The sequence below is a fragment of the Tamandua tetradactyla genome, chromosome 7 (assembly GCF_023851605.1).
Source record: "Tamandua tetradactyla isolate mTamTet1 chromosome 7, mTamTet1.pri, whole genome shotgun sequence".
NCBI lineage: Eukaryota > Metazoa > Chordata > Mammalia > Pilosa > Myrmecophagidae > Tamandua > Tamandua tetradactyla.
The window spans coordinates 137,786,037-137,858,125 of record NC_135333.1 but is presented as its reverse complement, the minus strand read 5'-3'; the positions used below and the strand labels follow the sequence as shown (position 1 = coordinate 137,858,125).

The following is a 72,089-nucleotide window of genomic DNA, read 5'->3' as shown; positions in this document are numbered from 1 at the left end:
TTATGCAGGTCTTTATTTTATACTCATCTACCCTACACTGCATAAGGGGAGTGTCAGTCGCAAGGATTTTACAATCACACAGTCACAAGAAAAAAAGCTATAGTTATACAGTCATTATCAAAGATCAAAGCTGCTAGATTACAGTTCAACAGTTTGAGGTATTTCCTTTTGGCCATTCTAATACACTAGAAACTAAAAAGAAATATCTGTATAATAAGTCATTACTCAGTTACAACTCCTCCCTCTCATTTCATCATTCTCTCAATCTTCAGGGATATCTGAGCAATGACCATTCTAACTTCTTCATGCTGAGAATGTTCATTTCTCTACTCCATAAACTGGTTGATTATCTTGGAGAGACTGTACCTCTGGGTTTCAAGGCTTATCTGGCATAGGTGCCATCTGGAGACTTAAAGTTTCTGAAAAAATAAACTTTATTGGTAAAACTTTTATAGCATCTTAGATAAAGTACAGGGTATTCTTTAGGTTTTTCAGGAATACTCTTGGTTGGGGCTTGGCATCCTGTGGCAATTTATGATATCTGGCATAAGAGTAACCTCCGGAATGACCTCTTGACTCTTTGAAATCTCTTAGCCACTGAAACTTTATTTTGTTTCATTTCATTTCACCCCTTTTGGTTAAGGAGGTTTTATCAATCCCACAGTGCCAGTGCCAGGCTCATCCCTGGGAGTCATGTCCCATGTAGGGAGGAGGGTAGTGTGTTTACTTGCAGAGTTTGGCTTAGAGAGAGAGGCCACATCTGAGCAACGAGAGGTTCTCTGGGGGGTGACTATTAGGCATAATTCTAAGTAGGCTTAGCTTCACCATTACAGATCATAAAGGGAAGCCTTAAGATCGAGGGCTTTGCTTATTTAAGTTGGGAGCACCTAATGCTTGAGACAATATCAGGAATTCTCCAGGCGGGGAAGTTTAATAGTTCCTCTTTTATTCTTCAGTCCCTCAAGGGAATTTGTAAATACTTTTCTCCTCAAAATAATCTGGAATGTATCAGGGTATTACTTTAACTTGTACAGAATAACAAGATCTCATTCCCTATTCTAGGTTCCATGTAATTAGGTTGTTTAAATAAACTTACCATACAGGTTAAATTAGTTAATGTACTACAGAAAATTTAAATTTTGGACAAAATTTTTAAAAAACCTCTTCCTTTGATCTCACACAGAAGTTTTAATTTTAAAATACAGACAATAGCATCCTTTATCCTGTGTTGTCATTTACCTTTGTCCTAATCAGATCAGTTACATTCATATCTCTAATTGAAATCTGATCTCTGTTTCAACTTCTTTATTAGTTGCTGTATGGAGTAATGCTGACTTTTAGACCTGCAGAACTCTAACTCTTGAGTTTCTGGTGTCACACAAATACTCAAAGTTCAGAGAACTACCAGGTTATACACAAAGAGCACAGCATCTCAGAATTTAGAAATAACTGTTAAACTCAGGAATAAATGTGACTGCTGTAGGGCTTACAATCTAGAAACCTTTACAATGAGCCTTACTGAACATTCTGTACTCCTTAATCATTGATTGTCCAATCTCTGCCCTCTTTTTTTTTTTTATTATTTTTTTAAAAGTATATATTTGCTTGCTTCTTTGCTCTTTTTGTATTAATTAAAAAAAGAATTAACAAAGCAATTAGAAATCATTCCATTCTACATGTACAATCAGTAATTCTTAATAACATCACATAGTTGCATATTCATCATTTCTTAGTACATTTGCATCGATTTAGAAAAAGAAATAAAAAGACAACAGAATAAGAATTAAAACAATAATAGAAAGAAAAAAAAAAACCTATACCTCACATGCAGCTTCATTCAGTGTTTTAACATAATTGCATTACAATTGGGTAGTATTGTGCTGTCCATTTCTGAGTTTTTATATCCAGTCCCGTTGTACAGTCTGTATCCCTTCAGATCCAATTACCCCTTCTCTCTCTTTTTTTTTTAATTAATGGAAAAAAAGAAATTAACCCAACATTTAGAAATCGTACCATTCTACATATGCAATCAGTAATTCTTAACATCATCACATAGATGCATGATCATCATTTCTTAGTACATTTGCATCAGTTTAGAAGAACTAGCAACATAACCGAAAAAGATATAGAATGTTAATATAGAGAAAAAAATAAAAGCAGTAATAGTAAAATCAAAACAAAACAAAACAAAACAAAACAAAAATTTATAGCTCAGATGCAGCTTCATTCAGTGTTTTAACATGATTACTTTACAATTAGGTATTATTGTGCTGTCCATTTTTGAGTTTTTGTATCTAGTCCTGTTACACCGTCTGTATCCCTTCAACCCCAATTGGCCATTATCTTACCCTGTTTCTACCTCCTGCTGGACTCTGTTACCAATGACATATTCCAAATTTATTCTCGAATGTCTGTTCACACCAGTGGGACCATACAGTATTTGTCCTTTAGTTTTTGGCTAGACTCACTCAGCATAATGTTCTCTAGGTCCATCCATGTTATTACATGCTTCATAAGTTTATCCTGTCTTAAAGCTGCATAATATTCCATCGTATGTATATACCACAGTTTGTTTAGCCACTCTTCTGTTGATGGAGATTTCGGCTGTTTCCATCTCTTTGCAATTGTAAATAACGCTGCTATAAACATTGGTGTGCAAATGTCCGTTTGTGTCTTTGCCCTTAAGTCCTTTGAGTAGATTCCCAGCAATGGTATTCCTGGGTCGTATGGCAATTCTATATTCAGCTTTTTGAGGAACCGCCAAACTGCCTTCCACAGTGGTTGCACCATTTGACATTCCCACCAACAGTGGATAAGTGTGCCTCTTTCTCCACATCCTCTCCAGCACTTGTCATTTTCTGTTTTGTTGATAATGGCCATTCTGGTGGGTGTGAGATGATATCTCATTGTGGTTTTGATTTGCATTTCTCTAATGGCCAGGGACATTGAGCATCTCTTCATGTGCCTTTTGGCCATTTGTATTTCCTCTTCTGATAGGTGTCTGTTCAAGTCTTTTTCCCATTTTGTAATTGGGTTGGCTGTCTTTTTGTTGTTGAGATGAATAATCTCTTTATAAATTCTGGATACTAGACCTTTATCTGATATATCATTTCCAAATATTGTCTCCCATTGTGTAGGCTGTCTTTCTACTTTCTTGATGAAGTTCTTTGATGCACAAAAGTGTTTAATTTTGAGGAGCTCCCATTTATTTATTTCCTTCTTCAGTGTTCTTGCTTTAGGTTTAAGGTCCATAAAACCGCCTCCAGTTGTAAGATCCATAAGATATCTCCCAACATTTTCCTCTAACTGTTTTATGGTCTTAGACCTAATGTTTAGATCTTTGATCCATTTTGAGTTAACTTTTGTATAGGGTGTGAGAGATGGGTCTTCTTTCATTCTTTTGCATATGGATATCCAGTTCTCTAGGCACCATTTATTGAAGAGACTGTTCTGTCCCAGGTGAGTTGGCTTGACTGCCTTATCAAAGATCAAATGTCCATAGATGAGAGGGTCTATATCTGAGCACTCTATTCGATTCCATTGGTTGATATATCTATCTTTATGCCAATACCATGCTGTTTTGACCACTGTGGCTTCATAATATGCCTTAAAGTCAGGCAGCGTGAGACCTCTAGCTTCGTTTTTTTTCGTCAAGATGTTTTTAGCAATTCGGGGCACCCTGCCCTTCCAGATAAATTTGCTTATTGGTTTTTCTATTTCTGAAAAATAAGTTGTTGGGATTTTGATTGGTATTGCATTGAATCTGTAAATCAATTTAGGTAGGATTGACATGTTAACTATATTTAGTCTTCCAATCCATGAACACGGTATGCCCTTCCATCTATTTAGGTCTTCTGTGATTTCTTTTAACAGTTTTTTGTAGTTTTCTTTATATAGGTTTTTTGTCTCTTTAGTTAAATTTATTCCTAGGTATTTTATTCTTTTAGTTGCAATTGTAAATGGGATTCGTTTCTTGATTTCCCCCTCAGCTTGTTCATTACTAGTGTATAGAAATGCTACAGATTTTTGAATGTTGATCTTGTAACCTGCTGCTTTGCTGTACTCATTTATTAGCTCTAGTAGTTTTGTTGTGGATTTTTCCGGGTTTTCGACGTATAGTATCATATCGTCTGCAAACAGTGATAGTTTTACTTCTTCCTTTCCAATTTTGATGCCTTGTATTTCTTTTTCTTGTCTAATTGCTCTGGCTAGAACCTCCAACACAATGTTGAATAATAGTGGTGATAGTGGACATCCTTGTCTTGTTCCTGATCTTAGGGGGAAAGTTTTCAATTTTTCCCCATTGAGGATGATATTAGCTGTGGGTTTTTCATATATTCCCTCTATCATTTTAAGGAAGTTCCCTTGTATTCCTATCTTTTGAAGTGTTTTCAACAGGAAAGGATGTTGAATCTTGTCAAATGCCTTCTCTGCATCAATTGAGATGATCATGTGATTTTTCTGCTTTGATTTGTTGATATGGTGTATTACATTAATTGATTTTCTTATGTTGAACCATCCTTGCATACCTGGGATGAATCCTACTTAGTCATGATGTATAATTCTTTTAATGTGTTGTTGGATACGATTTGCTAGAATTTTATTGAGGATTTTTGCATCTATATTCATTACAGAGATTGGTCTGTAGTTTTCTTTTTTTGTAATATCTTTGCCTGGTTTTGGTATGAGGGTGATGTTGGCTTCATAGAATGAATTAGGTAGTTTTCCCTCCACTTCGATTTTTTTGAACAGTTTGAGGAGAATTGGTACTAATTCTTTCTGGAATGTTTGATAGAATTCACATGTGAAGCCGTCTGGTCCTGGACTTTTCTTTTTAGGAAGCTTTTGAATGACTAATTCAATTTCTTTACTTGTGATTGGTTTGTTGAGGTCATCTATGTCTTCTTGAGTCAAAGTTGGTTGTTCATGTCTTTCCAGGAACCCGTCCATTTCCTCTAAATTGTTGTATTTATTAGCGTAAAGTTGTTCATAGTATCCTGTTATTACCTCCTTTATTTCTGTGAGGTCAGTAGTTATGTCTCCTCTTCCATTTCTGATCTTATTTATTTGCATCCTCTCTCTTCTTCTTTTTGTCAATCTTGATAAGGGCCCATCAATCTTATTGATTTTCTCATAGAACCAACTTCTGGTCTTACTGATTTTCTCTATTGTTTTCATGTTTTCAATTTCATTTATTTCTGCTCTGATCTTTGTTATTTCTTTCCTTTTGCTTGCTTTGGGATTAGTTGCTGTTCTTTCTCCAGTTCTTCCAAGTGAATAGTCAATTCCTGCATTTTTGCCTTTTCTTCTTTTCTGATATAGGCATTTAGGGCAATAAATTCCCTCTTAGCACTGCCTTTGCTGCATCCCATAAGTTTTGGTATGTTGTGTTTTCATTTTCATTTGCCTCGAGGTATTTACTAATTTCTCTTGCAATTTCTTCTTTGACCCACTCATTGTTTAAGAGTGTGTTGTTGAGCCTCCACGTATTTGTGAATTTTCTGGCACTCCGCCTATTATTGATTTCCAACTTCATTCCTTTATGATCCGAGAAAGTGTTGTGTATGATTTCAATCTTTTTAAATTTGTTAAGACTTGCTTTGTGACCCAGCATATGGTCTATCTTTGAGAATGATCCATGAGCACTTGAGAAAAAGGTGTATCCTGCTGTTGTGGGATTTAATGTCCTATAAATGTCTGTTAAGTCTAGCTCCTTGATAGTAATATTCAGATTCTCTATTTCTTTATTGATCCTCTGTCTAGATGTTCTGTCCATTGATGAGAGTGGGGAATTGAAGTCTCCAACTATTATGGTATTTGCGTCTATTTCCGTTTTCAGTGTTTGCAGTATATTCCTCACGTATTTTGGGGCATTCTGGTTCGGTGCCTAAATATTTATGATTGTTATGTCTTCTTGTTTAATTGTTCCTTTTATTAGTATATAGTGTCCTTCTTTGTCTCTTTTAACTGTTTTACATTTGAAGTCTAATTTGTTGGATATTAGTATAGACACTCCTGCTCTTTTCTGGTTGTTATTTGCATGAAATATCTTTTCCCAACCTTTCACTTTCAACCTATGTTTATCTTTGGGTTTAAGATGTGTTTCCTGTAGACAGCATATAGAAGGATCCTGTTTTTTAATCCATTCTGCCATTCTATGTCTTTTGATTGGGGAATTCAGTCCATTAACATTTAGTGTTATTACTGTTTGGATAATATTTTCCTCTACCATTTTGCCTTTTGTATTATATATATCATATCTGACTTTCCTTCTTTCTACACTCTTCTCCATACCTCTCTCTTCTGTCTTTTCGTATCCGACTCTAGTGCTCCCTTTAGTATTTCTTGCAGAGCTGGTCTCTTGGTCACAAATTCTCTCAGTGACTTTTTGTCTGAGAATGTTTTAATTTCTCCCTCATTTTTGAAGGACAATTTTGCTGGATATAGGAGTCTTGGTTGGCAGTTTTTCTCTTTTAGTAATTTAAATATATCATCCCACTGTCTTCTCGCCTCCATGGTTTCTGCTGAGAAATCTACACATAGTCTTATTGGGTTTCCCTTGTATGTGATGGATTGTTTTTCTCTTGCTGCTTTCAAGATCTTCTCTTTCTCTTTGACCTCTGACATTCTAACTAGTAAGTGTCTTGGAGAACGCCTATTTGGGTCTATTCTCTTTGGGGTGCGCTGCACTTCTTGGATCTGTAATTTTAGGTCTTTCATAAGAGTTGGGAAATTTTCAGTGAAAATTTCTTCCATTAGTTTTTCTCCTCCTTTTCCCTTCTCTTCTCCTTCTGGGACACCCACAACACGTATATTTGTGCACTTCATATTGTCCTTGAGTTCCCTGATACCCTGTTCAAATTTTTCCATTCTTTTCCTGATAGTTTCTGTTTGTTTTTGGAATTCAGATGTTCCATCCTCCAAATCACTAATTCTATCTTCTGTCTCTTTGAATCTATCATTGTAGGTATCCATTGTTTTTTCTATCTTTTCTACTTTGTCCTTCACTTCCATAAGTTCTGTGATTTGTTTTTTCAGTTTTTCTATTTCTTCTTTTTGATCAGCCCATGTCTTCTTCATGTCCTCCCTCAATTTATCGATTTCGTTTTTGAAGAGGTTTTCCATTTCTGTTCGTATATTCAGCATTAGTTGTCTCAGCTCCTGTATCTCATTTGAACTATTGGTTTGTTCCTTTGACTGGGCCATATTTTCCATTTTCTGAGCATGATCTGTTATCTTCTGTTGGTGTCTGCGCATTTAGACAGATTTTCCTGGGTATTGGATCCAAAAGTTTGGAAGATTTTTCTGTGAAATCTCTGGGTTCTTTTTTTCTTATCCTGCCCAGTAGGTGGCGCTCGTGGCACACGTTTGTCTGCGGGTCTCACCAGTAAAAGGTGCTGTGGGACCTTTAACTTTGGAAAACTCTCGCCGTCCGGGAGGTTCGCTAGCCGAAGCGGCTTGAGCCAGCCTGGGGTCCAAACGTGGGGAGGGCTGCTGGCCGCCGCAGCCCGGGAAAGCGCCCGTCCGAATTTCCTAGTCGGCCCGGGGCGACAAGCGTGGCGGGAGGGCGCCAGCGGCAGCGGCCCACCCCGGAGAGTGCACGTTCCTGGGGAGTCACGGGTTCGGAAGGGGCCTCCCCCACCCGTCACCGTTCTCCACGGCCTGGGGATTTCCGATCCAATTCTCTCAGTTGGTCCGGGGGGCCACTCGTGGTGTGGGCGCCAGCCGCCACGGTTTCAGGGGACCACCTCTCCAATTCTCCCAGCTGGCCCGGGAAGGGGGAAGGGAGTGACTCCGGCCGCTTGCCGCCCCGCCCGGTGAAGCCCGCGCCCCTCGGCGATCTCACCCGAGCGGCTTCTCTCAGCCAGCCAGCCGTTCCAGGATGGGGTATGCTGTCTTTTTTATCTCTGTTGTGGCTTTGGGAGCTGTTCTGTATCATTTCTACTCCCCTAGTAGCTGTCCTGGAGAAGAAACTAAGATCCGCGCGTCTTACTAAGCCGCCATCTTCTCTGGAAGTCCCAATCTCTGCCCTCTTGATAACCTATGCTCTCAAATTTAATTCTGAGTTTGTTATAATAGTCTATATTAGTGAGACCATACAATATTTGGTATTTTGTTCCTGGCTTAATTTGCCCAATATAATGTCCTCAAGGTTCATTCATGTCATTGCATGCCTCACAACGTAATTCCTTCCTGCACCCACACAATATTCCAGCATATATATATACACTACAATTCGCCCTTCCGCTCGTCATTCAATGTACCCTTAGGTCACCTCCATTTATTGGCAATCATGAATAATTCCACCAGAAACACCAATATGCAAATGTCTATTTGTGTTCCTGCTTTCAGTACTTCTGAGTATATACCTAGTAAAAGGATTGCAGGATCATATAGCAACCCTTTACTTAGACTCCTGTGAAACCAGCACACTGCTAGAGGGGCTGCACCATTCTAATTTCCTACTAACAGTGAATAGCTGTATCTCTCTCTCTCTCTCCACATCTTCTTCGCCACGTGTATCTTTCTGGTTAGGTTCTATCAATGACCTTTTTTTGGGGGGTGCAGAGGCCGGGAATTGAAACCGGGTCTCCTGCATGGTAGGTGAGAATTCTACCACTGAACCAACAGTGCACCCACTGTTATATTTTAAACAGTTTTATTCACCCAGTCCATCCCACTTATTGACATTTAGCTTTGGTATATTGCTATTGTTACAATGAATGAAGAAATATTACTATAGATACTAGTTTGCTTTAATTGTATTTTTCCATATAACATCCCATTTTTAAATTTATTAATTATAAAAATTAACAAACCAAATAAAACATCAACATAAATAATCAGTAATTCACAATATCATCACTTAGTTGCATATTCATCATTTCTTAGAACATTTGCATTAATTCAGAAAAAGAAATAAAAAGACAATAGAAAAAGAAATAAATCGAACACAGGAAAGAAAAAAAAAAGAAAAAAGAAAAAATTATACCTACCATACCCCATACCCCTCGCTTTCATTGATCACTAGCATTTCAAACTAAATCTATTTTAGCATTTGTTCCCCTATTATTTATTTTTATTCCATATGTTCTACTTGTTTGTTGACAAGGTAGATAAAAGGAGCATCAGACACAAGGTTTTCACAATCACACAGTCACATTATGACAGCTATATCATTATTTAATCATCCTCAAGAAACATGACTACTGGAACACAGTTCTACATTTTCAGGCAGTTCCCTCCAGCCTCTCCATTACATCTTGAATAACAAGATGGTATCTACTTAATGCATAAGAATAACCTCCAGGATAACCTTTCGACCTGTAATCTCTCAGCCATTGATACTTTGTCTCATTTCATTCTTCCCCCTTTTGGTCGAGAAGGTTTTCTCAATCCCTTGATGCTAAATCTCAGCTCATTCTAGGGTTTCTCTCAATCCCTTGATGCTGAGTCTCAGCTCATTCTAAGATTTCTGTCCCACGTTGCCAGGAAGGTCCACACCCCTGGTAGTCATGTCCCACGTAGACAGGGGGAGGGTGGTGAGATTACTTGTTGTGTTGGCTGCAGAGAGAGGCCACATCTGAGCAACAAAAGAGCCTCTCTGGGGGTGACTCTTAGGCCTAAATTTTAAGTAGACTTGACCTATCCTTTGTGGGGTTAAGTTTCATATAAACAAACCCCAAGACTGGGGATTTGGTTGTCTACATTGCTTGTGAGAATATCAAGAATTCAACTTGGGGAAGTTGAATTTCTCCCCGTTCTTACCACTCCCCGAAGGGGGCTTTGCAGATACTTTTCCACTCACTGATCGAATCGCTCTGGGATTCATCGGGGCATCACTCTGGACAAACCAGCAAACTCTCATGTCCTACCTGAGATTCCAAGTACTTATGGCGTTCAATCAAATAATCTACATAAGTTACATTAGGAAATGCACTAGTCAAAATATAAATTTTGTAACAAATAAACATTTTTTGCTTTAGTCTCACACAGAAGGTGACATTTTAAAATATTAATTACCATCTATTTTCAGCACCCTGCAATAATGACATTCCTTTGTTCTTCCTCAAAGCAAAAGCATTTTAAAAATTATACCTTGTACATTTCACTATTATTATACACTCTAGGCATTCCTAGATTATACCATCTCAATCTTTAACATTTATCTTTCTGATTTCATTTAATAACATCCCATTTTTAATACTTTGCAATGATGACATAAATTTGTTCTCATTCATGTAAAAACTTTCTTATATTTATACAATTAATCACCATCATTGTCTGCTCTAGGTTTCACTAAGTTATACAGTCCCAGTCTTTATCTTTTAGCTTTCCTTCTGGTGCCATACATGCCCCCAACCTTCCTCTTTCAACCATGCTTATACTCAGCTTCGTTCATCATACTTATAGTATTGTGCTTCCATCACACAGTATTGTGCTATCCATTTCTGAACCTTTAGAATCAACCTTGTTAAACAGTCTATACTTCTTAAGCATCAAATGCGCAATCTGTATCCTCTATTGCCTGATAAACTGTGTTCTCAACTTTAACTATACTTTGCTCATTATAGTCAGTTCATGTTAGTAAAACCATACAGTATTTGTTCTTTTGTTTCTGGCTTGTTTTGCTTTCCTCAAGGTTCATCCAAGTTGTGGCATGTATCATGACTTTATTACATCTTACAGCTGCATAATAGTCCATCATATATATATATCAGTTTGTTTATCCACTTGTCAGTTAATGCATATATTTGGGCTACTTTTATCTATTGGCAATCATGAATAATACTGCTATATAAACATCGGTGTGCAAATGTCCATTTGTGTCCCTGCTTTTAGTTCTCCTGTGTATATACCTAGTAATGGGATTGTTGGATCATACAGCAATTCTATGTTTAGCTTCCTGAGGAAACACAAAATTGCCTTCAAGAGTAACAGGCCATTACTATAACAATGTAGATATTTGTAGTAACTTTCTACTTGATAGTTTGAGAACATTCAGTTTTGACAGCTGATCAAATGGTATTTAAGTTAGTGTTTAATACGTAGAATTTTTTATATATATATATTTTTATTTTTTTTACATGGGCAGGCACCGGGAATCGAACCCGGGTCCTCTGGCATGGCTGGCAAGCTTTCTTGCCTGCTGAGCCACCATGGCCCGCCCTAATACGTAGAATTTAAGAACTTAGCTATCTAAATTTGTAGACTTTTTCCTTGTTGCCTTAAGTTTAAATTGGTTTATGAAACTTACTGTGCAAACACAGGTTTTACAATGATTATATGGATAGTTTATTTAAATATGCCTATGGTTAAAGCTAACTAAGACTCCAGTTTTGGTGGTTCTAAGTGCATTGCTTGATTTCTTAGAAAAAAAAAAAAAAGACTTGCTGCACCATTCCATATTCCCACCAACAGTGATTAAGTGTACCTATTTCTCCACACCCTCTCCAGCACTTGTAGTTTTGTTTTGTTTTTGATAATGCCATTCTAGTAGGCATGAGATAGTATCTCATTGTGGTTCTGATTTTCATTTCCCTAATAGCTAGTGAAATTGAGCATCTTTTTATATGCTTTTGTGTCATTTGTAGTTCGTCTTTGGAAAACTGTCCATCCATGCCTCTTGGCCATTTTTCAAGTGGGTTGTCTTTTTGTTGTTAAGTTGTAGGATCTCTTTATATATTCTGGGTGTTAAACCCTTATCTGATATGTGGTTTCCAAATATCATCTCCCATTGAGTAGGTTGCCTTTTTACTTTATTGACAAAGTCCTTTGACATGCAAAAGTATTCAATTTTGAGGAGATCCCACGTATCTATTTCTTCTTTCGTTGCTTGTGTTTTGGGTATAAGAGTGTTGCCATTTTAACGGTAAGTCTTCCAGATCTATCCACCATGTACTTTGGTTTTATGAGGCAAAACATTCTTCAGTGGGGGGAGAAGGGGGCTACTCTGTAAGGAAGGAAGGAATGACCTTCAGTATGAGACCTCCTCAAGTGGAATGGGTCTTCTCCCTCATCAGTGTTTTTCTGATCCCTTGGCTCTACGCTGCTGTTGGAAATCTCATTTTAATTGAGCTAAAAAGAGGGGAAAAGCTGGATGATGCCTGGCACGGTAAGAAGTACTACCCCTCAGATAGCCCCTGACAGAAATTTCCAACTGCAGAGAACTTTACAGACCTCCATGTTTATAAATGCTACAGCTTAAAAAATAAAAAAGCAATGATAAAGTAACAATGCTCCAGGGAAGATGGATTTTTTTTTTTAAAGTTTTTTAAAGTCCTAGAGAAGGCTAGTTCCCACTCTGGAGAACGAGAATTCCTGAATTGGGCATAGATATGGTTGTCACTCTTCAGCATTTTTCCAAAATACTCTTATTATTCTTAGATTACCAGATATTTCAGGCAACATGCCCTAAAGATGAAGGATTACTGAATGTTCAAATTTGACAAGTCTAAAAGTAGAGCGTTCAACATGTGGTTGTCATCAGGAGAGGCTAAGAAGAAGGTAGAAAAATTAGGGATGATAGGGGAAACTGATGCACAGCTACTTCCCTTGTGTCTTTGGAATATTCATTAGGGCTTAAATATTTTTCTATGTGAATAAGGGGACTGTGATATGATCTCTGCCATCAAGAAGCTTCTGTATGCTACAAGGAGTGCCAGTAAGAGATATGTAATCATAGTGCTATGGAAATACATTAATACATACCTCCTGGGTGCTCCAGGAGGTCTTCAAAAAGGAAGAGATAAATCAAAAGATGGAAACAGGATCTGTAAACCACATTTATTGAGCAATTACTGGGTATATACACAAGAGGTAGAATGTGGGCAAGTAAGAACTTGAAGAAATTAAATATGTACATTCATTCTAACTATGGAAGAAGTACAAATTTGTCTAACTTATACATTATTATAATGAAATTATGATGTTTGTTGAAAGGATAAGCAAAACATTAATGCAATAAGTTGTTAAAAATTGTGCTTAACATAGAACAATGGGTGGATAAAATGCCTATATAATATCCATTCTTATTATACACATAGATTTCATAAATAGTACAAATACTTTGACCCACAGCTGAGAAATCCATGGTTGACAACTAAGATACAGTTCCTCTAAGAAACCTAATAACCATTTGCATTAGTCCATTTAACCATTAAAGTCCACCTTATTTTCGGTTTAGCTTTCTGCCAAGTTCTCTTCAGAACAATTTATATCTCTTTTGTCTGATCATCTTCTTCAAGTTTTCTGATTTCATTTTTTAAACAATTTATAGTTTCACGACTTGCTTTCAATCTCTCTTTAAGCTCTGCAATTTCAAAGCTTGTTTTTTTCTTGGCAGCTTCTAATTTCTCTCTAGTTTTCACTTCAAGTTCTGCAACTACAGAAAACAAATACTTTATGAATTATTTCATTCTTTTCTCCCATGTCTAAAGTATGTCATAGAGTAAAAAACAATGCTTTTCCTTTGGTAAACATGTCCATGATGAAATGTGTACAACTTAAGATATGTAACATTAAACACAGAATGTCTTGAACTGCCCAAGAGAGGGTTTAAGATATTTTCTACAACTAAGAGCAAAATTCTAGTCACTAATATTTTAACCCATAATTAAGATTTTAAGATATCATATCCTCATTTTTCTCCACATAGTTCTTAATTTGAAAATAAGAGGGCATTACAGATCCAGAAGACATCCAGGTAGCTAACTTCTAAAATTTAGATGTAGGTGAAACTTACATAACAACGGTATTCATACCCCTTTTGAAAAGGAGCCTGGGTTTAGATTCCAGCTTTCCACTTATAAACTGTGAGATCCTGATTACTAAATCTCTTGCTACTCATTTCTTCATCTGTACAATGGAGATTATAAAAGCAAATACTTCATAATATATTTGAGAAGATTTTAAATGAATTAATGTATATAAAGTACTCAGGATATTAATGGATATAAAATACTCAAAATATGGCACATAGAAAGCCATATTAACTATTACAATGATGAGAAAATAACATTAAATGGTATTTAAAACATTCCAGCAATGTTTTACATTACCAAAAAAATGTCATTACTGAAAAATGGAATACATTTATTTAAATATTCCATTAGGACAGTGTAGCATAGTGATTTACAAAGAAAAGCACCTACTTGCATCCTACATTTCCATCTTGTGGACATTTTCGGTAACTGCTACTGATGACTTAAAGAGCAGTTGTAACTTTCGTTAATATGGGATGGTCACTAATTTTATGCAAAATAGTTTGGTGAAAAAAAGAACATTCAAATTTGAAAGACCTGAGATCAAATACACCTTTGGCTCCTTATTAGCTGAATGCTGAGGATTAAACAATGCATTTCCCAAAGGATTTATGAAGATTAAGTAGAGTAATATAAGTAAAGCATATAGCACATGAAAAACATGTACTATAGGTTAATGAGTATTTTCACTGCTTACTGCTGGTGACCTTCCTTTTGTGATATGCTTAGTAACGGGTAAGTCTAAAATTGTTATATTAACAAAATAATCCATATTTTCTGTGGGAAAATGGCCGAAGGTCAGAATGTTTCCATAACGCAGATAAAGGTGCGGACCTCGGAACACCAGGTCCTGCCAGGCGGAACACTGTCCTGGCGAGAACATGACTGTTTGCAGAAGGAAACATTTGAACCTTGTACAGCATGCCTAAGACTAATGTGGATGTGGCAGTTTGGGCGAAAAACTTACTAACAACCTTTCTGTTTTGGAGCTTCTCAATAAATACAATGAGGAACTCAGGGTCGAGGCTCTTGTCCTTTGAGACATGAGACCCCTGCTCTCATCTTAAAAGACTCTTCTGTGTGAGTCTTTATTTTTCAGATTCGTGATGCCTTCCTTGGCCCCTCAGCAAGTGGCGCCTAACATGGGGCTCGAAGAAGATTTGCTGGAGAAAAAATTAAAATGATCACATCATGAATCCCTGAGTGGATTTAGAGGTCTTGAGTCCAGGAAACAGAAACTAAAGGTATGAACACTCTCGGGTAAAACAAGCAGTGTAGTGGTAGGGAATAGTGATAGCACTACTAAATATTACCCCTATGTCTGTCTTCTGAAACAACTACTTCAAGCAGGAGCTAGGGCCAGTGAGCCCTGCATTATGGAACTTTTGCAAGTTACAGGAAAAACGCTGTTCCTGGTTTCCAACATTGGGCAGTTTAAAATTAGGAGATTAGGAACAAGTGGGTAAAGAGTTAAGAAAGCGACCTGTGTAAGGGGTCCCGTGCCTCGTCATTATCTGGCCGACCTGGACTATTATTAAATCTGTTCTGGAACCTTTGCAGACTGAGGAGGAGGAGGAAGAAGAGGAAAAGGTATTTGATAAAGTTCCTCCTATTAAATCTTCTGAGGATTCTAATGTTAAAATTAATTTGCCCTAGGCCCCTATGTAAATTAATTTTAGGGAGGCCTACTTGCCTCCACCTGCTCCCCAACCCCCTCCATTGATGCCCAGAGATACCCGATGACCCCAAATTTGTGGCTCCCCTTTGATTTTATATTCCATATTTTTAAATTGGAGAAGCTGTTTAATATTGAGAAACTCCTTGCTTGCAAGTTTTATCCTTACAGTTTTTCTTTACTTTTAAGTTGAAAAATCTGTTAACTTTCCATTATATAAATTGGACATCAGTGAAAACTAGCCTAAGATTGAAACTTTAAATTTCAATAACATCTTGTAATTAGATTTGTTTTATAAAAGAAATACATTCAAAAAACTTTAAAAAGTGAAAATTCTTGTTAAAAATTTATAATGATGTTTCAATTATGCACTAACTAAAGTTAACTAAAGCATCATAATATTTGACATTATTCTAACACATTTGATTTTGATGGTAATTGTATGTAGTAAAATGTTTGCTTGAAGTAATGACTTAAGTATGAAGGATATAAAGGATATGTTTTTATTAATAGGAAAAAGAGAGTAGTTTTATCTTAAGATAAATTAAATGGCTGTTATAGTATGAGAAAAATGTAAGACAAAGCCTAAACAGATATAGTAAGTTGCTGAAGGTTTGTGGAAATGGAAATTATGGTCAAAATCAAGAGAGATTTAATGGGTCTATCTATAAATTGAAAAAAAAAAAACTTTAAAATCAAATAATAGAGTGATGCAAGACTAAAGTTTAGCTTTCTCTCTGTTAAAGTGACAAAAGTTTTCTTGGACTGTTGGCCTGTTCTAGTGAAAAGTCATAAACCTTTTTCTAAGTAATGAGTGTAAAAAAGCAGAGAGTCTGTGTTTTATCAAATAACTTATGTTAACTTTTATCATGTCCTTGGCTGTGTAAGAAAAATAAATCATCACACTGTTTGAAAAAAATTTACTGATTCATAAACAGTGGCTAATGGATTAACTATTTGAATGTCTATCTGGAAACAGAATAAATAAGAAATACATGGAAGGAAATTACGGGGAAAAAAAGCATTATGGAAAAGGAAATATGGAAAATTGTTCAATGTGCTAAAGTATCTGTTTTTCACGTAGATGCCTACCTAATGCTGAATTCACCTGAACGTGGGTATCATGCTATTGCAAATGTCTTGGCAAAGACTGCTGTGAATGCTACTACTGAAAAAAGACTCTGCTCTTGCACATTGGGTGCATCAGCAACCTGGACATTTAGGCGCACACTCTATGTACAAGTGGGTACAAGCCAAAGGGATTAATTTACCTTTTTCTATTTTAATTTAGATTAAAACTCAGTGTGAAATTTGTAAAAAAGATGCTTTACAAATAATACGGTAAAGGGGGATTAGCAAAAGAAACAAACACTCCCTGCTCAAATAGGGCAAATTAATCATACCTACTCTGATGTGCTTGTGCCTGTGTATACCAATGTGCCACCCAGAGAAATATTTGTAAAACCTTAAATATTATTACAAATCCCCTTTACAAATTCAAAGTGACAATGGTTTCCATTTTAAGAGCAATTAATGATTATTCCTTATAGAAAGGAAACTGGGAAAAGCTAAATCAAGCTCCTAACGTAACAATTCATGCAGGAAGATTTGGCACCACTGATATCAAAATTAGCTCTAAAGTCTGAATAAAGAAACACAGTCAAGACAGGCCAAGAGCCACTGAAATAATAGCAGAGGAAAATAATAATACAATGGTAATGACTGATGCTAAAAAGAATGAATTAAAAATATTGCCTATTAATCAACTTTTTCTTCACAATTAAGTATGTTACAGTGTTCACAATCTTAAACTGGATGATTGCTGGAGAAATGACTTCTAGTCTGACATCATGGGCTCATACCTATGCCTGAATGCACAATATCTCTCACTGCTGAATCTGTGCTGATTTCCCAACTAATACAGCTGAAGGTCTTCTGTGACAAATAACATCAACCACTAAACAGAACTGGACTGGGCTAAATCTGAAAACTGCTCAAGGAGGAACTTATGCTGTTATGCATGTAAAATATATAAATATATCCTGGATAATTAAGATTCTATTAAAAATGCTTTACAAAAATAAATGAGGCAGTAGAAGTCATACACTCTTTCCCCAGACCCTTTACATTTATAGTGGAACACCCTTACTGGTGCTTGGCATTCAATATTAACAACATTGACTGGTATAATAGCATCTCTGATTCTACTCTGTTGTTTGTTGTCATGTAGTTGTACTCTTTGTCAAACCTTTAATGGGATTCTAGCAATCTAGGATGCCATGGCAAAAGAATGGAAGAAAAGTATAAGAATAATACCGTACTTGGTGTTTGGTGTACTTGGCTGGGTAAAGCTTTATGTGTTTGTTTTTGCCCCAGACAAGGGTAGCCAATATAAAAATACTGTACCGGCTGGGTAATGTGTTTGTCTGTCTCCTAACATATTATACTGGGTGACCCAAACCATGCAAATCTGGGTAATATTTACCCTTTTATAAAAGTTATCCTGGCTGGAAAATGTTTCTTTTCTTGCCCCAAACCAGGTTGCTTAATCTATTAATCTAAAGTAATACTGGTGTAAGTGGATTTGTTCTTAATGTATACTCGTGTACTGGCTAAATGATTTTAAAATCATGTAAATACGTAAATTCCTTTAAGCCTTCATAAAAATATTTTAATGCTTTGTCCTGTATTTATATAAAAATATATGTATAAACTAAATTCATCCCCCCAAATAACCATGGCTTACATCGTGAACAGATCAGATTCTAAAGGCTGAATGTAAGGGAAAGACACATTTGTGGTGTCTGTTCTGTTCCCCTGATGTTGCCGTTGCATGCAACTGATGTTGCTATTGTGTGATCTTGGTAAGAAACAGTTAAAATGTGCACTCCAGCTGGGAGGACTGGCTATCCTCCTGGAAGGAGGTGTACTTTGATAAAGAGATCTAGGTCCCAGGAAGCTCCTCTTGGTCCCTAGCCAGTTCTCAGAGGACCCAACTGGGCCTGGTCATGTAAGCTAACTGGAATTTGGCCACTATTGTGTGAATATCATAAAAAATGCATGCTAGCAGTTAAGAGTGAAAAAGAAAAAAACAAAAAAACAGAACGGAGAAACTTAAGGACAGAAAGAGGAATCTTATAAGAGAAGCAGAGAACCTCATCAGAATCTTATGCTCTGCTATGGATTTTACCTAAGGAGACTCTGAATGCTGTCTCCAAGATTGCTGTGGATTTTTACTAATGAAACTTGAAATACTGCTTCTGAAACTCTCCAGCACTTCTCTTTAGGTGTTGGTGCCATCTTATCTGGTGATATAACTATTTTTAAAAGCTCTTTTATTTACTATTTTTAAATTATTTAAATTACTTTGCTAATAAAACCTGTTTTTATATCACTGAAGTCTGTGTTGTCCGCGATTCCAAACCTATAAATTAAGTGGCCACAAATATTACGTTGCCTTTTGTGTGACAAAATTGATGCTATGAGCAGAATTCGCATTTCAGCATGACTTCATAGTAGGGAAGGTCAATAAAACAAACTTTAAAAAATTTGTGTAAAAAATATGGATTGTGGTCTTCTGAATATTGTAATGCTTTATTAGGACCATTCCTGATAAATTTAAAGTTGTCAGTTTTTTGTCCTTTTTGTATGCAAAACGTTGTTTCAGATTTAAATGTTTTATAAAACATTTGGGAATTTATAAATCAATAACTCTTCATGCTTATAATAGCAGCAGCGTTATAAAATCTGTAAAATGCCATTTGCTTGGCCATTGGAACAATTTAAGTTTAAACATCTCCCAATTACAAGCTGCCATGTCAAACATTCAATATGCTTGATTACAACTGCTTCCTACTTCCCAAACCATGATAGGGGTCGCAGATGGATTACAATCTTTGAACCCTATGACCTGGATAAAAGGTTGGGGAGGGGGTCTCTTAAGGGGAGTATTAATTATTTGTCTTTGTCTTCTCTGTTTAAAGTTAGTTTTCAGATGCACGCAACAAGCCTCCCGGGGTATAATGCAACAAGAAATTGCCTGATCTGCCTTCATAGTTCTACAAAAGCAAAAAGGGGGATATGTGGGAAAATGGCCGAAGGCCAGAATGTTTTCATAACACAGATAAAGGTGCAGACCTCGGAACGCCAGGTCCTATAAGGCCGAAACACTGTCCTGGGGAGCACATGATTGTTTGCAGAAGGAAACATTTGAACTTTGTACAGCATGCCTGAAATTAATGTTGATGTGGCAGTTTAGGTGAAGAACAACTTACTAACAATCTTGAAAGATACTTTCTATTTTGAAGCTTTGCAATAAATATGATGAGGAAATCAGGGTCAAGGCTTGCTCTCACCTTAAAAGACTCTTCTGTGTAAGTGTCTTTCTTTTTCAGATTCATGATACCTTCCTCAGCCCCTCGTGCGGAACTGGTCTCAGCATTTCAATATTTTTCATTGTTTTTATTTTAAAACTTTATCTTTAAAAACAGGTAGTACATACATATGATATAAAACCAAAAGGTAGAAGAGTGAACACAGTGAAAACATGTCTCATCCCACCTGTCCCTCTACCAATAAATTCTTCCTTCCAGAGATTATTGCTGTTACGTTTCTTTGACATCCTTCCATAAAGTCTGTCATATACAAGATAAACCAAAGTGTGAGTTGTCTTTTATTTCTCCTGACACAAATGGTATCATACTATACATATTTTTCTACATCTTACTGTCTCAATTAACTTTCTGTCTGGAAGTTCATTCTATATGATGGAGCTGCTTCATTTAATGGCTACAGAGGACCTCATTGAACGGATATACCTAATTTATTTAGCCTGTACCCTATGATGTATATTCAATATTTCCAGTTTTTCTATTACAAACAATGCCACATTGTGTATGATGTATTTCAATTATTAGTAGAATAATTGGTATACTTAAAAGAATGATTTCTTGTAAGTGGAATTGTTAGGTCAAAGGATACATGTATTTTTAATTTTGAAAGCTGTCAAGGGGCTCTTAGAAGGTCTACCAATTTATAACCCCACCAGCACTGTATGTTTGCTTCTATATGCCATTTATTAACTATCATTATTATTAATCCTTATAAAACAATTACTGGTATTAAAAGCTAGATTATTAGTGCCTAAGTTCACTGGTACAAATAACTTTACAAACGCATAGTATCCCCCACAATGGGAAATCTTTATTTTGAAAATTACTCTAAGTCTTTAGAGTCCAAGTTCTGAAAACTACCTGGGATCAAATCCTGGCTCTGCTAATAACTGTCTATGTGATGCTGGGCAAGTTTCTTAAGCTTCCTGTGCTTCAACTTCCTTATCTCAAATAGGATTACCTATTAGAATTGTTGAAGATGAAATGAGTTTATACTGGTACATAACTTTGATATAATAAGTACTCACTAAATGTACCTGATATTTTATTATTAGAAAATATTGAGTCTAATAACCTCAAACTGGTAAAAGTGCACATATCTTTTTTACGCTTTTTATTAATATTCCTAAATTGTTTTCCTAAAAGACTGAACTAATTTACACAAACAATACATGAGAATGCAAAGTTTACAACATCCTCCTCAACACTGGGTTTAACTACTAAAGATTATCTCTAAATATTTCTCCTACTCTTATAGGAGAAATATGGTCACTTATTACTGTTTTTACATTTTAAAAATTACTAGAAAGGCCAAATCTTTTCCCATTTTATTTACTATTTATTTCTTCTTTCATCTATCTGTCCATGTCTTTTACCCATTTATCTACTGAAGTTTTTTTAAACCTTATTTTACTTAATTTAGGAGTTGTTTTAAAAGATATTAATCCATTTCCATATGTTCTGCAAATTTTTCTTCTTTGTCTAAATGCATAAATTAAATATTTTTCTGAAGTCAAATCTGTCTTTTAATGTGATTTTTAAATTCACCTTAAATTTAGAAAGTCCTTTCTAACTAGGGTAGACATTTGTTTCTTTTTCAAAAAAATAGGTAGATATTAAAAAAAATCATTTAATTAAACTGAAATTTGCTTTGGTAAATGTTAAGAACCAATAATCTAAATTAAGTTTTTCTCCCCAGAGCTTACCAATGGTGCCAACACCATTTATTGAATTATCTTTCTCTTCTCTAGTAATTTCACACTATATATAAGAAGATGAACTGAAGATATGAAAAGTCTAATTTACTGAGAGATCTGTCCTCTATAGTACCTGTCCTCAATATCTCTTATCTCATTCTCTCTTCATCCACATCTGCTGTTGTTCTGACCTTATTCTCCTCAAACTGTTCCTGTTAAGGTCCTGAAAGATTTCCATCTTGCTACATCCAATTTCTTGGCCCTCAGCTAACTTGACCTATCGGCAATATCTGACACAGCTGATGATGTGCTTGTTCTTGATACACTTTCTTCACTTGGCGCTTTTTTTTTTCTTCCATACTCACTATTCTTTACCATTTCCTTTGCTGGTCATCTCCTCCACCTCTAAAGCTGGAGTCCCCAGCTGTCTTTGGACCTTTTTTCTATCTTCATTAAAGACCATTGTGTCTCACGCAAAAAATTCCACCTATAAAGCATTAACTTTCAATTTATATCTTCAGCACAGACCTTTCCTTGAATACCAGATTTTGGGGTGCAATTCCCTTTACAACACCTCTGCTTATATGTCTATAGAACATTCCATATCTAACATGTCCAAAATCGTACTTGATCTTTCCCAAAAGATCTGCTCCTCCAAGGCTTTTCCAACTGTAAAAAATATGCTTTTAGTTCCTAAAGCCCATTGCTTTAAGAGTCATTGTCTGCTCACTCTTCCTCTCACATTCTATTATTCAAATTATCAGTAAATCTTACTTGTACCTATCTTTAAAACAGATCTGGAACCTGATTCCTTCTTTCTATCTCCATCTCTACCCCTCTGGTCCAAGCTAGCACTCCATCATATTGACTTTACAGCAACAACCATTGTAACTATTCTCTCTGCTTCTACTCTTTCTGCTTTGCAGTCTCTTCTTAACACAGCAGTCAGGGTAATCTTTTAACATTTTTGACCTCATCTTCAACTCCTCGTCCCTTTATTCACTCTGCTCCAGTCACACTGGCCTCCCTGCAGTTCTCAGATATGCCAGGCATGGTCTTACCTCAGGGGTTTTGCCCTTGCTGCTCCTTCTGCCTGGAACATTCTTCCATCAGACAGTCATATGGCTGACTCCTTTATTCCCTTTGGTCTTTGCTCAAATGGTTCAATTCAGGAAGCATTCCCTAAGCATATTTAAGACCCCAGTCATCTCCTTCCACCAAAGGCAACCCCTTCCTTATTTTATTTTTTTCCATAGCACCCAATCATTACTTTATACTTTATTCATAATCTATTTATTGATTATTTTCTTCCAACAACTAGAAGGTAAGCTCCAGCGAAAGCAGGGCTTTTTGTTTGTTTTGGACACCACTCTACTCCCAGCACCTATAACAATGCCTGGTATTTAACTAGCACTAAATATATACAATAAATGAATGAAGGATTATAACAATGATTGAATATGAGATAAACTAGTTCACAGTGCACAAAAAACATACAGGGATACTGACTGTACTTCACAGATACTACTTTTTGTTTTGTTATTTGTTTTATTTTAAAAGTTGATTGCTTGTGGCAATCCTGTGTTGAACAAGTCTATTGATGCCATTTTTCCAACAGCGTGTGCTCACTTTGTGTCTCTGTCATTTTGATAATTTTCATATTTCAAACTTTTTCATTATTATTATATCTGCTAGGTTATCTGTGATCAGTGATCCTTGATGTTCCTATTATAACTGTTTTGAGGGCACTGTGAATCGCATCCATATAAGACAGTGAGCTTAATAAATACTGTGTATTCTCACTGCTCCACCGACCAACCGTTACTCTATCACCCTCTCCTCAGGCCTCCCTATTTCCTGAGACACAACAATAATGAAATGAGGCCAACTAATAACTTTACAATAGTCTCTAAGTGTTCAAGGCAAGGAAGAGTCCCATGTCTCTCATTTTAAATCAAAAGCAAGAAATAATTAAGTTTAGTGAAGAAGACATGTCTAAAGCCAACGTGGGCAGACAGCTAGGCCTCTTGCACCAAATGTTTAGCCAAGTTCTGAATGCAAAGGAAAAGTTCTTGAAGAAAATTAAAAGGGCTACTTCAGTGAACACACAAATAAGAAAGCAAAATAGCCTTATTGTTGATATGGAGAAAATTTTAGTGGCCAGGATAGAAGATCTAACCAGCCACAACATTCCCATAAGCCAAAGCCTAATTTAGAGCAACACCCTAACACCCTTCAGTTCTGTGACAAAGAGGAAGCTGAAGAAAAAAAGTAAGATGCCAGGAAAGGTTGGTTCATAAGGTTTAAGGAAAATGCCCTCTCCATAACATCAGAATGCAAGGTGAAGCTGCAAATACTGATGTAGAAGCTGCAGCAATTTATACAGAAGATCTAGCTAAAATAATTGATGAAGATGACTACACCAAACAACAGATTTTTCAACATAGACAAAACAGCCTATATTGGAAGATGACATTTGGACTTTTATAGCTAGAGAGAAGCTAATGCTTGGCTTCAAAGCTTCTACAGACAGGTCGACTCTCTTGTTAGGGGCTAGTGCAGCTGGTGACCTTAAGGTGAAGCCAGTGTTCATTTCCAACTCCAAAAATCCTAGGGCCCTTAAGAATTGTGCTAAATCTACTTTGCCTATGCTTTATCAGTGGAACAACACAACCTGGATGACAGCACATTTGTTTACAACATGATTTACTGAATATTTTAAACCATTGTTGAGACCCGATGCTATGAAAAAAAGATTCCTTTCAAGATATTACTGCACACTGACAATGTAATTTAAATTAAGGTATATATATTGTTTTTTTTAGTTATAATGCTAATGTACACTTCATAGATACAGTATAGAGTAAACATAACTTTTATGTGTAATAGGAAAACCCAAAATTCATGTGAATTGTGTAGATATTCACTTTATTGTGGTGGTCTGGAACAGAACCAGCAATATTGCTCAGAACCAGCAATATCTCATATCATAATAATGTATCTGTTATTATGTCCTTTGAAGCTCTACACACAGACTTTGTTAGGAAAAATTAGGAAACAGAAAATAATTAAGTGACAGGTTAAGCAAGACTAAGGAAAATGTATGCTTATATGTAATTAGGAACAAAATTAGACAAATAAGTGTTTCAGGAAATGTAAGAGATTGTCTTTTACCTTTTTGAAAATAGGCCTACTTTAAATTATCCTTCTTGCATGGTTCTACAGTTAATAAATATTTTGTCTACATCATTAAAAAAATGTAACAACCAGTCATCATGCAATCCTTTCATCATTAAACAATATTTTATTTTTCAAGATTAATTATGAAAACATGGCACTTACATTCTGTTTCATGCTTGTAGGCTCCTAATGTTAGCTGACGAGATGTTGTTAATAACTGTTGCATCATTGCTGTTGGATCTTGAAATATCTAATGGAACAGAATAATAACTCAATAACTCCTTCAACTTAAAACGCTTTTAAAACTTTCACTTTAAAATCCTCTTACCATTTCATCATAGAACTCTGAAACCACTGTCTTTTTCCCCAGCATTGCATTAGTGTCTGATTGAAACAGCTTTAATAAATGATACAGGGTTACCTGTGAAATGAAAAGGATATAATATCTGTACAATAGTTTTCATTATCGTCATGATATACCATTATTTCTGTAATGGAATTAGAGATGGGCTGGTAAACCTATCACATTCTCAGGATCATGTGTCAACTGAAATTCACTGTGACAAATCCCCAAAATTCTGGTTACTATTAGGTACCACTATCCATCCACATCTACTTAACAGGAATGTTGTGAAGAGAAGGTACACAGAGAGTAAGAATTTATTCAAGTTTCTTTAGAGAGTGACTCTGTAAAAACAACACAAAATACAGCTACGGAAATTAAGCTGGAAAATCACTAAGATGAATTCCTTTACTTACACAAGTGATAATAAATTAATTTTAACAGTTTTGTGAAGATTCAATGTAACAAATCTGTGGAAAAAAAGATTCAATACTTTTAAAAGGAATGGCCAAAACTAAAATGCTCAATAAGGGCAAGATAATCTCTTTGGTGGTCTCTAAGATTATTACTTAAGTAATATATAATAACAAAAAGTCAGTCAGCACCAATTCACTTTGGCGAAAGTAACAGATCTTCAAAATACTTAAAAACGGGTAGAGTCACTGATGCAAAATGTTAAAAATGGGGTCAGGTGTATAGGAATTGTATTTTCTGCATGATCTTTCTGTAAACCCACAACTTCTCTAATAAGAAATAAACAGGTGTAGTAAGACATCAAAGGAAGACCTCTGCAGCATAATGAATGATTACATTAGGAAAACAAATGAACAAAAGCTAATTAGCAATATATTTGTGTTCAGGTGGAAGTTGCTGAAACCAACCGGAGGTCATAAAGAATTTCCAAAAGAGTTAGCTAAAACTATTATAAGGTAAGGCTATTCTTCAAAACATTCATAAAATAGGAAGAAAAGGGACCCTGAAAAAGAAAAAAACAAAAATCCTTGCAACTGAATGAGATATGAACAATTTGAAAAAGCATTATTGATTACCGCAGCTCAATTTATAGGACTGTGCGATTTTCCTGGGTAAGGCTCAGCCAGAGGAAAGATTCTACTTAAAGGACATCCTCAGGTTTAGATGGCATTTCCATAAAAGGGAGAAGGAAAATGCACAGAATTTCACTGAAATAACAGTAGAGACACAATCTGAAAATGAGAGCATATGCCATATTTAAAGCAGATTGTCTGACAAATTTTGGCATAGACAGAAAACAGATGAGATGACACTGCTGGATAAAACATGTAATGGAGGAAAAACCACAACCTGAAAACTCAAACAAAACTGCAACAGCAGTGGAAGCCAGTGCTTCCAGTGGAGCCCCAGAGAGGCTTGAAGCTCAGAGCTGGCTTGGTATCAAAATCAAGAACGCTGAACGACAGCTAGGCCTGTTGACTGCCCCTTCTCTCTCTCCGGTCATAAACAAGACAGCATAGAAGGTTTACTTTGGAACCAAGAACTTCGTTCCAAACAATTAATTCTTCCAAACAATTAATCAAGCATGAAGGCAAAATAAAGCTTCAGATAGGCAATAACTCAATGTTTATTTCTTAGGCATCCTCTTTGAAAAAAAATTTCTCCCCCCAAGAAAGAAGAAGCAAAAAGAACATCTGTCACTGTTAGGAATTGATAGATACTATCTCAATTTGAGAAATCAAAACCTAGAGGTCAAATATGAGATGTATGGGGATAATTTCCAGACAAAATGAAAACAGTAACTGGTAAAATGTAGTTTTCCTAGGAAGCGACTGGGAATGGGGAAAGGCAGACTTTCAATTTTTACTTAAACATCTTTTTTTTTTATAAAACCATGTGTATGCCTGACTTTTATAATTAAAATTAAAAATATATATATTTAAGAACCTTCTTTCTTCAAAATGTATTATTAAAACTTGCAGAGACATTCACACAGATTTGGGCAGTGAAAATTTTCAAGACAGATATCCCTAAATTTGAGTGGTTCTTAGACCAATGAAAATGCCTACACTTGCCACAGAGATTATTCCTAGGAATAAAAATCCCTCTTTAGTATTTTCATTTTCAAAACAAGCACTCCATTCACAATGGCTTGACTTACAACTTAAGAGGTTACTGTATAACAGAAGTAAATCACACGTTGCCTGTATCTTTCTTTTTATACATATTTAAATAAACCTTCATATTAATTACCTTCAGTAAGAGCTAAGTATAAGTCTCATACTAAAAGAGCACTTTCTAGGGAATAGAATTCAGTTCTATGCAGACACATATAGGAACTTACTCAATAGATTAATCACTGCCAAACTGCAATAGACTATTACTTTACCTCTCCAAGAATGGATTTTAAGAACTTTCTCATAATGGTTTCATAAGATATAATGATTTCCTTCAGAGATATTTTGCAGTGGGGGTTGGAGGGGAATGACAGATGGGGAGAGAGAGACATAAAGCAGCACATTCTCAAAATAAAAATGAATCCAAAGAAATCTTACTGGTAGAAAGAGCTTCTGCTCTAATAACAGCATCAGCTTCTTTCTCCTTCCCTCTCAACATCTGCTAAATTTTGTGCTCTATTCTCCCTAATAGACTACTCTCATCAGAGACAGTGTCTCATCTTTGTATCCTTTATAATCCCTTGATTATATTTAATATTTAATAATTTCTGGCCAAAGAGAATATAATGTCTGTGAGAGTATTCCAAGAGGGCAACAAGAATGGTAGGAGATCTGGAAACCATATCACATGAAAAATATTTAAATGAACTATGGATATTTATTCTGGAGAAAAGAAAACTAATGTGTGAACAGTTATCAGTAAAAAGTTCAAGGAAGCACAACATAAAGTACAATTTTCTTAGAATTATCCCAAACCTGAACAGAATGCTTCACTTAATTAAAGAACTAAGTATCTTCCATGCTGGAAATATTCAAGCTCAAACTAGAGGTTCACTTCATGAACTGCATAAAGGAATTCCTATATAGAATGAGAGTATGGATCCTAAATCCACTGTGATCCTAAATCTAACTGCATAAAATCATTTGGGGTGTGACCTCACTCTAGAGCTACTGAAACAGACTCTACAAGGGACAGTAAGAATCTGTATTTTTTTAAAAACTGCCTCAGGCATTTCTGATACAGCCAGTTAGGAATTCTTTCTTTGACATACAGATCCAGGTGCTATTCAACTCAAATCCTTTAAAAATACATATATAAAGTTTAAGAACTCTAGTAAGACTAATAATTAAAGTATGAACATTTGGTGCAGCAATGAGCTGAGTCAAACAGGATGGAAAACTGATGAGGATGAATGTTAAAACTCTGAAACCTAGCCACACAAACATGGACTGAGAGAGCCATAATTGAGTTGTGAACCTATATACTAAAAAAAAAAACAAACCTTCAAGGTTTTAGTCAAAGAAAAAAAAAGTGTAGAAAGAGGAAGATCTGAATGCAAGTACCTAGGTTCAAAAAGTAGCTCTGACAAAATTAACTGAGTGTACTTGAGAGTGTGACTTGACCTCTGAGCCTTGGTATCCTCAGCTATAAAATGAGTATGTCCCCAACCTCACAAAATTGCTGAGAGAATCAAAGAGAAAGAATTGAGGAATTTTTAACATTCTCAAGTAATGATCTGATAAGGAAAGATCAAAAGGTAAAAAGAATGTGGCTGTACAAAAGGACTCATAAATTGGATGTGGCGTAAAACTGCTAGTACTGATGGCTGCCTGAAAAAGCAAAAATGACTGCTCTAAAGTTTTTTACTATTAACTGGATACTCCCACTGCAGAAAGCATATGGACTCAACTTACTCACTAATTACAACGAATGAGGACTAATGAATTAAAAAAAAAATTTCCCCCTTGAAGTAAGCAGGTGATTTCCATAGTTTTTCTCTAATAATGTTAACATCATATCCCATCTTTCTATGGTTGGTGAAGAAAAGGAGAGTTTGAAAGTCATTTCACTTAAAAATGGAAAACCTTAACTCATGTCAAGATATACCATGTAATTAGCGTACATAAAGTACATCTAAATGAAAATGCCAATCTTTTAACTAGCTATTCATTAAATAGTCAAATATTTACACAATTACTTAAAAATCTATCTTATATTTGCAAAGATCGATGTTACTCACAGGTCTTTCATTAGGATCAATGAAAAATATTTTGATGATTATTTCGAATTCACCCCATCCTGTTTCAGTGATTTCATATGGAGGCTTAGTAACAACTGAAGAGGAAAAAATAAAACCATCGTAAATTATTCCTAACTTTTAAAATTTGTATATTATGAATAAAAAAATGGTACTATACCTCTTAAAGGATTTCCATAGCTTTCATGTAATTTAAACTGGATTTTCTTCACATAAGTTGACATATCCTAAAATATAATGAGAGGAATTAATTAGTTCCGTTTATATATAAAAATTAGGAGAAAACTATACTGTGCATATGTACAAAATACCATAAGACACATTTCCCCTAGAATTTTATGGAACCCAATTTCCTAAATATCATACACTATACCTGATGTTTTAGTTAGCTAAAATTGCCAAAATGCAGATACTATAAAATGGGTTGGCTTTTACAACGGTGTCATGGTCAGGTTCATGTATCAACTTGGCCAGGCGGTGGTGCCTGTTTGTCTCGTTGGGCAAGTGCTGGCCTGTCTGTTGTGATGAGGACTTTTCATAGAATTGTCATGATCGCGTTCATCCACAGCTGATTGCATTTGTAATCAGCCAAGGGGAGTGTCTTTTCTGCAATGAGTGATGCTTGATCTAATCACTGGAAAGCTTTTAAGGAAGAAGATATTCAGAAGAGATAAGTCTCTCTTCCTGCTTCAGCCGGTAAGTCTCTCCTGTGGTGTTCATTCAGACTCTCCATCAGAGTCATCAGCTTCCCAGCCTGTCCTAGGGATTTTGGACTACATTCCCATGGTTACATGAGACACTTTTATAAATTTTGTAACTACGGTTATTTCCTGCTGACTGTTTCTCTAGAGAACTCTAGCTAATACAAATGGTATTTATTATTTACAGTTATAAAGCTGTGAAAGTGTCCAAATCAAGCACTATCAAGGCAATGCTTTCTCACAGAAAACCAGCTGTTGGAGATCCTGGTTTCCTGTCACATGGCAAGACACACAGTGGCATCTACTGACCTCTCCCTTCTCTTCTGGGTTTTGCTGCTTCTACCTTTTAGCTTCTGTGGCTTTCTCTCTCAGTTTCTGTGACTTTTTCTTGTGTCTTTCTTTGAATTCCATCCTTATAAAGGACTTCATGAGAGGTTTAAAATCCACCCTGACTGAGGTTTATCACATCTTAAGATCCTACTTATCAAAAGATCTTACTTACAATGGGTCCACATCCACAGAATGAATTATCTTTCATCTTTTTTTTTTTGTCATGGGCAGGCTCTAAGAATTGAACCTGGCTCTCCAGCTCGGCAGGTGAGAATTCTTGCCACTGAACCACTGCCCTGGATTAGCTTTAAAGAACATGAATTTCTGGGGTCCATAAGCCCTCTAAACCACCACATCTGAGAAGTTTTTATTTGTTTGTTTTTTAAAGAAAGGAAGCCGATGCTGAATTCTCGCACAATTTATAATATATAGGAATACACATATCCCCATATATAGGAATACACATATCCCCATATACCTCTATAGTTACAGCCAATTTTGATTTTTCCATAAAAATAATAGTAAATTTGTTATTTTTATGTAAACAAATATATAAACCAATGCAAATCTATAGTCAACCTCGAGAACAAATCAGTATCATAAAAAGTTAAGGTCAATTAAGCAACTAAAATATTAGCTATAAAACTCCTTTTGTTGATTTTATTTAAGCACAAGAGTACATTCATTGGAGTTATAGCACATAAAAGGGCTTTTCCAAATGAAGGTGGTTTTTTAAAACACAATTCATTATCAAAAATCAGGAAAATGCAAAACAGACTAAAACATGTTCAATGGTATTCACATACCATACAATCCATCCTAAGTGTCCAATCAATGACTCTTTTTATTTATTTATTTATTTATTAATTTAAAAAATTAAGAAACAAAATAAAACATCAACATACATAATCAGTAATTCACAATATCATCACTTAGTTGCATATTCATCATTTCTTAGAACATTTGCATTAATTCAGAAAAAGAAATAAAAAGACAATAGAAAAAGAAATAAAGTGAACACAGGAAAGAAAAAAAAAAAGATTATACCTACCATACCCCTTATCCCTTGCTTTCATTGATCACCAGCGTTTCAAGCTAAATTTATTTTAGCATTTGTTCCCCCTATTATTTATTTTTATTCCACATGTTCTACTCATCTGTTGATATGGTAGATAAAAGGAGCATCAGACACAAGGTTTTCACAATCACAGAGTCACATTGTGAAAGTTATATCATTATACAATCATCTTCAAGAAACATGGCTACTGGAACACAGCTCTACATTTTCAGGCAGTTCCCTCCAGCCTCTCCACTTCATCTTGAACAACAAGGTGATATCTACTTAATGCATAAGAATAACCTCCAGGATAACCTCTCGACTCTGTTTGGAATCTCTCAACCATTGACACTTAGTCTCATTTCACTCTTCCCCCTTTTGGTTGAGAAGGGTCTCTCAATCCCTTAATGTTAATTCTCAGCTCATTCTAGGGTTTTTCTCAATCCCTTGATGCTGACTCTCAATTCATTCCAGGATCTCTGTACCACGTTGCCAGGAAGGTCCACACCCCTGGGAGTCATGTCCCACGCAGAGAGGGGGAGTGTGGTGAGACTGCTTGTCGTGTTGGCTGGAGAGAGAGGCCACATCTGAGCAACAAAAGAGGCTCTCTTGGGGGTGACTCTTAGGCCTAAATTTTAAGTAGAATTGACCTATCCTTTGTGGGGTTAAGTTTCATATGAACAAACCCCAAGACTGGGGGCTCAGCCTGTAGCTTTGATTGTCCACACTGCTTGTGAGAACTTCAAGAATTCAACTTGGGGAGGTTGAATTTTCGCCCTTCTCACCATTCTCCGAAGGGGATTTTGCAAATACTTTAACACTCACTGATCGAATCACTCTGGGATTCATCGGGGCATCACTCTGGACAAACCAACAAAATCTCATGTCCTACCTGAGATTCCAAGTACTTATGGTGTTCAATCAAACTATCTACACAAGTTATATTAGGAAATCCACTAGTCAAAATATAAATTTTGTAACAAATAAACAGTTTTTGCTTTAGTCTCACACAGAAGGTGACATTTTAAAATATTAATTACCATCTATTTTCAGCACCCTGCAATAATCACATTCCTTTGTTCTTCCTCATGCAAAAACATTTTTAAAATTTGTACATTGTACATTTCACTATTATTATACACTCTAGGCATTCCTAGATTATATCATTTCAATCTTGAACATCTATCTTTCTGATTTTATTTATGTCCCCAGCCCTCCTCCCTCTATCATTCTCACATGCAGTTTCATTAGGTGTTTTAACATAATTATATTACAGTTAGGTAGTATTGTGCTGTCCATTTCTGAGTTTTTGTATCCAGTCTTGTTGCACAGTCTGTATCCCTTCAGCTCCAATTACCCAATATCTTACTCTATTTCTATCTCCTGATGGTCTCTGTTATCAACGAAACATTCCAAGTTTATTCACTAATGTCAGTTCATATCAGTGAGACCATACAGTATTTGTCCTTTTATTTTAGCTAATCTCACTCAGCATAATGTCCTTAAGGTCCATCCATGTTGTTACATAATTTATAACTTTATTCTGTTTTACAGCTACATAATATTATATCATATGTATATGCTACAATTTGTTTAGCCACCCGTCTGTTGATGGACATTTTGGCTGTTTTCATCTCTTGGTAATTGTAAATAATGCTGCTATAAACATTGGTGTGCAAATGTCCGTTTGTGTCCTTGCCTTCATGTCCTTTGAGTAGAGACAGCATATAGATGGGTCCTGTTTTTTAATCCATCTGCCAGTCTATGTCTTTTGATTGGGGAGTTTAATCCATTAACATTTAGTATTATTACTGCATGGGTAGTACTTTCTTCTACCATTTTGCCTTTTGGATTTTATATGTCATATCTAATTTTCCTTCTTTTTACCTTTACTCATAGTCTTCCTTTCTACACTTTTCTCCACACCTCTCTCTTCTGTCTTTTCGTACCTGTCTCTACTGCTCCCTTTAGTATTTCTTACAGAGCTGGACTCTTGGTCACAAATTCTCTCAGTGATTTTTTTTTCTGAAAATGTTTTAATTTCTCCTTCATTTTTGAAGAACAATTTTGCTGGGTAAAGAATTCTTGGTTGGCAGTTTTTCTCTTTTAATAATCTAAATATATCATTCCACCGTCCTCTCGCCTCCATGGTTTCTGCTGAGAAATCTATGCATAGTCTTATTGGGCTTCCCTTGTATGTGATGGATTGCTTTTCTCTTGCTGCTTTCAAGATTCTCTCTTTCTCTTTGACCTCTGACATTCTAATTATTAAGTGTCTTGGAGTACGTCTATTTGGATCTATTCTCTTTGGGGTACGCTGCACTTCTTGGATCTGTAATTTTAAGTGTTTCATAACAGTTGGAAATTTTCAGTGCTAATTTCCTCCATTATTTTTTCTCCTCCTTTTCCCTTCTCTTCTCCTGGGACACCCACAACATGTATATTCATGTGCTTCATGTTGTCATTCAATTCCCTGAGACCCTGCTCATATTTTTCCATCTTTTTCTCTATATTTTCTTTTTCTTAACGGATTTCAGATGTTCCGTCCTCCAGTTCACTAATCCTATGGTCTGCCTCTTGAAACCTAACACTGTAGGTTTCCATTATTTTTCCCATCTCTTCTAGCGTGCCTTTCATTCCCATAAGTTCTGTAATTTGTTTTTTCAGACTTTCTATTTCTTCTTTTTGTTCATTCCTTGCCTTCTTTATATCTTCTCTCAATTCATTGATTTGGTTTTTTGATGAGGTTTTCCATGTCTGTTCGTATATTTCAGCTCTTGTATCTCATTTGAATTGCTGGTTTGTTCCTTTGACTGGGCCATATCTTCAATTTTCCTAGTGTGATTTGTTATTTTTTGCTGGCATCTAGGCATTTAATTACCTTAATTAGTTTATTTTGGAGATTGCTTGCACTTCTTTTACCTAGAGTTTTCTTGCTGGATGTATTTGTTGTCTATCTGTTCTTTGACATTCAGTTCAGCTTTTTCTGGACCTCTAGCTTAGGTTTTGTTTAACAGAGGAGAATTTTTCAGTTCTTGTTTCTTCCCTTGCTTGTATGGTGCCTTTTTCCCCCCACCCTTGGGAGGGTCTACTTAGGTATTATACACCCCAGCTGGATTTTCCCAGACCAAACTGGCCTCCTATCAGAAGGAAAGAGTCACCTGCATTGTTTTTCCCTGACAGTGAGACCCAGCAGGTTGAAAGACTTTCCTGTGAAGTCTCTGAGCTCTGTTTTTCTTATCCTGCCCAGTATGTGGTGCTTGTCTGCCTTTAGGTCCCACCAGTATAAGATGACAGGGTACCTTTAACTTTGGCAGACTCTCCCTGCTGGGGATGTGGTGGAGACAGAGGAGAGATTGTAGGCTGGTTTTAATGGCTTCAAATTACCAAGCCCTGGGGTCTGAACTCCTTGAGGGAGGGATTCCACCTGAGTTGGGCTTCACCCCTTCCCTGGGGAAGGCACAGGCTCCAGACAAGTCCTCAAACGAGCTTGTTTCTGCCTATGCCTGGGGCAGTTGCAGCCTGAGAAGCCCTGCCGCTGTATCCAAAGGCAGTCAAGCCTTTGTAGAAACACCGCCACAAAAGCCTGTTTCCTTTTCTTTTTTCTTTTTCTGTCAGCCCTGCCCCCCTGGCTCCAGGGCAAAAATGAGCGACCACCACTTTGACCAGGTTCACCTGAGCTGGGGGTCTATTTTTAGTAGTCAGAATTTGTAAATTAATTCTACAATTGGTGTTTGGTTGGGCTCAGCCCCTGCTGCTGCTAAAGTCTCTTTCCTTTCCCCTCTGGGAAGCAGCCTGTGGGGGAGGGGTGCCGGCTGCTGTGGCTTAGTGAACTCATGGTTCTGGGGGGGGGGGGGGGGCTCGCAGTGGTCCAGCTGATCCAGACTGGGGTGCACTGTGTGTCCAGTCACTGATGTAGCCCTAGGAGCTTTTCTGTACTGTTTCTGGTTATTTAGTAGTTGTTCTGGAGGACAAACTATAATGTGCATACTGCTAAGCTGCCATCTGGCCCGGCTTCTGCAGTCCCAGTTTTTATCCTCTCATTCTCCTTCTGGTGCCATACATACCCCTAGTATATATGAACCATATTCACACTCAGCTTTGCTCATCATATTTACAATATTGTGCTACCATCACACAGTATTGTGCTATCCATTTCTGAACCTTTACAACCAACCATGTTAAACATTCTATACTCCATAAGCATCAAATGCCTAATCTCTACCCTTTTTCTATTTCCTGATAATCGGTGTTCTTAACTTTAACTCTCAGAGTTTGCTCTTTATAGTTAGTTCATACAGTGTTAGTAAGACCACACAGTACTTGTCCTTTTGTTTCAGGCTTGTTTCACTCAACATAATTTCCTTAAGGTTCACCCTAGTTGTTGTGTGCATCATGACTTCATTCTGTCTTACAGCTGCATAATATTCCATCATATATACCACAGTTTGTTTAGCCATTTGTCAATTGATGGATATTTAGGCCATTTCAATCTCTTAGTAATTGTGAATAACACCACTGTAAACATTGGTGTGCAAATGTCCATTTGTGTCCTTGCCTTCATTTCCTCTGAATATATATCTAGTAATGGGATTGTTGGGTCATATGGCAATTTCATACTTAGCTTCCTGAGAAACAGCTAACTGTCTTCCAGGGCAGCTACACCATTCTACATTCCCAGAATAGTGAATAAGTGTACCTATTTCTCCATATCCTCTCCAGCATTTGTACTAATCTTTCTTCTCTTTTTCTGATAGTGGCCATTCTAGTAGGCATGAGGTGGTATCTCATTGTGATTTTGATTAGCATTTTCCTAATAGCTAATGAGTTTAAGCATCTTTTCATATGCTTTTGAGCTATTCGTAGTTCCTTGCTGGAAAAAAATCTATCCATGTCTTTTGACCATTTTTAAATTGGGTTGTCTTTTTGTTGTTGAGTTGTAAGATCTCTATATATTATGGATATTAAAGCTTTATCCAATATGTGGTTTCTGAATAGTCTCCCATCAAGTAGGCTGCCTTTTACTTTCTTGACAAAGTCCTTTGATGCACAGAAGTATTCAATTTTGAGGAGAACCCATTTATCTATTTCTTTTTCCATTTCCTTGCGCTTTGGGTGCAAGGTCTAAGATATCATCTCCTACCACAAAATCGTTAAGTATATCTACATTTTAAAAACATAAAATTGGAAATCATATTGTAATGATATCTTAATATCTTACTTTTGTCCAACGTTATTTTGTATTTTTTTTCTGAGGCAGATTTTCTTAAGTACCTATGAAGAGTGTTTGGGGAACATTTTTATTCAATTTTTCTACAGATATTTGATTTACTGCCATGTAGAATATGTAGAATAAGTATATAATGGTAAATAAAATAAGGTCTGGTCCTCAATGAGCTCACTGTGAGTGGGGAATCGACAAGAATAAACCCTTGCAACATAATGCAATGTTATCAGAGTATTAGGTATTATTACATACTGAATAAACACCTAATTTAGTCTCTGGAGGTCAATAAAGTGTTTCTAAAGAAAACAACACTTAGAAAAGACTGAAAGATCAACAGGGATTGAGTGTTGGGAAGGAATGAGTTGAGAGGTTTAAGAGTATTCCTTAGGGAAACTGTCAGTAGATAGTTCGGAAATGGGAAAAAGATGCGGACACAGACAAGTGATAAGGCTGCAAGGCAGGACAGAGAAAGATCAAAACAGGCCTTCTAAACCATGACAACGAGAGCAGGGTAATCATTGAAGGTTTTTTATTAATAACAACTTTATTAAGATATGGTTCACATATCACATAATCCACCCATTTAAAGCACACAATTTTATGTTTTTTTCCCTATATTCAGAGTTGTTGTACCATTATTATAATCACTACAACATTTTCATCCTACAAAAACAAACCCTGTTCCCATAGGTACTCACTCCCAGCTCCCTCTTCTCACCAGCATGTGGCAACCACTAACTTATTTTCTTTCTCTATGGATCTGCCCATTCTGAACATTTCATATAAATGGAGTCATTCTTTCACTTAGCATGTTTTCAAGGTTCACCCACGTGGTAGTATCTATCAGTATGCCATTTTTAAAAATTGCCGAATAACATTTGATTGTATGGATATACCACATTTTACTTACCACTTATCAGGTGATAGATATATGGGTTGGTTCTACCTTTCGGCTATCCCAAATAATGCCGTTATGAACATTTGCCTAAGTTCATAAATTTTTGTTTAGACTTTGAAGCAGTTTAAATAGAGGAATAATTTTTTCATTCAATAAATATTTGTTGAAAATCTTCTATGTACTCACTTGCATTCCATGCACTGGAGATTCAGCAATAAACAAAACAGAAGCAGCCAACTCATTTAGGATTTCATGGCCAATTAGCTTTTAACTGGAGAGGTGAGAAGACATTGGAGGGTTTTCAACATTATGTGACATGATCTGATTAACATTTTAAAAGGCACACTCTGTGTCTTAGTTTTCCATGCTGCTATGACAAACACTAAACAATGTGCTGACATAAAAATAGGAATTTACTGACGCATGGTTTGTAAGGCTAGAGATCCAAAATCAAGGTACTGGTAGGTCATGCTTTCTCTCTGCAATCTGTAGCATTCTGATGCTGACTTGCCACAATTCTTGAGGTTCCTTGACTTGTGTCTCTGCCTCCTGTCCACTTCTTTTATTAGCTTTTCTGGTTTCTGCTGACTTCTGGCTACTTCCTGTGTGGCCCTTTACAACTTCTGGCTTCTGGGATTAAAACCTACCCTCATTCAGTTGGGCGCCATACTAAAAATAACATCTTCAATTGAAGAGGAGGGAAAGCTACCTAACTCATTCTACAAAGCCAACATCACCTCATATCAAAACCAAAGATATTACAAGAAAAGAAAACTACAGACCAATCTCTCTAATGAATATAGATGCAAAAATCCTCAACAAAATTCTTGCAAATCGAATCCAGCAGCACATTAAAAGAATTACATACCATGACCAAGTAGGATTCATCCCAGGTATGCAAGTATGGTTCAACACTAGAAAATCAATAAATGTAAATACATCACATCAACAAATCAAAGCAGAAAAACCACATGATCATCTCGTTGATGCAGAAAAGGCATTTGACAAAATTCAACATCCTTTCTTCTTGAAAAACACTTCAAAGGATAGGAATATAAGGGATCTTCCTCAACATGATGAAGGAAATATATGAAAAACCCATCACTAATATCACCTTCAATGGGGAAAAACTAAAAACTTTACCCCTAAGATCAGGAAAAAGACAAGGATGTCCACTATCACTGTTCTAATTTGCTAGCTGCCAGAATGCAATATACCAGACACGGAATGGTTTTAAAAAGGGGAATTTAATCAGATGCTAGTTTACAGTTCTAAGGCCGAGAAAATGTCCCAATTAAAACAAATCTATAGAAATGTCCAATCTAAGGCATCCAAGGAAAGATACCTTGGTTCAAGAAGGCTGATGAAGTTCAGGGTTTCTCTCTTAAGTGGAAAGGCACATGGCAAGCACAGTCAGTTTCTCTCTCATCTGGAAAGGCACATGGTGAACATGATCAGGGTTCCTCTCTCATCTGGAAGGACACATGGCAAACACGGCATCATCTGCTAGCTTCTTCTCTTCTGGCTTCCGGTTTCATGAAGCTCCCCAGGAGGTGTTTCCCTTCTTCATCTACAAAGGTCTCCGGCTCGTGGACTCTCTGCTTCGTGGTGTTACAGCATTCTCTGCTCTCTCCAAATCTCTCATTCTCCAATATGTTTCCTCTTATGGGACTTCAGAAACTTATCAAGACCAACCCAAATGGGTGGAGACATGTCATCACCTAACCTAGCTTAAGAACCACTCTTGATGGGTTACGTCTCCAGGGAGATGATCTAATTAGATTCAAACATACAGTACTGAATAGGGATTATTCTGCCTTTATGAAATGGGATTTTGATTAAAACATGGCTTTTCTAGGGGACATACATCCTTTCAAACCAGCACAATCACCATTGTTATTCAACATCGTGTTGGAAGTTCTAGCCAGAGTAGTTAGACAAGAAAAAGAAATACAAGGCATCAAAATTGGAAAGGAAGTAGTAAAACTCTCACTACTTGCAGATGACATGATACTATATGTCTAAAACCCCCCAAAATCCACAGCAAAACTACTAGAGCTAATAAATGAGTACAGCAAAGTAGTAGGTTACAAGATCAACACTCAAAAATCTGTAGTGTCTCTATATGCTAGTAATCAACAATCTGAGGGGGAAATCAAGAAGAAAATTCCACTTAAGATTGCAAGGAAAAGAACAAAATATTTAGGAATAAATTTAACTAAGGATACAAAAGACCCATACAAAGAAAACTACAAGAAATTGCTAAAAGAAATCACAGAAGGCCTAATAAATGGAAGGGCATACCGTGTTCACGGATTGGAAGACTATTAGATAAGATGTCAGTTCTACACAAATTGATTTACAGATGCAATGCAATACCAATTAAAATCCCAAAAACTTAGTTTTCAGAAACAGAAAAATAACCAAATTTATCTGGAAGGGCAGGATGCCCCGAATAGCTAAAAATATCCTGAGAAAGAAAAATAAAGTTGGAGGTCTCACACTACCTGACTTTAAGGCGTATTATGAAGCTACAGTGTTCAAAACAGAATGGTACTCACATAAAAATAGATATACTGACTGATGGAATAGAATAGATTGTTCAGATATAGACCCTCTCATCTATGGACAATTGATCTTTGATAAGGCAGTCAAGCCAACTCACCTGGAATGGAACAGTCTCGTCAATAAATGGTGCCTAGAGAACTGGATATCCATATGCAAAAGAATGAAAGAGGATCCATATCTCACACCCTATATAAAAATTAACTCAAAATGGACCAAAGACCTAAATATTAGATCTAAGACCATAAAACTGTTAGAAGAAAATGTAGGGAAATATCTTATAAATCTTATACTAGGAGGCGGTTTCCTAGATCTTGCACCCAAAGCATGAGCACTGAAGAAATAAATAAATAAATGGGAACTCCTCAAAATTAAACATTTTTGTGCATCAAAGAACTTCGTCAAGAAAGTAAAAAGACAGCCTACACAATGGGAGACAATATTTGGAAGTGATATATCAGATAAAGGTCTAGTATCCAGAATATATAAAGAGATTGTTCAACTCAACAACAAAAAGACAAACAATCCAATTACAAAATGGGCAAAAGACATGAATAGACACTTCTCAGAAAAGGAAAATACAAATGGCCAAAAGGCACATGAAAAGATGCTCAACTTCCCTGGCTATTATGGAAATGCAAATCAAAACCACAATGAGATATCATCTCACACCCAACAGAACGGCCATTATCAATAAAACAGAAAACATTATAAGTGCTGGAGAGGATGTGGAGAAAGAGGCACACTTATCCACTGCTGGTGGGAACGTCAAATGATACAACCACTGTGGAAAGCAGTTCGGCGGTTCCTCAGGAAGCTAAGTATAGAACTGCCATATCATTCGGCAATACCATTGCTAGGTATCTACTCAGAGGATATAAGGGCAAGGATACAAATCGATATTTGCATACCAATGTTTATAGCAGCATTATTTACAATTGCTAAGAGATGAAAATAGCCCAAGTGTTCATCAACAGACAAGTGGCTAAACAACTGTGGTATATACACATGATGGAATATTATGCAGCTATAAGATAGAATAAAGTATGAAATATGTAACAACATGAATGGACCTTGAGAACATTATGCTGAGTGAGATTATCCAGAAACAAAAGAACAAATACTGTATGGTCTCACTGATATAAACTAACATTAGTGAATGAACTTTGAGAATTTCAGCTAAGAACAGAGACCATCGGGAGATAGAAATAGGGCAACTATTGGGCAATTTGAGCTGAAGGGATACAGATTGTGCAACAGGACGGATAGTAAAAATTCAGAAATGGATAGCACAATACTACCCTACCTGTGATACAATAATGTTAGTATATTGAATGAAGCTGAATGTGAGAATGATGGGGGGGAGGGCTGGGGTCACAAATGAAATCAGAAGGAAAGACAGACGATAAAGACTGAGATGGTATAATCTAAGAATGCCTAGAGTGTACACTGATAGTGACTAAATGTACAAATTAAAAAATGTTTTTGCATGAGGAATAAAGGAATGTCAATATTGCAGGGTGTTGAAAATAGATGGTAATTCATATTTTAAATTTTAACTTATGTGTGAGACTAAAAGAAAAAAATGTTTATTTGGTACAAAATTTATATTTTGACTAGTGCAGTTCCTAATATAACTTATGTGGACAGCTTAATTGCACACTATAAATACATGGAACCTTGAGTAGGGCATGAGATTTTGTAGGTTTGTCCAGAGTGATGCCCCGATAAATCCCAGAAGGATTTGAACAGTGAATAAAAAAATATTTGCAAAGTCCCCTTAGGGGAATGGTGAGAAAGGGGGAAAATTCAACTTCCCCAAGTGGAGAATTCTTGATATTCTCACAAGCAGTGGGGACAACCAAAGCAATAGGCTGAGCCCCCAATCCTAGGGTTTGTTCATATGAAACTTAACCCCACCAAGGATAGATTAAGCCTACTTAAAATTAGGCCTAAGAACCTCTTTTGTAGCTCGGATATGGCCCCTCTCTTTCAGCCAACACAACAAGCAAACTCACTGCCTTCCCCCTCTCTATGTGGGACATGACTCCCAGGGGTGTGGAACTTCCTGGCAACGTAAGACAGAAATCCTAGAATGAGCTGAGACTCAGCATAAAGGAATTGAGAAAACCTTCTTGACCAAAAGGAGGAAGAGCAAAACGAGACAAAATAAAGTGTCAATGCCTGAGAGATTTCAACAGAATTGAGAGGTTATCCTGGAGATTATTCTTACACATTAAACAGATATCACCTTGTTAGTTAAGATATAATGGAGAGGCTGGAGGGAACTGCCTGAAAATGTAGAGCTGCGTTCCAGTAGCAATGTTTCTTGAAGATGATCGTATAATGATATAGTTTTCGCAACGTGACTGTGTAATTGTGAAAACCTTGTGTCTGATGCTCCTTTTATCTACCTTATCGACAGACAAATAAAACAGGTGGATTAAAAATAAATAAATAATAGGGGGAACAAATGTTAAAACAAATTTAGTAGATTGAAATACTAGTGATCAATGAAAGGGAATGGTAAGGGATATAGAAAAAAATAGGGGAAACAAAGGCTGAAATATATCGGGTAGATGCAAATACTAGCAGTCAATGAGAAGGAGGGATAAGGGGTATGATATGTATGAGGTTTTTTTCTTAAGGTTTGAATAAGACATTCAGCTATAAAATGAATTTGGGTCACATCCGATGAATCCTCAGAGTACTACACTGATTATGTTCCTGTTGAAAAATAAAACTTAGATAAACTAATGCTATATAAACTTACATGACACTTATGTATTACCTTCTCTGTAAGCATTCTCTAAGAAACAGAACCAACAGGAGAGCCCTGTAAATAAGAGATTTATAAAGGTTATCTCACATAACCATGGGAATGGAAGAGTCCAAAATCTGTAGGGCAGGCTGTGAAGATGGCAGCTCCAATGAAGGGTCTGGACAACCTCCACAGGAGAGGCTTGCTGGCTGAAGAAGCAGTGGATGGGCCTCTCTTCGTCCCTACAAGTTTTCAACTGATTGGATTATCTTTTGTGGGATACACTCTTCAGCTGATCGTAAATGTAATCAGCCACAGATGCAATCAACTGACTGATGATGTAATAAACCAGACTTTGATTTATCAACCACTCACAAAATATTCTTGCAGCAATGGTCAGGCCAGTGCTTCCTGACCAGACAACTGGGCATCATCATCTGTCCAAGTCGACACCAGAACCTAACCATCACATCATGACATATAGTTTAATTTTCTATTAGAAGGCCTCCCAGTTGTCTTAACACTTAAATAGTTTTTAATGACATGCTCATATATTAATAATTAGTGGAACAACTAAGATACAAGAGTATATAGAGTATGCTTCCAACACATACACAGAGACTTATATGTGCAGCCTGGAAGTGAAAATTTAGTAAAAATCAGATTTTTAAAAGTTCTTTCAACTTATTTTTTTCTTTGTAAAATGTCTGTAACAGACCAGTTTTATAATGAGAACGTTACTATAACGGAATCTTACCAATTTCTCTTCAAGCAGAACAAATTGTAGTTTTGAAAAGTTATAAAAAATAAGTGCCTACCTCATTTCTATATGGTTTCACATATACTGTCCACTGATGGGTGTGTCCATCTTCTTCTCGTTTCTTTCCAAAATATCTAGCAACATTACCATAAACTACTGGTTTCACAATAGTAACCCCCTAAAAGAAAAATAATTTAAAAACCAATAAACATTGTACCATTACCCAAATAAACAGAACAAGAGTGCTGAAAGCTGGCTTTAATTGTGCAGCCATAGGTGAGCCTCATGTTCAAGGCCCAAATGAATGAATTTCAGAAGGTGATGATGTGGTGAGTGCATAACATATTCAGTAGTTGCTATAATGTTGCTAGGAACAGAGTTTGTCAGTGACGAAAAAAAGGCAAACCTGTCTACAGATTTTTGACCTGGATGAAATGAAATTCATCTCATCTAGGAAACAGACTCCTGAAAGCATTAAAGAGAGAAATAAAAACCTGGTTTTACAGCTATTCATGAGTCCTCACACCTATTTTGGGTAGAAAAACATTTGTCGACTATAAGCTTAAAAACTTTAAGAATCTAACACAATTACAAGTAGAGAAAGGTCTGTAGTTTCTTTCCCCAAATATAATGTTTTAGACTGTTCTGTAAAAGTTTCCTGTCAGTCCAAAACATTGCCCAAAAGTTTAAAAAAGAACTAGAACTTTTTTTACTGAGAACTTTTATCTGGCATCCCTTTCTCCTACCATGAAATTTCAGCATTTTAAATTCTCAAAGAATTTCCCACTTTACATGTGCTACTAAAACACTGTATATGATTACTGTATACATAGTATAATTAAAATTATGTAAAAATAATATGACATGGATAAGGACTACTAAACAGATTAGCTGCTAAATGGTTTAGTAGTGTTAATTTCATTTCAAAAGATAAACTCCTTTTTGCAACAAATAAAAAGCAAAGGGGGAAAAATAGTTTTATATCAAGAACCATTTAATCCTGTCTCAAAAATTAGCTCATTTGCTAGACGATGTGGGAAAGTAGCAGGGAAATAAGTGTCAGTGTCAAACACTATGTTAGGCTCTATGATGGTAACTTTCATTAGAAACAAGAGAAGCTAAACATGTACCCTAGCTGTCAAGAACAGTGCTGGGTCCTTTACATGCCTTGATTAATATCCTGGCCTGGTATCACAGGATTGAGAAAGCCTTCTTGACCAAAAGGGGAAAGAGAGAAATGAGACAAAATAAAATTTCAGCGGCTGAGAGATTTCAATAGAGTCCAGAGGTTATCCTGGAGGTTATTCTTATGCGTTATATAGATATCCCTCCTTACTTTATGGTGTATTGGAGTGGCTGGAGGGAAGTACCTGAAATTCTTTGAACTGTGTACCCCTGATTCTTGAAAATTGTATATCTACATAGCTTTTACAATGTGATCGTGTGTTTGTGAAAAACTTGTCTGATGCTTCTTTTATCCAGGACATAGGCAGATGAATTTTTAAAAAAAGGAAAATTAAACAGATAAATAATAGGAGGGATAGAGGGTAAAAAAATATTGGGTAGACTGAAATACCAGTGACCAGTGACAGGGAGGGGTAAGTGGTATGGAATATAGGAGCTTTAAAAAAATTTTTTTTCTGGAGTGATGCAAATGTTCTAAATATGATCACGGTGATGAATACACAACTATGTGATGATATTGTGAGCCATGATTATATACGCTGGATGGGGTGTACGGGTGTGAAGGTTTCTCAGTAAAATTATTACGAGATATATATATATACATACACATACATACATACATACGCTGGATGGGCTGTACAAGTGTGACGATTTCTCAGTACAAACATTACGGTATTATATATATATATATATCCTGGCCGGAATTTTGGGAACACGAAAAACTCTGGCAAGTTTCTTAACTTTTCTAACCCCTCAGTTATCGCACTTAGTAAACACTGTGGGTAATACTGACTTTGTAAGGTTGTTGTGAGGATTCAATGAGAGAATTTGGGTAAATGGTTAGTCACTGGGTTTGGCACATAGTAAGGGCTATCGAATATCTCCTACAGTTATCCTCACAATCCTACCAGGCGGTGGCATTCCCTGTTTACCGACGACCAAATCAAGACTCTCCAGCCCTCTAGGGGCTTTTTTTCCCTGGTAACAATGTCCATCTCTCCCCAAGCGGTCACGGATACTGTTTCTTTTTTTTTTTTTGGCCGGGAACAGGGAGTGCGTGAAGTTAGGGCCCAATGAAACATTGGCTTTTCGCTCAACGGCTTTGACTCGCCTTCCGCCTTTAAACCATGCTTTCCGGGCGCCAAAGGCAAACATTCCGGACCTCCGCGCGCCGCGAGCCGGGGCGGGAGAGCCACACGCGCCAGGCGGGGCGCGGGCCGAGTACTGACCTTCACTCTCCCGCCGGAGTCAGGCCCAAATTCGGCCATTCTCTTGAACATATTGTCCCACGCACAGAAGAAGCCGCTGCCGCCAGGGAAACAGACCGGGGCCGGCGGGATGGCTGCTCCACCGCGCGGGCCAGGCAAAGGGTTTCTGACCGAAGGAAGGCGACTCACGGGAGCTCGCAGGACCAAATAAGTACCAACTCCTCGCGCCGGGCGGAGTCGCCCAAGCCCATTCAGACGCGCGCAAGTGGAGAGCGAAGCGGGAGCGGCGACGGCGCCGTCGTGCGCAGGCGCAGTGGGCTTGCTCGCACTGAGCACGCGCCTGGCAGTTGACTTCCCATCCGGCGGACTCCCTGGCCGTGGTGGGCGTTCCGCGCCGTGTCGGCTTAGCAGCTACCGAGAAATTGCCATTTGGAGATCATTCCTTCCTCTCGCTAGTGTTTCAATTCTGAAGTCAAGTTCGTGAAATCTACTCACTGACCCCAAACCCCATCCACAACTTTTAGTTGTCCTTATACAGATCTCCATCTTGGATACCATCTAAATTATTTTTACCAATGCCAGTGTTCCTTTTCTTTACTACTCAGTTTAGATTCCAAAGCCCCGAACTCAAAACATTCCTCCCCTCCCTTGCCTTATTGTGTAACATTGTTGCATAGATTAGTGCTTGCGAAATTAATGAACTAGTTAATTGGAGTCTTGGGTCCTCTCCCTTCCTTTCTCTTCAGTAGCTATTTTAAACTTTCCTTAATCTCAAAACTCGAACGCTGAAACCACCCCCCTCATTCTTATCAGATGGTTTTGCAAGTTATGTGGTTCTACATCATAGAGAAAACGTGCCACTGGACTTAAACACACAAGCTTTGGCTTGCTCAACATCCACCCTCCATTCCTTTCTTCTCTTGTTGAGGAGGGAATCTTTTCCTAGTTTTAACACCAATCGCTCCATCTATGTTCTTGAGCTCATCGTTTTTTCCTTTCTCAAGAATTTCATCCCATCAGTCCCTCACAGTGTCCAGTAATTTCAGTTTTTAACGTTTACTTCCTGTTTGGCTTTTTCCCATAACAGTTAAAATAAGCTTAAAACTTTCCTCTTTAAAATCAACCAAACAAACCTCTACTCCCAGAAACTCCCAACCTGTTTCTGTGGAACTTGGCAAAGCTGTCGACATTTCCTGTCTCTGTTTCATACACTCTTCAATCTGTCACCTACTGATTTTCACCTGACCAAAGGTAGACTTCTGTCTCAGCAAATCCAAGGAATTTGCTTCACTTGACCTCTTGACAGGATTTGACACTGCTAGTCCCCATCTCCTTTGTGAGGCCAATTTTCTTGATTTTCCTCCTACTTCTCTGGCAGCTCCTTGATATCCAGATGCTCAGTCACAAGTCTCCACTATGTTTCCATAGTGTTGGGGGAAGGAAATGGGGGGTGGGAGATGTTGTAATATTTATCACATTGTGTTCATTTGCAAGCTGCCAGAATTCGATATACCAGAACTGGAATGGGTTTTTAAAAAGGGAATATTATAAGTTACAAATTTACAGTGAATCTGTGAAAATTTCCAAACTAAGACATCCAGGGAAAGATACCATAATTCAAAAAAGACTGATGCATCTGGAACAGCTCTATCAGCTTGGAAGTCATATGACTCGCATCTGTTGGTCCCTTGCGCTTGGGCTCTATGCTTTCAACCTGTGTTCCTGTGGGGATTTCCCACCTTGCTTCTCTGGGGCTGGCTTTCTTCTCTTGGCTTATCTCGGCTCTCTCCGGGTTCTGGATTGCATAACATCTCATGATGCTGTCTGCTGGGCTTCAGGCATTTCTAAACGTCCATGTCCCTGTTCTCTGAAGCAACTGTTTTCCAAGTGTCTACCTGTGTTCTCTCTTTTGACTCTGAGGCTTCTGTCATTTCTGTCAACTCTTTATGTGTTAGTTAGATTCAGTTGTCAACTTGGCCAGGTGAGCATACCTAGTCTTGTTGCTGCGGACATAAGCCAATGGTACGTGAACCTCATCTGTTGCTGATTGCATCTGCAGTAGGCTAGGAGGTGTGTCTGCTGCAATGAGTGATGTTTGACTTAATTAGCTGGTGCTTAAATGAGAGACTGCAAGGTAGCACTGCTAAGCAGCTCAGCATTCCTCATCTCAGCACTAGCAGCTCAGCCCAGGCCTTTGGAGACGTAGAAAGAAGTCAACCCGGGGAAAGTTGTTGGAACCCAGGGGCCTGGAGAGAAGACCAGCAGAGACCATCTTGTGCCTTCCATGTAAAAAAGAACCTCAGTGGAAAGTTAGCTGCCTTTCCTCTGAAGAACCAACAAAATAAATCCCCTTTTATTAAAAGCCAATCTGTCTCTAGTGTGTTGCATTCTGGCAGCTAGCAAACTAGAACACTTTATATCTGAGGTTTCTCCAAAATGTTTCCTCTTATAAAGACTCTAGTAATATAATCAACGCCCATTTAGAATGGGTGGAGTCACATCTCCATCTGATCAAAAGGCTACACCTACAAATGTGCACACTCCATCCATGTGGAAATAATCTAATCAAAAGTTTCCACCCTGCAATATTAAACCAGGAATAGAAGAAATGGCTGCCTCCACAAGATTGAATCAGGTTAAAACATGGCTTTTCTGGGGTACATGATATTTTCAAACTGGCATAAACAGTATATTTTAATTATTTGTGAGCTTGTTGAGGGCAATAACCCAATCTTACTCAGTTTAGTATGTTCAGCTCCTAGTGAGCATTTGCGATAGCAGATAATCAAATTGCTGAATAAATAAATGAATGGAAAATTGAAGTCAACACTTGAGGCTATATTTCATTCGGCAGTTGAAGGTGCAACTGCAGCTCTGTTGATACCAGAGCCAAGCTCCATCCAGGCTCAGAGTTTCACTTCGAGAAAGAATTCAAGGATGAGAAAGGAGGTAGCAATAAGCAGTAAAGTTTATTAAGAGGTTAGTACACAAAGGGTATGAATTCTGTGTGGAATAAAAAGGGGTAAGGATCCTGTGCGGAAGAAAAGGAAATGTTTTCAGGTAGAGTATATTGGTGAAGGCATGTCTGTACAATTAAGCTGGATTGTATGATGTGTGAATAAAACTGTTTAGAAATGAAAAGAGATAAACAAGTGCTAGAGAGAATGCAAAAAGAGAGATGTACCTATTCACTGTCACTGGAAAATGAGAGGTCTAGCCCCTCGAAGGACAGTGTGGTGGTTCCACAGGAGGCTAGGGGTGGGTTTACCATATGATTCTGAAACCCAATTGGTCAGTATGTACCTGGAAGAACTGAGTGTGGAGACCTGAATGGACTTTCCATGCTGGTGTTTATGGCTGCAGTGTTCCTAATCCTCAATGAATGGAGGTGGCCTAAGGGTAAACGATTGAGAAATGGAAAGGTGAACTATGGTGCATACATATAATAGACTACTGAGTGGCAGCAAGAAGGAATGAAGTTGTGAGGCATGTAACTAGGTGAATGAACCTTAAGAGCTGTATGTTGAATGAAATGTCAGGAACAAAAAGACAAATATTATCATGCTGCAATCATATGGATTAAGCATAATATAAAAATTTGGTGAACTAAAGTCAAGAGCATGGGCTATCAGGTTGGGGCCCTATTGTTCAGGGTCCTAGATTGTAAGCTTTTACAGCAGCCACATATATTCAGGAAATGTAATTGTTAATTCTAAATTCTGAGATACTGAGCCATTTGTATATAACATCATCTTTTCCAGAAACTTCGGGTATTTGTGTGACACCTGAGATCCAGAGTCAGAGCTCTGAAGCTATGAACGTGAGCAGTCTCATACAGGAACCATTTAAAAAGTTGAAAGAGGGACCAGACTTCAACTACAGATATGAATGAAGCAAATATGTATAGGACTAAGATATACTAGAAGGCTGAGTAAAGGATGATATCATCCATATTTTAAAACCTCAACTTCTGGATGAGACTAAAGGGTGAGATATTTATTTCATGCAAAATTTATATTTTGGGTAGTACATTTCCTAATTTAACTTTATGATCAGTTTATTTGAACACCATAAGAACGTGAAATCTTGAATAGGGAATGAGATTTTGTTGGTTTGTCCAGGTTAGTGTGATGCCCCAATAAATCCCAGAGTGATTTGGGTGGTGAATAAAGAAGTATTTGTAAAGTCCCCTTGGGGGAATGGGGAGAAAGGAGGAAATATTCAACTTCCCCATTTGGAGTATTTCTAACACTCTCACAAGCAGTAGGGACAACCAAATCCATAGGCCGGGCCCTTGATTTTGGAATTTGCCCCTATGAAACTTAATCCTGCAAAGGATAAAATAAGCCTACTTAAAATTAGGCTTAAGAGTCACCCCTCGAGAAACTGTTTTGTTGCTCAGATGTGATTTCTCTTTCTAAGCCAACTCAGCATGTGAACTCACTGCCTTCCCTCCTATGTGGAACATGACCCCAGGGGTGTAAATCTCCCTAGCAACATGGGACAGAAAACCTGGGTTAAGTCAGGACCCAGCATCAAGCGATTAAGAAAGCCTTCTTGACCAAAAGGGGGAAGAGAGAAGTGAGAAAAAATAAAGTTTCAGTGGCTGAGAGATTTCAGAGTCAAGAGGTTATCCTTGAGGTTATTCTTATACATTATATAGATATCCCTTTTTAGTGTATGGTGTATTGGAGTGGCTATAGGGAAGTACCTGAAACTGTTGAGCTGTATTCCAGTAGCCAAGAGTCTTGAAGATGATTGACTAACGATATGATGCATACAATGGGACTGTGTGATTGTAAGAACCTTGTGCCTGATGCTCCTTACATCCAAAGAATGGACAGATGAGTAAAAAATAAGGATATAAATAAATAAATAAATAATAGGGGGGACAAAGGGTAAAATTAATTGGGTTGATTGAAACACTAGTGGTTAATGAGTGGGGGGTAAAGAGTATGGTATGTATGAGTTTTTTCTTTTTTCTTTTTATTTTTTTCTGGAGTGATGCAAATGTTTAAAAAAAATGATCGTGGAAATGAATACACAACTATGTGATGATAATGCAAGCATTGATTGTACACCATGCATAGAAAGTATGTATGTGAAGATTTTTCTCAATTAAAAAAATTAAAAAAAAATGGTTAGTACACACGGGGGAAATTAGTACAGACATGCGCAAGTGTGGATTTAGCATGTTTTATAGGGAGGTTTTGCTGGTAGTGATTTTCCACTTCAACCTTTGAACACCAGTGTCTTCTTTGTTTCAGGAGGAGCTAACTATCGGTACTTGCAGACTCCTGTCACATATTAAAAGTTTGTTTCGCACACATAATTTAATCTTTATGAACCCAGTCTTTCTGTTATTAATTAAGAGTCCCTTTCAGGACCATGATTTTACAAGCTTTATGGTTTGGGGAGGTTTCAGGGCTTTAGGGGAAATTCTTTTTCTAGGGAGTTTGCAGTTGTCCATTAACTCCTCTGGAGCTGGAGAGGAGCCAGAGACCACAGCCTCGATCCTGCCTCAAAATCAGTGAGATCTAATTGTAACCCATTCCAAACTCTGAAATCTGTTCCATAACTACTTGTGACAATGTACTTTGAAATTTATTGCTTTTTTCTGTAGATTTCACACACACAAAAAAGGTTTTTTAACTGTAAAAAAAAATCAGTGAGCTCTCTTAAATCATTCTTTCATGCCACTGATCCCACATACAATCGAGGATGTTTTTGTTACCTGTACCCTCTCCTGAATTTCACTTTTAACTAATCGTGGCTTTCAGCGTGAGATCCCTGGACACCCAATTTGCTCCTTATAATTACTTCTCCGGCTTTCTTATTTCTTCTTTCCCCCTGTTTCTCAGAGGATTTTTATTCTTCGTTTAAAATGCTGCCCTAAGTATTTTTAAAGTAATATTTAATAAAATGAAATAAATTAAACAAATACATAAATGAAATAAGTGCATAAATGAAATAAGTTAAACAAATACATAAAATACATTGGGAACTTCTGGGTAAAGATAATGGATTGAACACACGTCTTTTGCTTCCCTCCCAAAACAAGTAAAAGGAATCTTAAAAGTCAAAAAGTCATAAGGTGAAGCTGCATGTGAGAATGATAGAGGGAGGAGGGCTGGGGACATAAATGAAATCAGAAAGAAAGATAGATGGTAAAGATCGAGATGGTATAATCTAGGAATGCCTAGAGTGTATAACAATAGTGAAATGTACAATGTACAAATTTTAAAAATGTTTTTGCATGAGGAAGAATAAAGGAATTTCATTATTGCAGGGTGCTGAAAATAGATGGTAATTAATATTTTAAAATGTCACCTTATGTGTGAGACTAAAGCAAAAAATGTTTGTTACAAAATTTATATTTTGACTAGAGCATTTCCTAATATAACTTATGTAGATAGTTTGATTGAACGTCATAAGTACTTGGAATCTCAGGTAGGACATAAGATTTTGTTGGTTTGTCCAGAGTGATGCCCCGATGAATCCCAGAGTGATTTGATCAGTGACTGGAAAAGTATTTGCAAGCCCCCTTCGGGGAATGGTGAGAGCGGGGAGAAATTCAACCTCCCCAAGTCGAATTCTTGATATTTTCACAAGCAGTGTGGACAACCAAAGCTATAGGCTGAGCCCCCAGACTTGGGGTTTGTTCATATGAAACTTAACCCCACAAAGGATAGGTCAAGTCTACTTAAAATTTAGGCCTAAGAGTCAACCCCAAGAGAGTCTCTTTTGTTGCTCAGATGTGGCCTCTCTCTCCAGCCAACATGATGAGCAGTCTCACCACCCTCCCCCTCTCTGCATGGGACATGACTCCCAGGGGTGTGGACCTTTCTGACAATGTGGGACAGAGATCCTAGAATGAGCTCAGACTCAGCATCAAGGGACTGAGAAAAACCTTAGAATGAGCTGAGAATTAACATCAAGGGATTGAGAGAAACTTCTCGACCAAAAGGGGAAGAGTGAAATGAGACTATCAATGGCTGAGAGATTCCAAACAGAGTCGAGAGGTTATCCTGGAGGTTATTCTTATGCATTAAGTAGATATCACCTTGTTGTTCAAGATGTAGTGGAGAGGCTGGAAGGAAATGCCTGAAAATGTAGAGCTGTGTTCCAGTAGCCATGTTTCTTGATGATGACTGAACAATGATATATCTTTCACAATGTGACTCTGTGATTGTGAAAACCTTGTGTCTGATGCTCCTTTTATCTACCATAACAACAAAAGAGTAGAACATATGGAATAAAAATAAACAATAGGGGGAACAAACGTTAAAATAAATTTAGTTTGAAATGCTAGTGGTAAATGAAAGCGAGGGGTAAGGGGTATAGTATGTATAACTTTTTTTTCTCTATTATCGTTTTATTTCTTTTTCTGTTGTCTTTTTATTTCTTTTTCTAAATCGATGCAAATTTCTACGAAATGATGAATATGCAACTATGTGATGATATTAAGAATTACTGATTATATATGTAGAATGGAATGATATCTTATTATTTTGTTTGTTGTTAATTTTTAAAATAAATAAATAAATAAATAAAAAAGTCATAAGGATAAGGAAAATGGGAGAGAGAGCAGCAACAAAAATTTGAAATCTGGAATGCAAGTAAAAAGCAGTAAAGAGCAGACCTGAGTGCCGAGCAGGCAGTGTAGTAAACAACCCAGTTTACACTGCAGAATAATCCCACACTTGCCCAACATCTCAAGAATCTGCGATTATATAGATCTCTGCAAATGAGGGAAGGAGGATCTAGCATAAAAAGGATTGGTTGAAAGTCTGTTTAAGAAATATCAAGGTCCATATGGCACAACAATCACCTCTTATCTACCTGAAGGGATAAAACACAGAATAAAACAGGGTATCAGGCAGAACTGAAGGAGGAATACCATACAGAAAACAAGTAGATTAAACAAACATATGCATATATACCAGGTGCTGAGACCCCCATTCCTCACTCAGCTTTTTCTGAGATCAGACAAGATCAGATGCATTCAGGGCGGTATGGCCTTAGACCTCACTCAGCTTTTAAATGCTGGCAACCAAGCCTTTTTTTTTTTTTTTAAGCAAATAGCGAGTGGCTTCTCTGAGGATGCTGACTAGCCTAAGAGGAGAGTGCTAAGGATCCTAAGAGGAGAGCACTAAGGATCTTCAGTGAAACTGGCCCAATCCAACTCTATCATCATATGGCAAAGTACATAGTGGTCAAATTCACATATACACTTGGAACTTCAAGTTAATTTATTAGTTTCACATTCCTAAATTTAAAAAAGTGAGCAAGGATTATCAGATACCAGAGAAACACGTGTAATGTGAAAGACATAATCCCAAATAAACAAACACACAATGGTAAATGGAAGGACACATGGAGAAAAAAACTAAAACTGACGCAAACCAAATCTACTGGTATATCCTGATAAAATTTGATATAACAAATGTAACACAAAACCATAGAAAAGTAACATTCAGAGAACAACAACAACAACAAAATAGCTGTGGAAATTAAAAATTTGATAGCAAAAATAAAAAACTCAATTAAAAAACTGGAAGATGATATTGAAGAAATCTTTCAGAAATTAGAACAAAAAGATAGAAGGATGGATAGAAAACATGAGAACATCAGAGCACCAGTCTAGAAGTTCCAGAAAGAGAGAACAAAGTAGAAGGCAGGTGCGGTAGATCAAATCTGATTGAACCCCTGAAAATCATGTTCTTCAGGCTAATCCATTCCAGTGGGTGTGGACCCATTGTAAGTAGGATCTTGGGCAGGTAGGATCTTAATTTAAGATGTGACCCACCTGAGCTTCCAGAGAAGATGGCGGCTTAGTAAGACGCGCGGGTCATAGTTCCTCCTCCAGAACAGCTACTAGGGAAGTAGAAACGATACAGAACAGCTCCCAGAACCACGACAGAGATCAAGAAGACAGCGTACCCCATTCTGGAATGGCTGACTGGCTGGGAGAACCCGCTCCGGTGAGATCGCCGACGGGCGCGGGCTTCCCCAGGCCGGGGCGGAAGGCGGCCAGAGTCCCTCCCTCCCTCCTTCCCGGGCCGGCTGGGAGAATTGGACAGGTTGTCCCCTCAAGCCGCGGCAGCTGGCGCTCCCCCCATGTGCGGCCCCCCTGACCAGCTGGGAGAATTGGATCAGAGATTCCCAGGCCGCGGAGAACGGTGACCGGGGTCCCTTCCAAACACGTGGCTTCCCGGTCCAGCTGGGAATGGTGCACTCCCCCGGGCCACGGCAACTGGCGCCCTCCCGCCACACTTGGTGCCCCGGGCCAGCTAGGAGATTCAGACGGGCGCCTTCCCGGGCTGCGGCGGCCGGCGACCCTCCCCGTGTTCGGATCCCCAGGCGGGCTGGGAGATTCGGATTGGCACTCTTCCAAGCTGCTTCGGCTGGCGAACCTCCCCCATGGCGAGAGTTTTCCAAAGTTAAAGGACCCACAGCACCTTTTACTGGTGGGACCCGCAGGCAAACGAGTGCCACGAGCGCCAACTACTGGGCAGGATAAGAAAAACAGAACCCAGAGATTTCACAGAAAAATCTTTCAACCTGTTCGGTCCAACACCCAGGGAAATCTGACTAAATGCCCAGATGCCAGCAGAAGATAATGGATCACGCTCAGAAAATTGAAGATATGGCCCAGTCAAAGGAACAAACCAATAGTTCAAATGAGATACAGGAGCTGAGACAACTAATGCTGAATATACGAACAGAAATGGAAAACCTCTTCAAAAACAAAATTGATAAATTGAGGGAGGACATGAAGAAGACATGGGCTGAAAAAAAAGAAGAAATAGAAAAACTGAAAAAACAAATCACAGAACTTATGGGAGTGAAGGACAAAGTAGAAAAGATGGAAAAAACAATGGATACCTACAATGGTAGATTTAAAGAGACAGAAGCTAGAATTAGTGAATTGGAGGATGGAACATCTGAATTCCAAAAAGAAACAGAAACTATCGGGAAAAGAATGGAAAAATTTGAACAGGGTATCAGGGAACTCAAGGACAATATGAACCGCACAAATATATGTGTTGTGGGTGTCCCAGAAGGAGAAGAGAAGGGAAAAGGAGGAGAAAAACTAATGGAAGAAATTATCACTGAAAATTTCCCAACTCTTATGAAAGACCTAAAATTATAGATCCAAGAAGTGCAGCACACCCCAAAGAGATTAGACCCAAATAGGCGTTCTCCAAGACACTTACTAGTTAGAATGTCAGAGGTCAAAGAGAAAGAGAGGATCTTGAAAGCAGCAAGAGAAAAACAATCCATCACATACAAGGGAAACCCAATAAGACTATGTGTAGATTTCTCAGCAGAAACCATGGAAGCTAGAAGACAGTGGGATGATATATTTAAATTACTAAAAGAGAAAAACTGCCAACCAAGACTCCTATATCCAGCAAAATTGTCCTTCAAAAATGAGGGAGAAATTAAAACATTCTCAGACAAAAAGTCACTGAGAGAATTTGTGACCAAGAGACCAGCTCTGCAGGAAATACTAAAGGGAGCACTAGAGTCAGATATGAAAAGAGAGAAGAGAGAGGTATGGAGAAGAGTGTAGAAAGAACGAAAAGCAGATATGATGTACATAATATAAAAGGCAAAATGGTAGAGGAAAATATTATCCAAACAGTAATAACACTAAATGTTAATGGACTGAATTCCCCAATCAAAAGACATAGATTGGCAGAATGGATTAAAAAACAGGATCCTTCTATATGCTGTCTACAGGAAACACATCTTAGACACAAAGATAAACATAGGTTGAAAGTGAAAGGTTGGGAAAAGATATTTCATGCAAATAACAACCAGAAAAGAGCAGGAGTGGCTATACTAATATCCAACAAATTAGACTTCAAATGTAAAACAGTTAAAAGAGACAAAGAAGGACACTATCCACTAATAAAAGGAACAATTAAACAAGAAGACATAACAATCATAAATATGTATGCACCGAACTGGAATGCCCCTAAATATGTGAGGAATACACTGCAAACACTGAAAAGGGAAATAGACTCATATACCATAAGAGTTGGAGACTTCAACTCACCACTCTCATCAATGGACAGAACATCTAGACAGAGGATCAATAAAGAAATAGAGAATCTGAATATTACTATAAAGGAGCTAGACTTAACAGACATTTATAGGACATTAAATCCCACAACAGCAGGATACACCTTTTTCTCAAGGGCTCATGGATCATTCTCAAAGATAGACCATATACTGGGTCACAAAGCAAGTCTTAACAAATTTAAAAAGATTGAAATCATATACAACACTTTCTCGGATCATAAAGGAATGAAGTTGGAAATCAATAATAGGCAGAGTGCCAGAAAATTCACAAATACGTGGAGGCTCAACAACACACTCTTAAACAACGAGTGGGTCAAAGAAGAAATTGCAGGAGAAATTAGTAAATACCTCGAGGCGAATGAAAATGAAAACACAACATATCAAAACTTATGGGATGCAGCAAAGGCAGTGCTAAGAGGGAAATTTATTGCCCTAAATGCCTATATCAGAAAAGAAGAAAAGGCAAAGATTCAGGAATTAACTCTACACTTGGAAGAACTGGAGAAAGAACAGCAAACTAATAAAGCAAGCAAAAGCAAGCAAAAGGAAAGAAATAACAAAGATTAGAGCAGAAATAAATGAAATTGAAAACATGAAAACAATAAAGAAAATCAATAAGACCAGAAGTTGGTTCTATGAGAAAATCAACAGGATTGATGGGCCCTTAGCAAGATTGACAAAAAGAAGAAGAGAGAGGATGCAAATAAATAAGATCAGAAATGGAAGAGGAGACATAACTACTGACCTCACAGAAATAAAGGAGGTAATAACAGGATACTATGAACAACTTTACGCTAATAAATACAGCAATTTAGATGAAATGGACGGGTTCCTGGAAAGACATGAACAACCAACTTTGACTCAAGAAGAAATAGATGACCTCAACAAACCAATCACAAGTAAAGAAATTGAATTAGTCATTCAAAAGCTTCCTAAAATAAAAAGTCCAGGACCAGATGGCTTCACGTGTGAATTCTATCAAACATTCCAGAAAGAATTAGTACCAACTCTCCTCAAACTCTTCAAAAAAATCGAAGTGGAGGGAAAACTACCTAATTCATTCTATGAAGCCAACATCACCCTCATACCAAAACCAGGCAAAGATATTACAAAAAAAGAAAACTATAGACCAATCTCTCTAATGAATATAGATGCAAAAACCCCCATAAAATTCTAGCAAATCATATCCAACAACACATTAAAAGAATTATACATCATGACCAAGTAGGATTCATCCCAGGTATGCAAGGATGGTTCAACATGAGAAAATCAATTAATGTAATACACCATATCAACAAATCAAAGCAGAAAAATCACATGATCATCTCAATTGATGCAGAGAAGGCATTTGACAAGATTCAACATCCTTTCCTGTTGAAAACACTTCAAAAGATAGGAATACAAGGGAACTTCCTTAAAATGATAGAGGGAATATATGAAAAACCCACAGCTAATATCATCCTCAATGGGGAAAAATTGAAAACTTTCCCCCTAAGATCAGGAATAAGACAAGGATGTCCACTATCACCACTATTATTCAACATTGTGTTGGAGGTTCTAGCCAGAGCAATTAGACAAGAAAAAGAAATACAAGGCATCAAAATTGGAAAGGAAGAAGTAAAACTATCACTGTTTGCAGACGATATGATACTATACGTCGAAAACCCGGAAAAATCGACAACGAAACTACTAGAACTAATAAATGAGTACAGCAAAGTGGCAGGTTACAAGATCAACATTCAAAAATCTGTAGCATTTCTATACACTAGTAATGAACCAGCTGAGGGGGAAACAAAGAAATGAATCCCATTTACAATTGCAACTAAAAGAATAAAATACCTAGGAATAAATTTAACTAAAGAGACAAAAAACCTATATAAAGAAAACTACAAAAAACTGCTAAAAGAAATCACAGAAGATCTAAATAGATGGAAGGGCATACCGTGTTCATGGATTGGAAGACTAAATATAGTTAAGATGTCAACCCTACCTAAATTGATTTACAGATTCAATGCAATACCAATCAAAATCCCAACAACTTATTTCTCAGAAATAGAAAAACCAATAAGCAAATTTATCTGGAAGGGCAGGGTGTCCCGAATTGCTAAAAACATCTTGAGGAAAAAAAACGAAGCTGGAGGTCTCGCGCTGCCTGACTTTAAGGCATATTATGAAGCCACAGTGGTCAAAACAGCATGGTATTGGCATAAAGATAGATATATCGACCAATGGAATCGAATAGAGTGCTCAGATATAGACCCTCTCATCTATGGACATTTGATCTTTGATAAGGCAGTCAAGCCAACTCACCTGGGACAGAACAGTCTCTTCAATAAATGGTGCCTAGAGAACTGGATATCCATATGCAAAAGAATGAAAGAAGATCCGTATCTCACCCCTATACAAAAGTTAACTCAAAATGGATCAAAAATCTAAACATTAGGTCTAAGACCATAAAACAGTTAGAGGAAAATGTAGGGAGATATTATGAAACTTACAATTGGAGGCGTTTTTATGGACCTTAAACCTAAAGCAAGAGCACTGAAGAAGGAAATAAATAAATGGGAGCTCCTCAAAATTAAACACTTTTGTGCATCAAAGAACTTCATCAAGAAAGCAGAAAGACAGCCTACACAATGGGAGACAATATTTGGAAATGACATATCAGATAAAGGTCTAGTATCCAGAATTTATAAAGAGATTGTTCAACTCAACTACAAAAAGACAGCCAACCCAATTACAAAATGGGAAAAAGACTTGAACAGACACCTCTCAGAAGAGGAAATACAAATGGCCAAAAGGCACATGAAGAGATGCTCAATGTCCCTGGCCATTAGAGAAATGCAAATCAAAACCACAATGAGATATCATCTCACACCCACCAGAATGGCCATTATCAACAAAACAGAAAATGACAAGTGCTGGAGAGAATGCGGAGAAAGAGGCACACTTATCCACTGTTGGTGGGAATGTCAAATGGTGCAACCACTGTGGAAGGCAGTTTGGTGGTTCCTCAAAAAGCTGAATATAGAATTGCCATACGACCCAGCAATACCATTGCTAGGTATCTACTCAAAGGACTTAAGGGCAAAGACACAAACGGACATTTGCACACCAATGTTTATAGCAGCATTATTTACAATTGCAAAGAGATGGACACAGCCAAAATGTCCATCAACAGACGAGTGGCTAAACAAACTGTGGTATATAAATACGATGGAATATTATGCAGCTATAAGACAGAATAAACTTATGAAGCATGTAATAACATGGATGGACCTAGAGAACATTATGCTGAGTGAGTCTAGCCAAAAACTAAAGGACAAATACTCTATGGTCCCACTGATGTGAACTGAAATTCGAGAATAAACTTGGAATATGTCATTGGTAACAGAGTCCAGCAGGAGTTAGAAACAGGGTAAGATAATGGGTAATTGGAGCTGAAGGGATACAGACTGTGCAACAGGACTAGATACAAAAACTCAAAAATGGACAGCACAATAATACCTAATTGTAAAGTAATCATGTTAAAACACTGAATGAAACTGCATCTGAGCTATAGGGTTTTTTTTTGTCTCTCTGTTTATTTGTTTGTCTTTTTTTTTACTATTATTATTATTTTTATTTTTTCTCTATATTAACATTCTATATCTTTTTCTGTTGTTTTGCTAGTTCTTTTCCTAAATCGATGCAAATGTACTAAGAAATGATGATCATGCATCTATGTGATGATGTTAAGAATTACTGATTGCATATGTAGAATGGAATGATTTCTAAATGTTGTGTTAATTTCTTTTTTTTCTTTAATTAATTAAAAAAAAAAAAAAAGATGTGACCCACCTCATTCAGGGTGGGTATCAACCCACCTACTGGAGACCTTTATAAGAGAAGGAAACACAGAAGATAGAGAAAAAAAATATGGAAACTGAGAAAGAACCCAGCAGACAGAGCAGCCAGAAGCTGAAAACAACGAAATCTGGGAGAGAAGGGAAAGACCAGCAGATGCTGCCATGTGCCTTGCCAGGCGACAGACGAGTCCCAGATCACCAGTAGCTAGTCTCTGGGGAGGAAGCATTCCTGTGGGTGCCTTAATTTGGACATTTTCACAACCTCAGAACTGTACGTTTGTAAGTTAAAAAATCTCCATTTTAAAAAACAACCCAATTTATGGTATCTGAATTTTAGCAGCTGTAGCAAACTAAAACTTCAGGTAATCATCAAAAAATGATTCACGAAAGTTTTCCAGAACTGAGGGATATGTTTCTTTCCAAACGGAAAGATCCTACCAAAGTCCCCAGAACAAAGAATAAAACAGACTTATGAAAAGGCACACCACTGTGAACTTTGAGAACTGTAGGGATAAAGACAAGATCCCTCAAACTTTCAAGTTGTAAAGATTCAGGAAGAAGAGCGACTTCAATAGCAACACTGAAATCCTAGGGGGCAATGGGGGACCGTCTTCAAAATTCTATGGGAAAATTACTTCCAACTTAGTGTTCTATTCCCAGACAACTATCAACCAGGTGAATAAAGGCTATTTCAGATATTCAAATCCCAAATAAAAAGTACACTCATGTCCCCCTTTTCTCAGGGAAATCCTGGAGATGTGATCCATGAAAATGAGTCACTAAACCAAGAAAGAAGAAATCATGAAATATAGGAAACCCTATAAATAACAAACTTGGAGAGAGAAGAGAACCCCACCATGATGCTGAAATAAAGAGCATAGGATGAGAGTTATGTATTAGCTTTAGACAGAAACAAGTTCAGATTAGAGTCAGTCAGAAATATTTGGGAGATACTGCTTCAGAAGGATGAAACTGATAAAATTCCAGCTGTGCGTGAAGTCTTGAGAAGAGATTTAAGTACCAGACTATGAATTTGAGAGTTGAATTAATGACAGCTACTCAGAAAACTAAGCAAATTTTAAAATCATGCAGTTATTAATTCTAGGAAAAAAGAAAATTATGTGTAAGAAAATAAAGTAACTATTTTAAGACAGTGAGTATTGATCTAATTAAAAATAATATAATTACCTAGGAAGGATGCACTTAGGGGAAAGATGCATGTCTGGTGGGGATGGAGAAGATAGACCTGAATCTTTAATTGCCATGGTGGCTAGGCAGCATCCTAAAATGAAAACATCAAGAACAAGCAATTCAAGGCAGACAAAGACCCTTGACAGGTGTACCCAGGTCTGTCTCAACTCCTGAACACCCCTTTCCAGGGCATGCTCCTCTCTGAAGTCTCTCCCCGTACCTGCATGGTGACACTTCAGCCCCGACCCTCAGAGGGCATTTTGGCCCGGGTGGGCCAGCATAGGGGTGTGGGCAGGAGAAAAAACCCAGCTATGCCCTGTCCAACATCCCCTGGGGCCACTGGGATCCAAGGCTTTTGAGGGCAGAGTGAGTGCCATGCCCCCTCCCCCCCCTTCAGATGTCCTGGAGTTTGGCAGTGGAAAATCATCATCATGGGAAGAGGCACTGGGGCAGGACCGAGTCCTGGAATGAGGGCAGGGGAGGCCCCCTATCTCCACCCCCTCACCCCCACTCCATCTCACTAGATGTTTCTTCTCTCTTCTTTTGACTGCAGACATGTCCTTATCATCCCTCCTTTAAGTAAATCCCTCCCGAGTGCTTGAGGAACCTCCTTGGTTTCCACACACCTTCTGAGGGTGGGCCACCAGGTCGCATCCAGGGCCCTCCACTGGCCCATCCCAGCCCTCTGGGGCACCCCAGAATGAACCTGCCCCTCCTGTTAACTGCTGGGAAATCCAGCTGAGGAGCAGGGACCAAGTCGCCCCTCCTCTCCTGCCTCGGGCACCCCCCACCCACTCCAGCCCCACCAGCCAGCGTGTTCTCCTCTTGTTTCCTCTTCTTGTATTTGGAAATAATGTGTTGTAACAAATAAGTTGGATGTTTAAAGAAAAAAAAAGAAGGTGCAAAATAAGCCTAATATTTAAAGATATGTATATATAATATTTAGGTATATATGTATATATTTAAATAGCATACATTATATATTAAATATTATATATATTTATTTAAGCTAAAAGACTAGAGAGTGGTTGCATCCAGATAGGGAGAAATGGGAGAGGAACATTTTTTGTTGCAAACCTGGTAGCACTAATTGACTCTGTAAACACTGAGAATATATAACTTTGTTAAAATAGAAACAAGAAACAATTTAAAATATAATTTGTATAATTGATATGTACTTATAAGAGGAAGTTCTGAAAAATATTATTTCTATTAATGACTATAGCCACTAGAGCTTATAATTTTTTTGTAATTAACTTTAGTATGTAAAATTAATGCCATAAACAGAAGTGCAAGAAGCATTCTCAGGTCTTAATTATAGTTAGTGCCACATGAAGAGGTCAGTTATCACGTGGAATATTACTCTCCATTTTAAATAATATGCTGGGGCAAAAGTTAAGTATCATAGAAATTGAGTTTCCTTTGAAATTGGTCATTGATACTGTTTTGTTGTTGAAAAGGTAGGATTTGGTTCAGGAGTTTTATTGTATTAACAAGAACAGGTTTAGTTTTTAAAAAATGATACTTATCAAAAGCACTAAGCAAAATCAATAAACACTGCTTTCCCTATTCAGCCAACTTCCACCCAGTTTGGCTAGGTCTGGCTGTTTCCTCAATCAGCCTGAGCTCTTGGACCACCAGGGCTCTTCTTTGATATGATCCATCTGTGTTTTCAGCTGTCAACCTTCAAGGCTCTATCCCCTAGCTTGAGCCATACTTCATACCCCTTAGTGAATACTGCCCCAGCTTTCTGGGTTTCTTCTTGTGCAGATGGCCCCAGGATTTCAGCTATATTGGGCCCTTGGCTGCCACCTGCTTCCCTGCCCCCCACCATGGCTGCTTTATGCCACTATATTCACAGACTTGAGGTCTGACCATTGCAACCACAGAAGTTGTCCTTGTGGGATGATGTGGCCTTGAAGAGTAAAAAAGTCTTGGAATGCTCAACATGGGGGAATATACTAATTAATTAGCAAGAGATTCATGCAATTGACCAATATTTATTGAGTGTATATTATGGTCAAAGCACTGTCCCAGGTGTTTGGGATATGGGCATGGCCAAAGCTCTTAATTTTCTGCCTTCCTTCTCATCAGGACAGTGGCCCAGCATGGATTATCATGGCCGTGAAACAGTCAGGAGGTATGGATGGGGGAAGGAAGAGATAGTCCCTTGGGGAGTATCAGAGCCTGAGTGGAATAAAGAAGGCATTACTTCCATGGTGTGGATGTGTAAGAAGATTGGTAAAATACAGGCAAATGGATCAAATGTATTAAAGATAAATTATAAGAATATTAAGAGCAGTTTCCCACTATCAGAAAAGGGAGTTACCAATATGGAAAGGCGGAAAACCGAAATGACACTGTGGTGTGTTTTGGAATTGGAGGTATTGGTGTGAATTTGTGATTTTCAATATAAATTGATATAGAGGGTGATGTGATGGTGGCTCAGTGGCAGAATTCTCGCCTGCTGTGTCAGAGACCCAGTGCCTGCCCATGTTAAAAAAAAATTGATATAGAAACAAATGTAGTGTAAATACATATATCCTGTAACTCTGTCCACTGATAGGACCTGAGAACAATGACACCTTAATGGCTTTATCTTGTTTTAAATACCATTATCGACTAAGGGGAACAAGGACTCCTGGGGAAAATGACTGATTTTAGAAATGGCGCACAGAAAGAACAGCAAGAAACCTTAGAATATTTTGTGCTGGAAAACAAGGAAGTGCTCAGAGAACGAGGGGGGACCTGTCAAAATGACCCAGAAACCAGCTGGAATCGGCTCCATTAGCCAAACCAATGTTTATGAAAAGCAGGGGAAAAAAGCCCTGCCCTTTTGCATGTTATATTTCAGCAAGAAGATTGAAAGAAAGCATAAATGAATAAGTAAGATATCTGGTGTATCAAATGGTTATAGGTTGAGCCATGGCCCACTCCCACATTTAGAGATTAAATAGCAGAAAATATCATCAAGGGAGACTGAAAAGGAAGGCGCAGTCAGTGAGGTGGATGTAGAGCTGGAGAAGCCAAGAAAGAGAAAATTTTCTAGAGCTCTGAAGTTGTTCCCTTTGCCAAACACTGTTGGGAAATCAAAGAAGATGAACAGATGATCACTGGATTTGGCAACAAAGGCGTCATGGGGACGTCAAAAGACCAGGGTTAGTCGAGTGAGGGGAAAAACTGGATTAGAAAGGGCAAAAAGAGAAGGGAAGATGAGGGAGTGAAATTGGCTTCTGAGACATCTCCTTCTAGAATTACTGCTGTAAAAGGGAGCAGAGAATGGAGTTGCAGCTGTAGGGTTATGAAGGATCAACAGAAGGTTCTTTGTAAGATGGGAATTTGGACAACGATAGGAATGATCCAGCAAAGAGGGAGACACTCGCAGGAAACAGCCCAATTTGGATTAGTTGGAAAGAATGGATTGAGGGACAGGTGGAGACACCACCGAGGCAGGAGCAGAGACCCTTGGTCCAGATAACATGGAGCCGGGAAGATGGGCCCAGGGGAGGTGCACTGGCTGGTTCAGTGGTGAGAAGAGAACTTGTATGAGGTTTCTTCTGTTCCATCAGGGTAAAATGGTAGATGCAACTCAGTCATCTTCTGAGAGAAGATGTTGGATTGGGGTGAGGAGTCCACTGAGGGTTCTGGGGCTTTGAAGAGAGAGGAGACAAAGTAAAATGGTAATGGTCAGTTTGGAGAGTGGGGACATCAACAAAAAAAGGGTGACTGAGATGGCCAAGCAGATTTGAGAGTCCATTTGAGATTATTTGCAGTTATAAATTAAAAGTGAGACTTGTCAGGATGCTTATGAATTTTTGCAGGCTAAAATCAAGTTGTTTGGGTACAAATGAAGATATAGGGAATACTGAGTGATACATCTTTTTTTATGAATATATATTTTTCAGAGACACTAAATGGATCTTAAACAAAGAAGGACAAGGTATGTATCACAAAGCCTTTAGTGACTGCATTTTTTTTACAACACACATAATTTCATGCCTATAGTCAATTAGCTATTATTTTAATACTTTCAAAGTTATCAGCCTCAGGGCTTAGTCATACATCTGAATCTAAATGAGTAAAATTAAGGAATAGCAAACAGCTCATCTAATCATCTTTGTATTCCCTCATGATCAGCAAGATGCATATGAGAATTCCTAAAGGGCTCTTCTAGATTGGTATATATATTGTGAGTCTTCTCTTAAGCAGTGTATAATCAAGACAGCTAGAAAAATAGTTAAACCAAAAGTCACACACTTTATGAAATCCAAATTCTTAATTTATGCTACCCCCACTTTTAGCCATTTGGAAACTCACTCTTAAAAATTTCATATTGCCCAGCAAAGAGTGTTCATCTCCACTGGTTTGGAGATGACTGATCAGATTAAGGAAACGGGTGCCTATACAGTTGGAGTTTTGCCTGAGAGCAATTTATTTTATGATGGTCTTTTGCTACATTTTTACCCAACATTGGGGGATTACTTGTATTATTCAAGATTAAGTCTAGGCTATTTCTTTGATTAGGAAGGAACTGAGTACACAAAGACACTTCTGATAACCAAGATTTCTGATAATTTTTCAATAGCATTAGTTCTATTAATAACCTGAAAAATATTGTAGGCTTAATATCCAACAGTGAACATATTAGTTAAACCCTAAGCCTCGAGAAGACAGACCATAGTTTGTTTGTCCTTCTGTATATAAGTTACCAGTTTGAGGGGAAAAAATGGTCATGTGACTCATTACTTCTCCTCTATGTGAAAAAGAAGCAATTGGAGACACAGAAGGAAAACTCTTCAGTTAAACTCCACAGCCTTGAATATACTGAGTGAGATCTTTGTTCTGACAATTTATTTCCATGCAACTCTGTGAAGAAAGGTGAAATAAACCACAAAAAGGTTAAAATATCGTTATTGTAATTGTTCTAGTTTGCTAGCTGCCGGAATGCAACACACCAGAGATGGATTGGCTTTTAATAAAAGGGGGTTTATTTTGTTGGTTCTTCAGAGGAAAGGCAGCTAACTTTCCACTGAGGTTCTTTTTTACGTGGAAGGCACAAGATGGTCTCTGCTGGCCTTCTCTCCAGGCCCCTGGGTTCCAACAACTTTCCCCGGGGTGACTTCTTTCTGCATCTCGAAAGGCCTGGGCTGAGCTGCAAGTGCCAAGATGAGGAATGCCGAGCTGCTTAGCAGTGCTACGTTGCAATCTCTCATTTAAGCACTAGCCAATTAAGTCAAACATCACTCATTGCAGCAGACACGCTTCCTAGCTGACTGCAGATGTAATTGGCAACAGATGAGGTTCACGTATCGCTGGCTTATGTCTGCAGCAACAAGACTAGGTATGCTCACCTGGCCAAGTTGACAACTGAATCTAACTAACACAGTAATATACATACTTCAAATTCATTAGAAAATTAAGTATTTTATCAATCAATAAGATTTTGGCTATAGATAGATACAGATATTGTTTCTTATTAAGTGAGGTATGAATGCAAAGGACTCCACTCATCCCCAAAGCCCTCACTGAAGCACTGAGATACTGAACATATCCGTTGAATTGTGCACTTTTACATCTGCAATTACAACGTGCACGCCACATTACTTTGTGCTACAACTAATTCCAGGATTTGACAAGGCACATTTGGAAAAGTTGAAAAGCTCCATAAATTCTCTAAAATAAATTGGTGAGGAAGAAGCGTAAGATTCTGAATCAGTTAAGGCAGATTGTTTCCTCAAGGAATGACATGATACTTTAGTATAAAACTAAAATTGCAATTTTCATTTATTAGTATCATCCTTTGGGCTTTGAAAATCTCACTGCACATATCAACACTGGGGTCAAATAGTTTTAAGAGTTGAAAACATACCATGCTGTAATGCCTTGTGTTCTGACAACCTTCATTGTACACTTCACGGCTTGTGTGATGTCATCTTGCAGCAAAGCTGAGAAAAAGGCAGTGAGGAATGAAAACAACTGTCTTAGAAATTTCATTATGTTTAGGTTTAGTCAGCTTTACTTTATTAGGCTGAGGCAAGAATACTAGGATCTTATTTTCCAAGAGCCCAAATATCTAAGAACATGGGGGGAAAATTTTCCCTCATTCCATCTCACTGGGCATGAAATAAAGCATTCTGTTCATTATTTAATGAAGTTATTGGAAGTTCTGGAATTATTGACTAATATGATGGAAGGTCATCTTTGTACTAGGTACTGTAAAAAAATAAACAAGTCGACTAGTAATTTTTTATTCCGCAATTGCACTTTGGAATTTATACTAAAAATAATAAGATGAAATGCACCCTTAGATGTAGGTACAAGTTTATTCATAGCAATTTATAAAAGGGAAAAATGGAAGAAGCCTAAGTGCTTAACAGTAGGAGTGGATCGTAAATTATGGATATTCACATAATGGAATTCTAGTCAACCCTCTAAAATGATAATACAGACAGATCTGTATTTGTTGACATGGAAGTTATTGTGAGGCACAGAAAGCAAATTGTAAAGCAGTATATATTATATAATTTCTTTTTCATAAAAGTATACATTGTTACATATTTAAATGTGTGTACTTCAAATATGCATGATGCAACTTTATATTCATATACATAATTGGCATATATTCTGGAAGTATAAGTACCAAAAATTATCAGTGGTTATAAATCTCTGGGTAGAAAGATAATGGATGATTTTTTTTATCAGTATTTTCTGATTTTTATTCAATGACTACAGATGATTATATAATACAAAGTACTTAAAAATTCAATTAATTGGATTTAAACAAAGAGAATATTCTAAGACTAATCTTCTTTATTGGGAATTTATCATTTAAAAATATAATGAATTAAGTTGGCAAAATTTATCCAGTATTGCATGCACTAAAGATTCCATATGTTATTTCTATTTTTATATGCATTCAATAAACTATTTGAGTCACACAAAATAAATCCATAAATTAATTGTTAGGTGTGATAATGATATATAGGAACTGTGTCTTTTGGAGATGCAACTAAAGAATTTAGAACCAATATGTCATAATGTCTGTAATTCACTTTAAAATCCTTAAACAAAAAAATATATATGTGCTTGTGTGTATATATATATGTAGACACACAAATGCATACTATATGAAGCAAATATAGCAAAATGTTCAAAAATACATGTTGTGCATATCACTACTTATTATACTAATGTCTCTAACTTTGTATATATTTGGAACATTTCCTAATAAAAAGTAAAAACCAACTTAAAAGGACCACGCAAACAAGCTATCCCTAAATCTCCCCAAAGTAAATGGGAAGACCCTTGCAGGCTTTTATATTTGTTTTGAATCTTTATTCTTGTTAAGATTAACCACACAGGCCCTATGCCATCATCACTCATACATTATCTTGTCTTATACCACAGGTGTCAACTGCTCCTGAGGTTTTGCCATCATTACACCAGTAGAGGCTATTGATCTGAAAAATCCCATAATGGGTGCTTCCATTTTGATTGTGGTATATAGCATGTGTGTCATAATTACTCTCCCTTTGGGCCAAACACACCCGTGAAAGGAATGTATTTTTAGTAATAAGGATGCACACCAAATCACTTATACAATATACCTAAATCAGTTTATTTAGCTAATTCTATTTTGCTAATGAGTTACTTGATAAGTTTAAAGATGCAAAATATTTTAGCACTTAATTGTTAAAAGTCCCCTAAGAGATTTCTTGTGTGATGTATATCACTCTATAACGCTATTGAAGCAGATAAAATACTTAAAAATATATATATAAATGGATGTTTGTTCTATTGCTTTTACTCTTTTTCCCATAACCGGAATAGAAAAATTAGCAGGGCTGTTGAGTGGATTTTGCAAGTTCGTAGTTGATGCTTACATTGATGAAAAAACCTTTGATTAGAAGAAATGAGGATTTTCTGAGAGAAAGGAAGTTTCTCTGAATTGCTAAGGCTAGATTTGAATAATCAGAATCTGGAAGACAAGACTTAGAGGAAAGAATATTCCATCCATCTACTCATTCATCCCAAAATAGGGATTCAGAGGAAACATTTGAATAAAGCTAAGAACTACTTGATTATGTTGACAAATATGGACTACAATATAAAATGACTTTTATTCTAAGCAACCTTGATGGTGTAGAGAAAATGAAAAAAAGTTAGCCCAGCAGAGTGAATAAGAATAATAAAACATCACTTCATATTCATCAAGGACCCTTATATAATGCAGTTACTGAGATTCCTGCTGCCCTCTGTATGAAGAGTTCAGCATAATTTTAAAATCTTTCCTGTTAAAAATCTTACAGCAGGCGAATTTTTAAAAGTATGTGTCACATGTTCTCAGAACCTGATTCCTAATTTGGGAATGGATGGAGTCAAGTATTGAGAAATTGACAGAAATATGCCAGATCCTCAAATGTATCTTTTAGTCAACCTACACAAGCTATTGAGTTGAGGCACCTTGGAAAACTGAGGGGAACCAAAAGAGTAAAACGGGGTCTAGTGTACTTACAATGGATGAAATTTTCCTTTCCATACTCTATTCCTGCATCTGTATGTCTGACTATATGGGAAAAAGTTGATGTTTTTAAAACATTTTAGGCACACAAACTCAAAGAAATAAAAAAAAAAATCCATTCACTCAAATCCCCTTTTTAATGTCCTCCTCTCTTAGTTTCCCTTCTGGTTATTATCTGAAAGTATAGAGGAGAGCAGACTTACAGTTTGCCAGACTGATTCCCTTGAAGCCATGCATTCCAAATCTTTTCATAGTTCTGGTGAATTCACATATGCTAAACTTTTTGCCATGGATCCTGGCAGAAAGGAGAAGTCCCAGAGAGCCTTCCTGTTGACTGGGAAGCCAAACCTCTAGCCTGAATAGGGCAAGATGATCCCGGTATTTAACATCTAACTTTCTTCTTTGCCCAATGGTTTGGGAGCTCCACCCTGTGAACTATATGGAAAGCAAGAACATTTTATTGGTTCACTGACATTCAAATTATTTTTTGATAATTGATAGTATGATGTCCTAAAATTAACAATAAGAAAATGATTAAATGACTTTGGTTAGATGCTGAGACTAGCTCAGCACAACGGGCTGAAGAAGACACCACGAATCTGAAAAATAGACACTCACACAGAAGAGTCTTTTAAGATGAGAGCAGGGAACTCACGTCTCAAAGGATAAGAGCCTCGACAGGGAGTTCCTCCTCCTATTTATTGAGACTTCCTCCTCCTATTTATTGAGATGCTTCAAAACAGAAAGTATCTTTCAAGGTTGTTAGTAAGTTGTTTTTCACCCAAACTGCCACATCAACATTATTCTCAGGCATGCTATACAACCTTCAAATGTATCCTTCTGCAAACAATCATGTGCTCACCAGGACAGTGTTCCACCCTGGCAGGACCTGGTATTCTGAGGTCCGCACCTTTATCTGCGTTATGGAAACATCCTGACTTTCGGGCATTTTCTTCTTTTTGTTTTTGCAGATCGAGGAAGACAGATCTGGCGATTTTTCATTGCATTATACCCTGGACTGCTTGTTGCATGCATCTGAAGACTAAGCATAAACAGAAAAGACAAAGACAAATAATTAATACTCCCCTTAAGAGACCCCCTCCCCAACCTTTTATCCAGGTCATAGGGTTCAATGATTGTAATCCATCTGTGACTCCTATCATGGTTGGGAATTTGGAAGCAGTTATAATCAGGCATGTTGAATGTTTGACATGGTGGCTTGTAATCGGGAGATGTTCAAACTTAAATTGTTCCAATGGCAAAGCAAATGACATTTTATAGGTTTTTAAGAGGTGCTACTGCTATTATAAGCATGAGGAGTTATTGATTTATAAATTCCCAAATGTTTTATAAAATATTTAAATCTGAAACAACATTTTGCATACAAAAAGGACAAAAATCTGGCAACTTCAAATTTATGAAGAATGGTCCTAATAAAGCATTACAATATTCAGAAGAGCACAGTCCATATTTTTTACACAGATTTTTCGAAGTTTGTTTTATTG

General features: G+C 37.3%; 1 protein-coding gene and 1 long non-coding RNA gene across 8 annotated transcripts; one reads left to right on the top strand and one right to left on the bottom strand.

Annotated features, from left to right (window-relative positions):
* Positions 1-12,772: 12,772 nt before the first annotated feature.
* YEATS4 (YEATS domain containing 4) lies at positions 12,773-71,588 on the bottom strand. Of its 6 annotated transcripts, XM_077111387.1 has the most exons (9): positions 71,203-71,289; positions 70,788-71,019; positions 67,933-68,008; positions 43,596-43,715; positions 29,399-29,465; positions 29,221-29,315; positions 25,035-25,127; positions 24,869-24,956; positions 12,773-13,384 (listed from the first exon to the last, which is right to left on the bottom strand). In XM_077111387.1, exons 3-9 carry the CDS (start codon positions 67,933-67,935, stop codon positions 13,215-13,217), a joined length of 636 nt encoding a protein of 211 aa, XP_076967502.1. In that variant the 5' UTR covers positions 67,936-68,008; positions 70,788-71,019; positions 71,203-71,289; the 3' UTR covers positions 12,773-13,214. The 6 variants fall into 6 exon arrangements, with proteins under 6 accessions (XP_076967502.1, XP_076967501.1, XP_076967500.1 ...); XM_077111386.1 differs by lacking the exons at positions 67,933-68,008; positions 71,203-71,289 and adding an exon at positions 71,447-71,588; XM_077111385.1 differs by lacking the exon at positions 67,933-68,008 and having other exon boundaries at positions 71,240-71,333.
* LOC143642690 (uncharacterized) lies at positions 14,629-20,172 on the top strand. 2 transcript variants are annotated; one of them, XR_013155794.1, is made up of 3 exons: positions 14,629-15,007; positions 16,523-16,680; positions 17,224-20,172. It is a non-coding gene; the product is annotated as an uncharacterized LOC143642690 (long non-coding RNA). The 2 variants fall into 2 exon arrangements; XR_013155793.1 differs by having other exon boundaries at positions 14,629-15,353.
* Positions 71,589-72,089: the final 501 nt, after the last annotated feature.

What these genes read in the sequence shown, in the direction of transcription:
- YEATS4 (XM_077111382.1), bottom strand. Translation starts at nt 45,804, where the DNA reads ATGTTTCATTGGGCCCTAACTTCACGCACTCCCTGTTCCCGGCCAAAA. An exon ending in CTATGGAAATCCTTTAAGAG is followed by an intron (nt 29,316 to 29,398) that starts GTATAGTACCAT and finishes TTTCCTCTTCAG; the next exon opens with TTGTTACTAAGCCTCCATAT. An exon ending in TTGATCCTAATGAAAGACCT is followed by an intron (nt 25,128 to 29,220) that starts GTGAGTAACATC and finishes TTCATTTCACAG; the next exon opens with GTAACCCTGTATCATTTATT.